The sequence below is a fragment of the Hylaeus anthracinus genome, unplaced genomic scaffold (assembly GCF_026225885.1).
Source record: "Hylaeus anthracinus isolate JK02 unplaced genomic scaffold, UHH_iyHylAnth1.0_haploid 12002, whole genome shotgun sequence".
NCBI lineage: Eukaryota > Metazoa > Arthropoda > Insecta > Hymenoptera > Colletidae > Hylaeus > Hylaeus anthracinus.
The window spans coordinates 11,797,202-11,869,290 of NW_026534349.1; the positions used below are offsets into that span (position 1 = coordinate 11,797,202).

General features: G+C 34.1%; 1 protein-coding gene across 1 annotated transcript; it reads right to left on the minus strand.

Moving 5' to 3' along the window:
• Positions 1–12,850: 12,850 nt before the first annotated feature.
• Positions 12,851–22,963, minus strand: LOC128891841 (rotatin). Its single transcript, XM_054151692.1, has 29 exons — positions 22,686–22,963; positions 22,429–22,613; positions 22,153–22,326; positions 21,902–22,041; positions 21,563–21,821; positions 21,331–21,489; positions 21,147–21,251; positions 20,563–21,084; positions 20,252–20,472; positions 19,926–20,163; positions 19,649–19,858; positions 19,359–19,565; positions 19,112–19,285; positions 18,905–19,040; positions 18,600–18,824; positions 18,262–18,523; positions 18,010–18,185; positions 17,690–17,932; positions 17,255–17,478; positions 16,883–17,176; positions 16,481–16,721; positions 16,169–16,337; positions 15,879–16,075; positions 15,039–15,772; positions 14,262–14,466; positions 13,950–14,161; positions 13,733–13,873; positions 13,455–13,584; positions 12,851–13,373 (listed from the first exon to the last, which is right to left on the minus strand). The coding sequence occupies exons 1-29, from the start codon at positions 22,729–22,731 to the stop codon at positions 13,090–13,092; spliced, it is 6,513 nt and encodes a 2,170-aa protein (XP_054007667.1). The 5' UTR covers positions 22,732–22,963; the 3' UTR covers positions 12,851–13,089.
• Positions 22,964–72,089: the final 49,126 nt, after the last annotated feature.

Genomic DNA, 72,089 nt, shown 5'->3' on the forward strand with positions numbered 1-72,089 from the left:
TCATGACTTGAATAACATCGCACGATCTTTCTCAATAAGCTCACTTTCTGAAATAGAAATTCAATTTTTAATTATTAACTGGAATGTATGAATGTATACAAATATTAGTTATCTTGTTACAATATAAGAGGAAAATTAATCGAACCACCAATTTATACTGTGATCAATATAAAGAGTGCACACAAATTGAATAGATACATATAAAATAGAATTCATACACATACATAAGTTATTCTTTGTATATAATACGTTTATGTAAACAGTAATACGTTTTATTTCCTTTTAAGTAATTAAAACAGAATTAATTAAACACTAATCGTATCAATGTGCAAATGAAATTAATGATTAAAAGTAAAGAAAACTTTAAGAGGGAAATGTTGAAGTAATTAAGAAAATAGCTCGCAAATATAAGTATGAAAAGGATATAATTTACTACGTATTCAAATAAATAAATATAAAACGTCGTTTATCGATCAATCAGTTTTTGATTACACGTAGAGAAAATCATGAAAAATGTAGAAGAAAATACCAAGTCCTCCATTTCAATAAATTTTAGTCTAAGAATCTGGTTTTAAATATTCATATGTTTCTTATATATACTTTTAATGTTCCAACGCGCGATTAACGAGTCAATAAATTCAGTAAATCGTACCGTTGAACTACAAATACGTAAAAACATCTCAATTCTTACTATTATGTTGCAATGGTCGCGTGGAAATAAGTTTCTTAGCGCGATTCAGTTTACATTTTCACGCGAGACCTGGATAAAAATAAATTAGTAAATTAATTATCATATTTACCAAGAAAGGTCAGTATCTGTCGTATTTATACTTACTGACATTTGTAAATAGCTTTTTGTTGCAATTTCTTCGTTACGTTATTTAAAAAAAAGGCAATTTTCACATAATCTCAATTAATGTTACGTGTTCTCTTATGCAACAGTACGCATGTAAAGCCAATGAATGTAGGTATTTAATTGTTCACACTTAAGAAAATTAGCACTCTATCTTTATATTAATGAAAGTATAAATTGATGGATTAATTAATTTTCCTCTCAAATTGCAAGAAGGTTCTATTATTGATACCTCTCATAAAGGAAGAGCAACGTATTGATACAAGAAACATGTATCAATACGGAAATACAGGTATTAGCTTCCATAATTTCAAATAATAGCTACACGTGGTATATTTTTTCCAAATCAATTTTGTCATAATTGGACTAAATAATGGACCAAAAGAGAGCAATTTACATGCATTACATAAATATTTGAAGTCCTATTGTTAACAAAAAAAAAAGCGACGGTATCCACGAAAGATCATTTATTTTCCGTTTTCTTTTTCTGTAATCGTTAGTTTATATGCAAAATCGGGGTTGAATTATTCAAAACATATAAAATTAACGTAAAATCAATCACACTGGATTCGTATGTATTTCAACCACGTTATATTCAATTTTCTCGTTCTTCGTCGATTAATACATTATCATTCGTGAAATATTGTACTCCGACGAGTTCGTTAATACTTCTTCTTTTTGGAATTAATATTGCGTCGGCAACGCAAAGACGAACGTTCGCGCGAAAAATACAGACTTTCATTATCACATCTGAGGTAATGCCTTCGTTGCATGTTCGTCTTTTTTTTTTTTTACTTGCCAATTAAACTCCACGCTGTAAATTCGTTCGTGTCAGTCTCGTGCCTCGTGCATTGATTGTAGACCGCATTGTGATACTTGAAATTATAACGTTACTTCGGTTTTTATGTCTTATTGTTTCTGGCACGTGGCAATCGTTGCTGTACAATAAATTGTACTGTACAGCAGTCATGTAATTAATTCTGCTAGTACTACTCTTTTTCTTTGAATTTCGTACAGGGTGTATCAAAATGTCTGTGTGTAAACTGAAGGAGTGAATTCGATACACAAAAGGAATGAATAACTGTTTATTTAAATGTTTATTTACTTTACATTGTTTCATAGTTAACGCCATTTTTTGTTTATATATCAATAATTCTAACCCCAGAATTTCTAAAGAATCATTTCTTCTTACTCTTCGGTCTCTTCAGTATTTTTTTCGTTTTCTTCACCTATTATACAAGGCGTATGAAAATATCTATCTCAGATTTTTAATAATGCGTATAATAAATTAAGTCGTTCACGGTCCTCCAGACATGATGGTTATGAAAATATCTCCAACTTTTAATTACGATCCACTTCAGTAATAATAATATACTCGTAATACAGTATAAAATATGATATGTCTCCCATAATAAAAATATACTTTCACACTAAATTATATCTGTTCGATATTATTCTCGTTGCTTCCCCATTACGCCACGATGAAAGATACTTTCTTATTCGTGCGTTCTATTAATAATGCACTGGAGTAGGCTATTTCTAATTCAATTCAATCAATCAATCGAGCTTAATAAGAGCAAATCAGATACGAGCTGCAGCGCAACTGGTTCGGCGTGCATTTCGCGTGGAACACGATCCGCATGCGGACAATACAATTTTAAACAGTTTCAATTGTGCTCGATGCGCATTATATAAAGTCTCGTTTGTTCCATTTGTGCGAAGATTTTGTAGATTGAGAAGCCTTGAGAAACCAAGAGGCCTTCGGTCGTATTAACCCTATGTACATAACTTAACTGAGACAACCACGTTCAAGCACACTTACTTATCATATAATTCAATGAACCGTGCACTGGTATGGATTTCAGTCATCTTCCGAACTTGCAATTCTTAAGTTTTTTAAGAAAAATGTCAGAAATATGATGGTAAAACTTTCACACCAATAAAAGTTAATAATAAAAAAGTTTCATCGTTGCATTCGTTGTATCCCGTTGTATTAGGGGGACCAGAAAGTAATGTCGTTTCTTTTACATTAAATTCAAACAAATCAGGACCACATCAGAAATACAATAGACTTCCTCAAAGACATCAATATATATTCTAAGATATAATCGTAAATAGTTCTGTCGCTAATGACCTTGTAGTCGATGCGACATAAAAAACAGACAAGGAAAAAAATTTTTATAATATGTTTTTATTTTTAATCAATTATGTAATTGTTCTCGTTATCAATAACCTTCTGCCATCTAGTGTGCAAATTTTCAATACCTGATCGATAAAAATTGTTTGGTACACGGTGAGCTGGTAAATAATAAACAAGTATTCGCATTCGCAGAAACGACATTACTTTCTGGTCCCCCTAATATCACCGACATACCTCGGTGTTTTCGCTCCGTCCTCTTCTTTACACGCTGTACTTGTCTACGTTCGACATTCGGCGGCAAACATCAAAGAATACAGGGTGAGGCACTTAAAACCGGTCACCTGAATAGCTTGGCTGGTATTAGTGATAGGAAAAAATGCATCGGGCTAAAATTATTTGGTATCGAGGAACTGATGTTACTAGTTTAAATTTGATTGGTGGAGGCGTTAAGGGGGTATCCTGAATTAGGAGGTCTAAAAAAGAAACGGTTTTCCGTGAATTTTTTTAGGATGGAAAAATATAATTAATTCTATCGAACTTTTTATCCTATTTTCATACATGTTCGTGTAGTCTGTACAAATTTTTTCAACAAGAAATATTCAAATTGAGTCGACTGCGACACAAAGAAACCAAAAGAAATTTTCATTTTCATACATTTTTCTTCTGTGTGATCTAAGAAAAATCCGCAAAAATGGTAAAATGTGAAATTACTGCAAGTTTGAATAAAAAGAACGAGTTCTTTGGGTGAAAAAAATCACTTTAACTTGTTAAAAAAAAGTTGTTTAAAATTTTTTTTGTACGAATTTTCTTAATTCACACAGATAATAGTATACTTATATATATTAAAGATACTAATATATACTTCATTCTTATATTCTACTTATTTATATATAAATATAGACTATACTTAAATTATTATAATTAAATTAAAAATTTTAATTTTTCCTAACCTCAAGCAAAACAATAAATCGCTGGACGACCTGATTTTAGAGTCGTTTGAGAACCATAGATAATGCGTTCAAAATCTATTTAAATCGTATATCGCGTGATCGCGACCCACGCAATATCAGAGATGCCTAGTAAATAATTTTGTTATCGTATACAGTAATTAGCGATTTATTCCTACAAGGAAGGATCGCGTGAAAAATGTGATAAAATAGTCAACAAAAGACGTCAATGGTAGTAGTTAACAACGATGATTAATGCCAATGAGTTTCCATTCATTATCAAGGTCTCCTATAAATCTGCAATCGATAACAAAATGTTATTCAAACACATTTCTTCCTTCTTGTACACATTCATTATCACGCAATTATTTCTTATGCAATTATATAGAAACATTATCGATAAAAATGAATCGGGGGAACGATCATACTTCAGTTTCAAATAAATTGTGATTTTATGTTTTTTGATTCTTATTAAATATATTCGTGCATACATGCACGAATAATGAATATAATACGTTTATTTATATATGTATAAATACAAAAATATTCGCCAACCGTTGATGCAAATAATATTAGTTCATAACGAAAATAACGTTTCCTTATATTTGGTATCTCCTAAACGGTTGGATGTAGAAAAAGATGCTATAAGTGAAAGTTAAATGGTATCGGATAAAATAATTATGGATGACACTACACACGACGTACAAATACACGTACTGTAAAGTTCAGATACATTTTTATTACAAAGTTACACGCTTGTTTATAACGGTGGTCGAATCGCTCAGTTTAATCCGGTTTGTTGCTCCTCTTGGGACTAATACGAAATATCCCGTCTCAGTTTCAACAGCCTGTCCGCAAACTTCTCTTATTTCGTAACGATTAAAGAGATAAAAGTCACTCTCATCCAAAGCTATTTACCACTTCGGTGTAGAAGTCGTTTACCCAGATGATTTTTATCTCCAGCGTTTTTATTGGAACATTAATTGCGACAATTAACATTTTATTTACCGGGAGCCTATTTATAGGCTTTTCAATTGCAGTATTTAGCTATTCGAACTTATTTACTGTGTCGATGATTGTCTACTTACAACGTTCAGTGTTTGGAAACAGACTTGGTTTTCAATGTACCTAGTAACGGTAGAGAAAATTTTTTTTTTAATTAAAGACTGTTTCTAAATAGCTCGGTAGATAAAGTGTTAAGTATCGCAATTGTTGACGTGTTTATATTGAGAACGATTTAGAACAGTAGTCTTCAAACTTTATGGAGAACTTACCCCTAAACGAAAAGAAAATTTCTGGACTTTTCATTACTTTTCACTGCTTGTTATCCAGGGGGATTCGAGAGAAGAATTTTTTGGGAGCAATCGGAAAATGATCTACCGGTACGTTTCAGGGTGATCGAAAGAATGTTTCTTAGTACATGTGTCGCAATTTTTGTATTTAAAAATATTTTAAATTAACAAACTTACGGCGTTGTAGTTTCTTTACACTAGTATTCCTCGGTGACCACTCGACCTCGGAGCTGAGTTATCCGAAATTGAGAACACAAGCATTTTTGAATACCATATTAAATTATATAAGCGCTATCAAGAGGGTGTACTCTTTTTAACCTATTTTTTTTTTTTTGTGCACGAAAAATGAGCGTTCTTCAGGGCTAGAATGTGTTCGAATCTTTACCATTTCATGCTCGACAATGACAACGCCGCAACTTCGTCAATTTAAAATATTTTTAAATACAAAAATTTCGACTCATGCGCTGAGAAACAATCTTTCGAATGTCCTGAATCTCATTACCAGAAAATTGTTCGTTCGTCCAAAAAAGATTCTCAAATATGCATCTCTTTCGAACCGTACTAGGCTTCGTTCCTCAAATATAATAATAATTATAGTAAGAAACACGAAGAACAATTATTATTTCCACGTGTACCACTGTACTATGATGTATCCTTCCAACGGTATCCGTACACTCGATTTGGGTACGTTCAGACGGAACGTACGCAATCCATCTGCTTGTTCTATGCTTCCATTAGCATCCCCGTGGTTCTTTCTTGTTATTTCGGCCATGGGCGCGAAGAAACTGTGACAGCAATAATACACGTGCGAACCGTGACGCACGAAATTCGTTTACCGTCCAACGAGGATACAAGTTTCTCTTGCAATTTCGTTGGATCGGATCGGGGTCTTTCCGTTTCTGCCGTCGTGAAATCCAAGGTCCCGAGACCGACTTGTCACTTCTCCTCGTTGTCTTCGACACCAACACTCGGTACAGTTGTTGTCTTACCTCTCTCGTTTCGTCGTACATCGCGTTAACGTACATGGTAAAAAGACAAATTGTTCCTTTCGTTACGTTGCTGTGGCGTTCGCTGTATTTTTCCTTCGTTTAACTAGGAAAACCAAATGGAAGTCCATCGCGAATTTTAAATCGAGGGATGATCCTGCTGCCTTCGCGCGTTCGAATTCTCCTCTAATGCTCTTCTCGAACAGACTGTACTTCCATAAAAAAAAGGGATTGTTTTCATTTAAAAATGACATAATCGTCACCAGCTCTTAGACTACATGTACTTTGTTGCACAGTATCTATACTATTCCTAGGTGGCAAACGCCTGTTGTTTTAGTACATAAAAAGTAGCACCGAAAAGTACGTACAATTATGCTGTGAATTTTCTTGCGCATTGGTCACATAGGTTCTCTTTGCTTATGTGAGAGGGATTATAACTTCCCATACTTTGTTTGCGTTTGGTACTTAATTCATTTTAAGATCGATTTGTAAGAACAATCACTCCGCATCCAATACGAACTACCCACTAGTTTAAAGGAAGCGTGGAGCACAAAAGAAAACTTAAGGCGGCATTTCACTGTGAACGCACAAAAAAAAAGCATATTTTCAATCATTTTCTTTTCAGGAACTATCGCATAAAATTGAATGAATGTTTTTCCCCTTAAAGGTATGATTGAGGAAAGTAAATAAAAAATTTTTATTTGGTAAAAAATATTTCGTCATTTATTTACGAAATAATATGCATGTGTGCAAAAAAAAAAAAACGTTATCCGCTGGCGCAGGTGATTTTGGCTCTCCTGGTAATCTCAAACAGAAAATCGAAAGAGTTTATTAAACTATGTCGTCACTTCTATGGTCGGAACCTCAACAAACAATTACTAGTTTATATAATTTGCGAAATTAACAAGAAAATAGGACAAATTGGTAGAAATATAGAAGCAATAAGTATTGGCAATGTTCTTATGACAAACAATTTACAGTAGAGAATCAGAAAATATTAAATTTCCAGTAAAAGAAGACTTAAAAAATGCTCTAATAAAGGAATGAAAGAAGATCCCATCCCGAATAACATCGACATTTGTGATAGTTAATTTAATGCCTAGAAGAGTTGCAGTAGTTATAAAATCAAAAGGAAATCCCACGAGGTATTAATTATTTATAAATTAATGTAAATTTCGTTTTTTTTTTTTTTTTTTAAATGAAGTTTTAAAAATTTAACACTTGTACGAATACTCATTGCTTCTCTGTTTCTATCGATTTCTTGTTTTTTCTTGTTGATTTCTCACTTATACAAAATAACTAATCTCTTCGTAGTGTATCTATTCTAGAGTTTTCCAAGAATATGTACAATATCATTGTTTATAAAAAAGAAAGTTAATAAATTACAATTTCACATAGTATTTTTTTGTAAATTGATCGGTGTACGAATACTTTCCACACCCACATGTAAATTCTAGTACATAGAAATGTACGCGTGTGCGAAACACGTTTCTGTAGTACATATTTTTAAGGCCATGTACCGATGCTTCGTACGCGATCTAGGTATGGTATAGGTAGCTATGGTTTGTTGTCGTTTCCTCAGCGTCAGGCCACCAATGGGAGGCGTGGAGACGAGACCAGGCCTTCTTACCTCGGCTCCGAGTACTCGTATGTATACATATACTTACACTGGTCCCACGGGTCCGTCCGCGGGGCCCATGGGGTATGCGGAACGGAGGGGCGCGGAGCGACGGATACGCGAACGCGGAGGTCACCATTGACGCAAATCCATCTGACAGTCACGTGACCGACCGCGCTGGAACACAATACCCGCCGCGCTGCCGCCTTTCATTAAATCCGTTCTTCCGTGCGTGCACGTATGCGCTAGGCCTGGCTCGTATCGCTCCAGAAGGCCCGAGAGGATAATAGGCTGTACAACGCAGCCCACCCACGCTACCGAAATAATGGGCAATTAAACGACCAACGGATCGACCGTACGCTGAATGCCAAACGGGGCCCCATAACAACGTTCTCGTCTCGAAACGATCCGCGTCGTTCCTCTATCGCGGAGGTCGGCAAACTTTTTCCGAGAACCGCCGAATGACAACGATATCGCGGAGTTCTTCCTATGCCGGGAGGCAATATGCCGAGGCAATTATCTTGCTTAATTGAATCGTGTGTTTTAGATACCATGAGTCACCGATTGATTCGCAGTAATTCGATTAGGTGACTTCACGGCGTCGGTAGGTTCTTGGGATGAGATTGTCGATACCAGGGTGCTGGGGAGTTTTTCACCTGTTTGTTTTCCTTGCTCTTTCGCTTCTACTTTTTTTTTTTAACGCGGCGCTTGTTAGATCAGCAATTGTGAACATTTCTAGGGGGTTAAGATTTTGTTTCTATACGAATGGGAAGTGTACAATGTAACTGTTGCGCTACCACCATTTTTGTAATTTTATTAAATTCATCGATTCTGTTTAAATTTATGTTCTTCGACGCAGGGCCGGCGCAAGGCAGGTTCAGCGCGTTCTCCGGAACCCGGTCCCGCGTTTTAAAAGGTCCCGCGGTCTACGAAAATTACTGAATTAAAAGGCACCGATTTTGATTAACTTTTTACAGACTGATGATACCATTAACAAATACGAGACACTTTTTTGGTAACGCTGATTAAATTGAAAGGAGCGACAAAAGTCATCAAAATGTTATCATTTAATATTCATCTTATAAAAAATATATAATATGTAACAGTATTTGTAAATAAATAATTAAACGTAGGGCTTGAACGTGAATCCAGGTCCCGCAGAATTTTTGAACCCGGTCCCGCAAAAGGTCACGCCGGCCCTGCTTCGACACCTTCACAATTAATTTTAGTAAAAAGTACTCTGGTACTCATTCAGGTACCTAGATATAGGCGTGTATGTATAAGTACTGTATACGGTCCCTTGGTAACAGTAGTACCGTGAGTTTATGGCAAGTGTACGTATCACGGCGCAAAAACCTTGCAAAGGATGTATCTTTCAACAGTTCTTTGGCTGTTTACAAGAATTACGGGCAGCGCAGGTGTCGCTCTGGATGACTGTGATGTCAGAGGAAATACTGCTTCGCGAAGTTTACCACGCGTCTTCCTTTTACGGGAGCCTGGACGAGCCGGTTTTTGCGAACCATGGCAAACTTCTGAACGTGAGAATACGTCATTCAGCAAAGATCAGCCAGCGCGCCAAATGCTCGACATCTCGAATGAAAATATTGACGCACAACCAGACCTACACCCGCCGATGAAACTTGCGTTTCGTTTTACCAATATAATATTTGCAATTCCTATAATATAGTTTAATATCTATTCAGTGAGTTTTCTAAGCGATAGTTTAATTATGGTTATGTTCAGAAAGAATTTACGAGAGAATTGAGGAAATAGGTTTATATTAAAACAGAGAATGGCAATAAAGTTTGAAGAGAAATTAAGGCATTAAGGCTAGGCAATTAGTAAAAGAATGTTTGAAGAAAAAGAAAAGGGCGATAACTAATTGTAAGATAAGAAGTGACAAAGAAAGGGGAGAATATTTTATGAGATATGGTTACAACCAAATAGGAATAGATGAATTGAGGGGGTATTATCGTCTAGTTTGTTTTCTCAGTAATTTTTAGGAATTAATTTTGCGAAAACTATCAAACCTACAGTACCAGGGGTTTTTTATGCATAATAAAATACGTTTCAACTAACAACAGAAATTTTTATGAAATACTTGATTGAAATCTATACAAGTTATGCGCTGTTATACAGGTTCTAGTCGTCTGAGACGGAAAAACAAATGTTTTTTTCAATCTATGTGAATGTAGTTATCGTCTAAACTAGAATTAAGTAAGTACTAAATTTTTTATCGGAATCGCAGCTGTTTGAAAATTAAGGTTTAATTTTCCCGGAAAATTGTCAACTAAAACATGAGAGCAGAGCTAAAATACTCAAGCTATCGGTATAATTCCAGTTCAGACTATAGGTGATGGTGCCCTCGAAATGTGTGTAAAACCAGAAGTCAGTCGGTCCAATAGTTTTTGAGAAAAACGTGCGCCCGACTTGAAAAATGTCGTTTCGAGAAAAACGCGTTTAAAGTTTGCTATACATTTAACACTAATACTGGTGAACAGCCTTTAAGCCTCTGTAACTATGAGAGCTCTACGAATTTCAAATTAATATTTTAGAGGCACTTTTTCAAAACCCTAAATGATAAGAAAATGCAAAAAAAGAAAATATCGAATTTTTGATGTTTCTAGACGATAATACCCCCTTAAGAAAGCGGAGGGAGGATGTGGCGAGGGCACTGAGGAAGAGGGATAAAGAAATACAAAGACAGATACAATACAAGAAAATTAGAGAAGTTGAGGTGTTACTTTAATTTGTCCATTCCACCACAAAATGTGATTTTCAGAAACAGAAAACATGTTAATATACATTATAACAACAAGCTTTGTTAAATAGAAATCCTCTTAGATATTAGTTTGAGATCCAGCAATCCTACGTAATAAGCGGTTACACTAGTTGCATATTAGATACTAAAATACATTTCTTGTTATAATTATTATTACAGTTAGAAAAGAAAATAATAGTACAGGTAATTAATCATTACGCATGAATCGTTTAAACTTGTTTTACTTGCGTAGTAAACTCGTTCCATTATTAAATAGCTTACGGCACTAATTATTCCGTAGAGCAATTACAACATCAACGACTTTACTGATTGATCAAAATATACAGAAACAGTAGCATATTTTACTATAGCATTAACAAAAGAATGTTTACGTTATGTATTCCATCAATTATGAAACTTCTGCTCTTAAGTAACACCCAGTGCAAATAGGTATAGTGATCCGATACTCGTGCATAAATTATATTTTTTTTTTGCGCTCATGTGCGTCACTCGTCGCAAGAAAAGAAAGACCCCGGGCAGATGGTGCAGAGTTAACTGTCTGCCGAAGACGGTCTCTCCACTCTCGTTCTTTGTTCTGCACGAAACACGCCCGTATCACTTTTTATAAAAATGTCTTCTTTAGTCCGGTTTAGATGTACAGGGTGTCTGCCTGGTTTCCAATCGAACTTGGACGATATAGCTTCATACTAAAGGTTATTCATGAAACCCGAAGCGCGATAAAAACGTTCAAACTTTCCATTTCAAAGAGTTATCCAACTCAATGTATTATATGTAAATCTGACATCAACGAATATTGAATATCTTATGGATTAAACTTCGTTGTAATTTTGGTAAATTTTAAATAATCAAATGGAACATAAATTCAGATGTTGATTCTATTATTTTCATAATTATTTCCATTGTTCAGTGACTCTTGAAAATTGGTGCATAAAAACCAATAGCTTATGGAATTTCCTGTTAGCGACATTTAATAATAATTGCGTGGAATGTCACCACTGGTCAACTGTAGAATATCACGTTAATTAATTAATTAACAGGAAACGCAGGATTCTGTCATCGCAGAAATTAAACCATATTGTCTTCAATAACCAGACGCGTGCAAACGAAACTTGAGAAGGAGATATTATTAGGAAGCTAACATAGTTACACGCATAAAACGTCACCATAATTTTTAGTCTTAACGAGCAATTTGATCCATCTGCCTCTTGATATTTTACTGGAGTTTTCTTTTATCTTTAAGCCGAACTGAGATGATTAGTTGTACTGTTTCTCGCGAATCACTCGGTATTGATTAGACATACATATACATAAATAATGAAATAATCTGAAAATAGAAGAAGTAAATTATTAATAAAATTATCGAGTTACAACTCCATTGATAACCACATATCAAAGTTGACTGTTAAAATTGAATTACGTCTGAGAAGTGAAATAAAATGAAATAAAATAAAATAAAATAAATGAGGAAGCAGTCGTTATTCCTCGAAGAATCCGGGCAGAGTGAACGATTGCAGATATGTAACATGCTTTCATACGTGTCAAAGAAGAGAAAGTGGAGATAGTAACAAATCATCAGTTCATTCGACTGATCGTTGGATATATCGAGACAAGAATTCGTAAAACATTAATATTACAGCAAAATCATATTCACGGTCATCATTTAAACAATAAGTATTCTTAATAGTTAATTTAACTCAGAAATTAAGTTTTAGGTATTAAAGGTAATAGATATAAAGATATAGCGAAACTTTTCAGAATTAATCCCTTCAATGAATATTCATTCTGAATCGTGATCGTTATTAATATTCAAATTAATTATCGGTTGAATGCTTGGGATATTTGTGTAATTTTTATTATTCGCACTAATCTCGATAAACAAACAGACATCATAGTATCTCTCCCACAGGAGGATTCAATAAATTTTAGACTTTATTTCGTATATAATACAAAGTGCCGTCATTTAACATATTTCTCTCCTCGTCGTGTATCATTCCACATCATCGCCAAGGCCGACTGACATCGGTTTTTCATGAAAACATTTTTCCTCTTAAAATAGAAAGTTCGATAAAGGCATTTAGTTTGTAAAATCAATTTTAGTTGTTTTTCACAGTGACACACATGCTAAAATAAAATGAATTTTGCTATGAGAATAGAAAGATTTGTTTGTTTCCGAAGAATAGCGCAAATAATAGAAATTATACGTCATATAAATATGTTTAATAAATGACAAAGAAGACTGAATCATTTTTATTACCAAATATTCTGTAAAATATCTTTTAAGATATTTATAAAAATATACAATATATTTCGCAATAAATTTCATTATTGTTACGTTATAAAAATTACAAAAAATGATTACAATAAAACGATGCAATGGATTTTACTATAAAAGTTATTCACATACTATTACAAAAATTAAATCTACTCGTATGTACAATTATATTTATCAGTCATTTTCTTAATTGAATTATTCAATCGTTATCGTATTCATGTATTTTAGTATCTACCGGACTAAGAATTCTTAACACATATTGTAACATTTTAACTGACTCCTGCTCCTGTTTTCTATCATCTATAGATAACAATGTTAGTCTCCCTAAAGCTTCTTGAATACTCTGCGAAAAACCAGCGCTGCGCACAATTAATTTTCCTTTCTGATTATTGCATACAAGGGACCATAACATAGAACCAGCTATTTTAATTTCGCCGAGAGAACCACTTTTGAATATATCGTGCAAAACATTAATGAAGTCCACTGCAACATATATATAAATTATAGAGATTATGGTGTTAAAATTATTTAAGTATATAATAATATTAAAATGTGCCTTCTTACCAGAACTAAGTAATCGTGGTCTGTTTGTCACATTAAACGACAGATTGCGCAATATGGAAATAGCGAGAATTCTGCTAGACGATGAAGAACATTTTGACAATTGCAATAGAACGTCCAGACCGTCGACAGACTGGACAGAAATAATTAGAAATTAAAATAATGGAGCATTATTTATTTAAAATTTTTTAATAATAAAATAATTAAAGTGCTTTTGACATATTTTATTTCGCACTTAGCATGTTATATTTAAACATTCATACAGTAAAATTTACACTTACCTTTGGTACACATAATTGACCTTCTTCGTAATAAGTAAAATCAATTAAGAATTCCAAACAATACAATTCGACGAGCGGCCATGGTTTCACCCTTTTTGTCGTAATTGGATGTATTTTTGTAAAAAACTGCAGCAGATTACTCTGCAATGTTATAATTAATTAATTAAATATTACTATTGGGTAAATTATACTTGATTGCTAAGAAAGTTTAAATTACCTTCGAAATCGACACCCTACATTCATGCACATGTACTGCGTTTCGCAGAATATGAAATGCGAAATGTAACTTGTGATTATCGAAGAGTTGTCCAGCTTTATCGATTTCCTTACAAATTAATTGTATAATTACGTGGATTAGAGCTAGAGTATTAGGAGTTCTTCTAAGTCCCGCGCCTGGCAAGGTAGTCGTCAATGTCAGCGATTGTGCCGCTATAAAAGTATTAATAAATTTTACTAATCAGTCCAATAATTTTCTTAACTCGTTAATCAAGAACTAAAAATGAATCATACGTTAAATTTTATACGATACCTGCAGTACATTTGGTAGTATACGTTGCAAGTAATTTTAAAGTAGTCGTCGCAACAGTGTTATTTAACGCAATCCAAACCCACAACTTGTGCAAGACATCCGCTAATCCACATTTCGTCAGAATCTCTTTCACTTGTGTGCTGCCGTACATGAAATTCATTAGTAATATGAAAATTCCATTTACATCGTGTAATAGCGGAGGAATCTAGAAAAAAAACGAGGAAAACTTTTTTTATCATACTTGCATAGATGTCATTGGAAATTCCGTCTGACATGTATGCAGTTTTTGCATGCTCAATTGAAAATTATGTATTCATTGGAAAACCCATCGGTTTAGCATAGTGAACAACTTTAAAGAGCTCTCAGGGGTTGTGGCTATGATCGATTGTAGCTACAGTACGGATTCAGCAATCCCGAAATAATCACAGAATAAAATCATATGAAATTAACACGTTGAGCCCCACACCGATTTTTAAGGAAGTTCCCGCCAGGCCACGCGTGCCGCTTAAAAGCGCTGGTATTATAGAGGCAATGTTTCTTATCGCAGTAGAAGTTTACTTTTAGAATGCGATGTCTATAGGCATACATTCAACACGTTACGCGCCAAGTCTGTTTTGTTTTCTTTACCGTTCGGTTAGAAACACTAGATAAAAATGGTACAACTATACATGTTGTACCCTGTCAGCCACCGGTGGCTGACGCGGCCTAAATGGAAAGTCCAGTGTCAGTCACCGATGGCTGACGTGGCGCTCAACGTGTTTAATCATCGCTATGCACCTTTTTGTTACGGTCTATTTGATTCTTGAAAAACTCAAACGGTTGCAGATTTAATCTAACATATAATTCTTTCAATATCATTAAAGTTGTTGCCGGTAAATTCTCCTCCAGGGCGAATTTCTTAGCTGTATTAGATACACATAACAAATTAGTAAGTGCACTTGTAATCAAGTCCTTGTCCTCGGTCAATTTACGGTTTTTCTTGGATCTGTTGTAATTATGAGCGATAAATAGATGTAATAGAACGCCACAGAGTTCTTCGCCAATTGCGACATCTTCTTTTCCAACTTCACGATCCGCTGCTTTGTCGTAAATTATAAGGATGTCATCGTTTTCATTTGATCTCCTCGAATGTCCACTCGCGCTTCGCAGAGAGAGTTTATTAATGTTTGATATAACTTCTTTCAAGTTATTTCTGCTGTCAGTCGAGGTCTGTATCAGAGTGGTATCTATTACTGTTTGCAGCGAGGTGTTGCTTTTTCCTAAAGAATCCTTTTGAATTTCCTGCGAAAGGAAAAACGCGAGGCAACCTATCGCGCTCATACGAAGCTCTGTGTTCGTGTCCTTTATGGCAATACAAATAGATGAAAGTACTGCTTCTAGGCCACATAATTCTAGTGCGGTTTGTACCGATTCGAAATGTTGATTTTCGGTTAATGAGAGAACAGCTATAAAGTTGAAAGCCTCTGTCCAGAGTCTATTTCTTAAAGAGACCAATTGTTCTGTGTCGGTACCTGTGAAAATTGAATTTTAATTATAATTAAATTCAGTTTCTTTGCTCAAAGTATGAAATAATTAAATAGTATTAATAGATGCGATTTAAGAAAAATTCAAACTTACAATATAAGTCACTGTTCAAAAAGTAGAGTAAACTATAAAGCGAGTCTGGAGAAAAATTAATAGCAGAGACGTATTCGTTACTGTAAATGACGCAATTCGTTAGCACCGTGCAAATGCTAATATACATTTCCAAAATATCGCAGTAATGTGTACAATTCTTTTTGCCAATGGTATCTTTGGGAATTTCGTTGATACATCTGAAAAGTTGTAGGGACACAAGGAACAATAATGTCGCAACTATTTTTTTTTTTGTGAAGAAGTAAACAAATAATTGCGTCGATTGTACTTACCCAAGTAAATATTTATCTATAGAGTGTTCATAAATTTGACGAACGATTTCTTGTTTGCCTACGAATATCAAATTATTTAGCAATCTGCAAACAGCTGTGATTAGAGGTGGTGTTACTACCAATTGCAAATAATTATCCATATCTGTTGTCCCTGATCCTCTCACTGAAACTAGGTATAATTAATTAGAGAATGTATTTGCATCGCACATGTATAAAACATTTGTATAAAATTTTACTTTATAAGTACAAGATACAGAATTTCAATATTTATGAACTGCGATAAAGAAAAACATGAATGTAGACTATACATACAAGGTTGTAATTCATCCTGACAGTTATACAGATACGAAATTGTTCGCGGTACTAATGACGTACAACCCGACTGCATACTATGGATAGATGGTGCATTTTCGCTTTCTTGTTCCCGGTTGTCCATTTGCTCGCAATCCAGGGTATTATACATATAAATATTGGAACATAAGACACTGATCTCGTAGTAAGTGTTGTTCTGTTCTATGTATATTAAAATAGCATTTGCTCTCAAGGAATCCACCTAAATCAATAGATATTGTAACATTATTATCAAAATTAACAATATCTTTATTATATAGATATTTTTTCATATCCTATATTTAATTTAGAATTCCGAGTAGTTCTATAATCTAAAGATTTATGTTTTTTCTTGATAAGGGAAGTAATTTAATATATACTTACATACTGAAAAGTCATGGAATTACAATTCTTCACTAAGTTACTGAAAGCTATGCATGCCTGTTCTCTAACTATGCATGATTCTTCTCTACTGACAATATATTGGATCAATGTCTGACACAGTTCGCTCGGTGCTAATACTATGGTATTTAAAAGTTGAGTAGCTGTGTGCAAATTATTTATCAAATCCGCTAATAATTGTAAAGCTGATGCTCGCACCAAAGGATCTCGATTTTGCCATAGCATGGGCAACCAATTTAATGTGCGGCCTTCTTCGTACCAAAATGCAGTAAACGCCTATGGAAAATTTGAGAAGAATACAATTTGAATTAATTATATCAATGTAGATGGAAATACTCGGTTACATATACTTACATTCTTATTAAAATTTATTTGCATCTGGTATAATAAGTGATTGAGGCATATTATGGAGTTTCTAGTTATAGATAAGCCCATAAAACTAACAGTTCCAGCTCCATGGAAAGATATAATTAATTCGATCAATGTATTTCCCAATGATATTAGTAAATTTTTATGATTTCCCCAATGACATTTCTCGATTAAATATGTTAAACATGTTAACAACCAATCAAGATAAGCTAGTAACAAACAAAAATTGTAATTTATTTTTAACTTGATACGGTGGCTTCCACATCATTCATATTAGGATGAGGTGTCAAACAAAATATATTTAACTAGGATTCATGAATTTTGATGAACCAAAAAATTTGCTAGTAAGAATTTTGGTCTCTAAGGAAATTTTATGGGTGTTGGGTGTGGCAGTCGGGAAGTATAGAGAATAAGATTCACCTAAATTATAAAAATGCTGTTGGTCTCCAAAGCATAATGTAGAAACAACGAGTTCGATAAAGTGGAGCCAAATTTCTTGATTTTCGTCCGAAAACTTTTTAGTTTTCTCTACAGCCGAACATGCACGAGCTAGTTTTAATATAGACTGATGTACACCTTGATTATCTATCTCGGAATTTTTTAATAATTCTGTCCATGATTTGGTTATATTTTTCATTATCTTGCTAGTCCATGTCCCTTTTCCTATTCATCATAAAAAGACGCAAGTAGATATCGCTATATCTTCAATACAACAAGATTATTTTTTATCCAAAACATACCACTTTTCGTAATGCTAACGTAGATTTGTAAAAAATTTAAAACTTCAATAAACAGGTCGCGGTCTTCTTTACTTGCAGGCTGCGAGTGTAAAAACCGTTCAAATGTTTGTTCCCATGGTAACAGATTTATATCCTTTATTTCTTCGTATTGTTGCATTTTGTAAAATTTTATGTACCTGCAAGAAGATGGTAGAATTACTAACTTCATATTTATAGAAAGACAACGTAGAATATTTCTGAAATAGTATTTACATTGTAAGATAATCAAGTGCGCATGAAACTGCATCATGTGTGATTGAATTTTGTATGTTGTATAATTGTTGTTGACAATAATAATGAGGGTAACTAAAACGTAAAGACCAAAACTCGTTCTCTTGAATTTTCAATTTTTCGGATATATCGGAGTCATAGAGATCATTCCAATTTTTCCAAAGTACATTTACACCATCATTCCACTCCCATATCCAATATTGTTTGATAAATGTTGATGCCAGTGGATTCGTACTGTGAAGAACTATAACATGCAAAGAGAAATATTTATTTCAATTTTTATAATAATATATGTTAAATAATTAACGAAATTCATTTACCAGATATATCTGATCGTCTGTGTGGACTTATTTTCCAATGAGATTTACAAGTAAACGGTAGTTTCATTTTGGATATAATAATATAAGGTAACGAAATGTTTAACTGATTAAAAGTTTCTGTATATTTTTCACTCAACCTCATAATGTATTCGTTATAAAGCAATAAACATAGAAGCTGTGAAGCATCACTTTTTATGCATTCGTTGTTTGGAAATAGAAAGAGACCTAAAGAGTAATTATTTATTAAAAAATTAACAACTGTAATTAGATAACTACACAAAATTTTAATGTTTTGTTATACGTACTTCTTATTATATTTGAAAGAACGTTTATACTAGTGGATAGGTCGTGACGTATAGAGCTTTCAGTGGATGCTAATACGTTTAATATAGCGATTATTGAGATCACAGAATCTGGGTAATTAATATAATCTTGTTCTATCTAAAAATCGATATGAATTATTTATTCAATTTATTCACTTTACCCCGTAATCTAAATACAATGAAATTTACCAAAGCACTGTTAAATATCTCTAAAATTAGAGGTAAACCATTTTCACTAATGAATAGCTTATGTAAAGAATTGTCAGACAGCATAACGCTAATTTGGACTAATGCAGATTTCCGTATTTTTGGATCAATATTGGGCTCACGTAGCATTTCAAGTACAGATAATAAATTACTCCTCTGTGAAAAAAAACTTCGTATATTGTATGTGACATCAGATTATATCTCGCGTCATTCTATACAAATATTTAACCTGATAACTGCTTCCCGATTTTTTACCAGACGTTTGATTTTCAAGTATACAAAGCGAGCTAAGAGGTAAACCGTGTAGAGACGATAATCGTGGCAATTTTTTAACAGAATCCTTTTCTTTTCCAAGAAGCCAAATCAATCGACAAACAGCTTCTTCCCTAATAGTGCTATCCGGCGAGAATAGATATCTTAGATTGCCTTTAAAGACCTTATAAAAAAAATATGTGATTGATTATGATGTTTAGCTAATTATATGGGAAATGTAATATGTATTCTTGCATGGTATATTACCTCGATATATGGTAACTGTATATTAGAAGAAATATCGGGATCAAATATTTTTGTTACGCATTGTCCTAAATCTGTAGAAGGATCAGAATGGCACTGCAAAAGAGGCAGAACTGGTACAATGGATTCTAATGATCTTAACCATCCACTTTCTCCCATTTGAACTCTTCCCTTTAGTATATAAACTAGCATTTCTTCTGACATTTCTTGGATCTAACATAAAGATAAATAGTCCCTGATAAATTATGTTATATTCAACGTTTGGACAATTTTATCTTACCCTTTTGTCATCATTTGTTACACCATGAGCAATTATTTCGGTCAATATAGATGATTCGAACAAGAATACTAAATTTTCCCATGATAGTTTCTCAATATTGTAGTCTACACCTAGAATGTTTTTAACTAGCGTATAACATTCCAGATATGTCGTGTACTGCACGTCGGTATCTCCATTGGCCAATAAGCCCAACATTAATTTAGTAGCTAATGTACGATCTTCGTTATTTAGAGAGTATCTTAAATATTTGAAATAATGATGTCATTATCGTGCAGTATACTTTAGGTAATTAAAAATGTCTAAATTTTGCTTGTATAGTTACATACCTACTTATGCTTTGTAGAAATCTGATAGTCTTTTTAATAATATAGAAATTTTTGTGATAAGATAAACTTAATTTCGAAGCGTATAACATTTTTAAAACATCTGAATGAGACAAATTGGACGAATTTTTTATCAATGATATGGCTGCTTTCATTGATTTTGCTATTGTCCTTGTCTCGTCGAACATTTTGATGTATGTAATTTCGTCATTACCTTGAAATTGCTATGAATAAAAGAAACAAACGATAACAAGTTTAAAACTTAAATTACTAATATAATATTTTATTAACTACAAAAATTAGAAATTACTTACACGACCGTATTCTTGCATTACAGAATGCAAGTTAGGGTATAAAAAGTAAATGGGACCATCCATTATAGCTATACATATCAATGTTTTAAGCGATTTAGGAAAAACAACGTCTGCTATTTCCAAAGGTACAATGCTGCTTAAAAGTTTCATTGTAATACTTGCAAGATGCAGATACGTTATTCTATAATGATCCATTGTACTGTAGTTTTGAAAATATTGTATAGCATCTCCTAAAATGCTGAATAATGTTTTCATGTCTTCGGTTACTTTTACGGCTATATTGTCATTACAAAGCCAAACATTTGGCATTACACTTGAAATAAGTAATTGTAATAGTTCATATGCTAAATCCGTTATGTACTTTGTGTTTCTTAATGGGAATTTTGAGTCGAGGGGAATACTTAGTTGCGATATGACATGTTTTAAAGATTCAATACAGAAGGTTGGAAGTAGCATCTGTTGCAGTTGTAAGATAGAATCGTCTATGTTATCTGTTGCACTTTGACTCCTTTCACTTGTACCCTGCATAGAACACACAATATTAACAGTTGTGAATAATTTTAATTATTTTACAAAATGCATACCGTGGACTGATATGCTTGATAATTAGCTTCTAGGAATCCTCCATCAGGGCTGTCTCTAGTCTCGGAGGACGAGTAAACATTGCTACTTAATTTCCCTGCTAATAACTGAAAAATAAATTTTTTGGTAATAAATGGAGTTACCCTTAAGCGATAAATAAATCTATGTTGTAATACACTTATGTACTTTTTGTTTTTTATTCGCGATACATGGTTCACAGTAATAATGAATCCGTAATCTCAACGATCGCGTTAGTTTGTGCAGTGTTTTTAATACCATTGGTACGATGCTCCTAAGATTAACGTCCGAGGTATTTGTACTGGATTCCAAAAGATTATGCAATATCTGAAATTTAATTTCATATTATAAACTAATAAATGTTCATTGTAATGATGTAGTGAAATGAAATTTTAAATACTGTGACTATTGCTGGTCTTTGGAGAAATACTTCTGCTGGAAAATCTTGCATCATTACATTTGTTATAAATTGACACGTATGTAATATGAGATTTGTGTCTAAGCTGTTGCTTAGGGCTTCTTCAACTGCTGATAGGACACCTCTATCTGATGTGACCAAAGCTTGCCATGGCATAACTAACCACTTGATACCTCCTTCTGTAGTTTTTGATATTGGTGTTCCATCTCCACATTCCAATGTTAAGTCAAATGGTATTGTACTGTAAACCAAAAGTATTAGAAAATCTTTTTTCAGAAATTTTTTTAGACATAAGCATTAATATTTAAAATAAAGTTTTACCTATCTAAAACAGAAGGGAGAGTAAGTACACTATTTGACATATTGCGATCCTCTGTTTTATGAGCTTTGTGTTCATAATCTTTAACACGTGTTCTATGTTTGTCATAATCAATAAATCCCATTTTCAAAGAGCTTGGATTCTTAAAGATAAATTAAACAAATTATTATTTCTTCTTATTCATAAGCGAGCATATAAAAATTTTATGATTACAGTTACTGTTAAATATAATTATTAAAGAAATGTGGTAGACCTTTGTGTTTTCAGTATCTGTAACTGCTGTTTGCAATCTGCTTTCATTAATAACAACTTCTTCGAGTTCATTTAATTTATCATACCATTCTGAACCTAGTTTCCTCCTTAACTCATGAAGTTCATTTTGGAACCGCAACTTACCAAACGCATTTAAATAACTTCTATCGCCAGTCTGATAAAATATAATAAAATTAATGAAGTTTATAAAATACAAAATACAAAGCATATCTTAACATTATATTTTAATTAATATTTTATATAATTACGTAGATACCTGTAACAAACGAAGTAATAAATCTAGAACTGTCTGTGTATGTGAAATGGGCTCAAATGAAAACCAATTAAATAGTTTCGTTATTAATTCCTTTTTTAAAGCATCACAATCACAGCTAAATCCAAGATCATATTTTAAAATAATATTGTCTAAAGCTCTTGAACGTATTTCTTCGAGATTATGACCTGGGAAGAATTTAACGAATTTTTTAATTTTTTATTTGTCGTACTTACAAAAAATAAACAATTTGTATTTACTTAATTTTTTAACGTGTACTGCCGATATTCCATTCATGTTTGGCATTTCATTCAAGATGTGAGCTGTCACATTTTAGGTTAGTCGTTCTGGCGTGTTTTGAATATTTAACCGCCAAATACCATGTGCATTGTGGGTAATTTTAATCTTTGACTAGATTCTTATGAAAGTAAAAAATATGAGTAACTATATTTCGAATAATATAAAATATCTAATTTATTATTCTATACTATTTTATTTTGAATGAAATATATTGTTTCTTTACAGTGGACAAGTGCAATGCACTGGTGGTGAACGCAGCTGTAATATAATTGTTTAGAAAACAAATGTTTTTATTAGTTAAGACTATTGTTTTACGTTAGAGTAAAATAGTAAATAAAGGTATTTTTAAGAATTAAAGATCGAAGTCTCGTGGTAATGCGTGGTTATATGGATATATTCAATGCAGTTTTTAATTTCTCGATTGTTGCTTAGAATCAAAAATTGCTAAAGTAAAGCACATTCCAATATATTATTATTTATTGTTGTATGAATGTGAAACATTAAAATGTGGATTAGAGAACAATTTTTGTATACGTCTGGAAACGATTCCTAATGTTTTCGCATTTGTGCGACATCTGTTAGCGATATATGAAAACATAGTCTGGTGCAGCGACAGATGTGCATTCATCTATCTATCCCATTATTTAAATTTCCCGCGCACGCGCAAATCGACGAAATATTCGTTCAATCGAATTTGATGCAGTATCAACACGATATAACACGACTTTGCAAGAGAAGAAGCAGGTCCATGTTTCATTTTCCCCTTTAGGCGAGTTTTCTCTCACTATTTCTAACAAGGTTATTGATTTTGGAGATGCTTTTAGGATACTGAACCGAAGATTCCTGAAGGTATGTACATTTCTTAGCAAAATTGCAGTACTTGATAGTACTAGTACTATCCATAATTATTCGAGCTAAGTACTTTGAGTTTTATGTACTTATTAATTTTGATTGTTTCATGTCACAACGTATTACTTTAATTACAATATAACAATAGTTTTTTAAATTGGATGCAAGAGTAGTAAAGAAAATATATTATTTATTAAATTAAGCAGAATCTGGTCATTTCAGTTTAAATGTTTAGAATGAGCTCGTGTTACATTTCAATGTGTGACATCATAACGCTTTTAGATAAATATTTGTCTAAAATCAATCGTTTTAACAACAAACTAGATTTTCCATATTTGTCAAAACTAATCAAACAAATTCTAAAGTCGCACGAGTAACAAGTGTATCTAGTAATACAAGTGGATGATGATAGGAATTAACCTAATTCGAATAGGTTTTGTTTCACTGTACATTTACGACAGACATTTTAGAAATGTGTGTTGTTTGAGAATAAAGTAATAGCGATTAAAAAGTAAGTAGTGATTAAAAAGTAAACAAGTGGTCTTGAATAAAATAAAATTTAATTGTCATTCAAATAATTATGAACGAAATAACAATACTGTATACAAGGTGTCCCAAAAATGTTGTAATACATTGAAAAGGGTGGTTCGGGAGGTGATTTGAAACAACTTTTTCCTTAGCGAAAATGATGTCCGAGGCTTCGTTAAGGAAATATGAACAGAAAACCCCGACAAATCAGAGTGCGCGTATACCGTTCGAGCGGCCGTGGTAGCGAAGGCTACGAGCTAAGCGGCCGCGTTCAATGTCCTTCGATGCACGTCGAGTCGCTTGTTCGCGTACAAGCGCGGCCGCTTAGCACATAGCCTTCGCTACCGCGGCCGCTCCAACGGTATACGCGCGCTCTGATTGGTCAGTGTTTTCCGTTAATATCTCCTCAACGAAGCCTCGGACAACATTTTCGCTAAGAAAGAAGTTGTTTCAAATCACCTCCCGAACCACCTCTTTTAAGGTGTTACAACATTTTTAGGACACCCTGTATAGAGTATATACGTGTTTTATACGTAAAATATCTACAGTACTTACCCAAAAATACAAACCTCTGCCATTCCTTGGAAATTTATATTTATATTTGTTGTATAAGAATATTCAGAATTCAAAAGATAGGAATTGAATTGAATTACTTAACAAATGCTTTCTTAGAAGTTTGAATGAAATATAAAATATATATAATAAACAAAAAATAACTTTACTAAAGATTTGAATATCATGAATCTGTTTAATCTGTTGATATAACTAGGTGTTTGATAATAACAACATATTCCTAACATACTCGACTTGTGAGCAAATGCTGTTTTCATCTTCTACATTTTTTATCACAATAGACATTTTTTCCTCAAATTTTCATATTTCACTTTCAGTGACAATATTAAATTTTTTGAACGAATCTATTCTTTTTTTAGGATTCAAAATTTTAATAATAAATAATTAATTCGTATAATTACCAAATTTGTAAATAAATAGAAACGATATCTGATTTATTCGATATCATAAATATTATGTAATACAATCGAAAGGATGTCTGAAATTAAATGAAAAATAAATTTATCACGAAAAAGTGAAAAATAAAAATGACATCCTCACGAGTCGACTGTGTTGAAAAATCAGACATTCTGAAAGGACCGTTTAATCATCTCAGGAAATCTCAAGGATAATAATTCGAAGCACATGCCTTCTGCTAATAGGGTTTGTGTGTAGGTATTACAATCAGATTAATCTCACAACACTGATTTACATAATTATGTACACGTCATTTAACTGCATATAAACGTACAAAATGGTTTAAAACTAATAAATCGAATCATTTGCTAGTTGTCGCCGGAGCTTCATACGGGGCGGGGGAAAGGGAACATGCATATCTTTGTTCTCGTTTCTTCGACAATTTTTACACAGTTTGCGAACGAGTCGTTCAATTTTTTACGAATTCATACAAAGCGTTTCCACAAGTGTTTGAAAAAAAATGGACAAAACCAACGTTGTAAATCGCTATTAAAAAGTCTACCAAAAAATCTTCGTTATCGATAAGACACTATAATAAGATCAGAACTATTCCCAAAACTGATAACACGTCACTGACATTGTTACATTTCATTTATGAGGGTATTCTTAAAAAAATTCAATCAGTTAGCGAGGGAATGTTTTTTCCAACTTCGTTTCAACTAAATACACTAATCCATTATGCAATACAAATATTACAAATTCGAATAATTCTGATCTTACATTAGAGAGTTATTCGAGTGTATTTTCGGTCCACTCAGTAACTTGTCTTTCTTCTGATTAGCATGATTTTGTGGAAGGCAAACCGAGCAGCGTGGCATTTGTTTTTGCGAAGCAACAGTGCAATGGTCGTGCCAAGTCTGAAAATTTGCCAAGAATTAATTGCCAGGAAATAAGTTTTAAGTATTATCTCTTGGCAAGGCAACGTTTCAGTTGAATGTAAATAGAATCTCTTAATCCAAGTTTCTTTTCATTATCTCCTGTTTCTCGATACTAAAGAGTTACATTAAAAAATTAATTCTCGAGTTATCATTTTTTTGAGAGAACTTCTTTTTAAATATAGTGCGTATCATTTTTATTTCTTTCTTGAATATTAAACGTAATAATCTTAATTATGGATAATTATGTAGGTTACATGTATTCGTTGTTGTTCTTGCAATTTCACTTTACATTAATTTTTACTACATTTTTATTTATTTATTCATTTCTTTAATTTTCCATTTTTCTGACTGTATTTTAATTTATTCTTGTTTTTTTTTCTTTTTAGTTGAATAACAGGAAATGTTGGTGTTGCATGTGTATTAAAAAAAAATTGTCTCATTCTGTTAACATTTAAAATTGTACTATGCACAAGTTAACCACTGATAACTGAAGTCACGAGTACAATTTATTTGCAAAAATCTTGTTTTGTAGAAATTATGCTACTGCTCGTTTAGTTCTTCCACTTTTCTGCTGGTTTCGAGTAGATTTATTTATTTCTCATTCATGGCGTTGTTTCGTGCCTTTTTTTTTTTATTGTATATATAACAGAAATTTAACGTATAATATAAAGAAATTAAATAGTACAATAACGGCTCGCTAAAATGGCGCTCAATTCCTGAAGCACCTATTTCCCTTCCTAACTGTCGCGTTTTCTTTCGAAGCCTGCGGCAGTTATCGAGGTATTACTATATATAATTTCATTTCAGACAATTTAAATATTTTTCAAATATCGTTTTACAAATTTCGCATTAAATAACATTTTAAATATATAGAATTTAAGTAATATTTCTATTTAAAGGCTGCTTTAATGTTACGTTTACAATCGTACAAAGTTAATTCATTCAAATATGAAATTAAGGAAAAAATAAATACGTAACGCAAACAGTTAATTGGGTAATCGCATTTGTATCGTTACAATTAATTATAGTAAACAATGACCGATTTCATTGATTCGCATACATCCACACACATCGATTCGAACAAGAGCACTCGAAACTGTTGAATCGATAACCTACTGGTCTTTCGCAAATTCGGTAAATTAATACGATATGATGTTCCGTTTTAAGCGATCATAAACGAGTACAAACGTTATTGCTTTTAGAATTCCGTTGTTGTAATTGGTATTAGGAATGTCGCCTACGCGTTAACCAAAGGAACGTGTCATTATGCGTCCATTAATTAATAATATTATTAACGTTACCAACGTAAAGACGCACTAAAAATCGAACGAATCGGAATTTAAATCGACGCTCCGAGCTTCGCTGTGCTTTAATTCCCAACAAATCGCCTATTATTTTCGTATGTATCTATTAATAATATAATACGCATATTTATTTGCTCACGAATTCTGAAATTGTTTATATTCATTATATCGCGGTACCTAAAAATAAATAATCAAACGAATAAATATTGATTTAATTTAGGATAGAATAAATAAATACTGTGACATTGACGTCGACACTGTTCTCTTAAAATTTTACACTATTTATTCAAAATATTCTTAGAGCGATACATTTTCATCCGTTTTAGTATATTTCAAACATTTTGCATTATTAATGCAAAAATAGTTTCCACTTTAAATAAAAAGTTCAATGATAGAACAATTTTAACAAATATTGCCGTTAAATTTCTCTATTTTTATTTAAGAAAGAATAAAATACTAACTTAAATATTTGGATAAATTTATTTTAACATTATCACTTGTATTCTTGCTGTAAAATCTTCTTTTCAATTGTCACATTGCAAGGATTATTGCTCGTGATACAAGTAATAAAACATTAGAATTCATTTTTTATATAACATGTGTCATATGTGCGCAAGATAGGTGTGCAGAAGTCATCGTCTATTGTCTACAGTCCTTATAAGCAGATGGTAGTGGGGAGAGCGTTTTGCTTTCTGCAGCATCTTTGGACAATTACTGTTTTTCCATGCGGAGTAGGTACTCAGTGTACAGAAGTTTATGCTTATACCTGTTAAGACTTTTTGATTCAAATTTTTTGATATCGGTACATTTTTGTCGGCTTTATTCCACATAGGTAAGGTCCAAATACTCTAATCATCTCTCCTTTCATTATATAATTCATCGAGAATAGGAATTTGAAGTTTCATTTAATTTTTTCTCTCGTGTTTAAAATGAATTGAAAGCTAAATGAAAGCATATTTTATCTTCTAAATGGTACAACATGTATATTATTGTTGATATTTTATATATTTTTACATTTCTGCACATTGTTATAGGTTTTTACATATCCAAATTTGCCATAAATGCATAAATATTAGCAGTTTAGTTATTCCTTGCCATTTAAGTTTGATATTAGGCAGTCCCGAAAGTTTCTCTCGCGAGTTGTACTCAATTATTTTATGTGGTCGTGTTTATATAAATAGACAATCAAATTTCATATATATTCATGTTGTAACAGTAATGGAGCAAAATGAATCGTGCACAATTCAGTATTGTAACATAAAACATAAAATATTGTGCATCTATTACTTTTTAATAAAGCGAAAGAAACTTTTGAGACAACCTAATACAAAAACATCAAGAGAGTAATTTGTGCAACATTAGATAGGACTGTTGTAAGTAGTAGACGAGTGGTATCTTGTGCGCATCTACCTTACGCATATGCCGCACATGGGTTGCGATGGTTTCTCCGCTTGCAACGCTAGTGTTTTCGGCGCTAACCATCGCGGTAGCCAATATATTGTGGGTTTCTTGATTATTTCGATAGTTCCACGAATTTTGTAGCAATAATCGAGGTTCTACTACATAATAGACATGCACAGTGAAGCTCGTGACGCTCGAATGCGTTTTTCCAACGAGTCAAAGCGTAAGACTACGATTTTTAGTGAATCACGTTCGCACCAGATCGTCGAAAATCGATCGGATCTGTTTCTGACGACCGACGTGCCAACGATGTACACGTATAACGATATTATTTTCTCACGCGTGGACGAGGGACGAAAAAGAATTCCTCAAAATTCCTTCGGCGAAACGTGCAAGCGTTGAATTTAGCGCTGATCTTCTTTCTACCGCGCCTCCATTGGCTTTCCTGATGGAACAATTGCGAACAAAAATTGGTCTCTGCCGCTTTGGCAATGTCAATGGCAACGCTCCAAATCGATACTCGATTTTCTTTGAAAAAGAAAAGCGGGACTTGGTCGGGCTCATTGATTCCGTCTGGTTCGATGTATCCGAGAGAGGTACGAATACTTGTATAGTTTCTTTTCCAGTTGAAAAATCGAAATTACAGTTAGCGGACAGACATGGGCTAAATTAAAGAAATAATTTATTATGATTTCATTCTTTATCTGTTAATTAAAAATTAGAGTTTCAATTACTGAATGAAGTTCCGGAGCTTTCTTCGCATTGGATAATTAATTATTCTATGGTGACGTTATTTGTTATTTATTATAAAGCGTTTTTCAAAAGAGGCTTTAGGATATTCTTTTTAAAACAAAACAAAATGTTATGGTCGAACGCACACGGGCGCAACCGATTTGAAATTAGTATTGCAAACCGTTTGCGCTCTTTGTTTTACCTACTACACTATATTTGTTTTACCTAGATCCACGGTCGCATGCAACTACATAGTTTCAGAGTTGTTTGAAACTGATCGGTTGCACCCGTGTGCGACCGGCCTAAGGAATACATTGAATCTATACAGGGTGTCCCAAAAGTCGGGGAGGAGCCGGAAATGGGGGGTAGCTGAGACGATTCTGAACAACAATTTCCTTTGCAAAAATGTCGGATGGGGCTTCGTTAAGGAGATATTAACGGGAAACGTCGACCAATCAGAGCGCTTGGATACCGGTGGAGCGGCCGCGGTAGCGAAGGCTACGAGCTAAGCGGCCGGGCTTGTACGCGAACAAGTGACTCAACGTGCATCGAAGGACATTGACACTGCCGCCTAGCGCGTAGCCTTCGCTACCGCGGCCGCTCGAACGGTCTACGTGCGCTCTGATTGGTCGGGGTTTTCTCTTAATATCTCCTTAACGAAGTCCCATCCGACATTTTTGCAAAGGAAATTGTTGTTCAGAATCGTCTCAGCTACCCCCCATTTCCGGCTCCTCCCCGACTTTTGGGACACCTTGTATAATATCAGTATATTTAGATGTATTTTGTTATTAAAAAATCACACTGTAATTCGCTTTTTGGAAAGCCCATTTCTGTCGCTGATGGAGATTATTTTTGTACCTTAATTGTCAACAATGTGAACGCGTTTCTTGGACGACTGGCGTTAATTGGCGGCGAAGTAAACGTTTGTCTTGGACAACTGATCTCGATCGATGGCAAAACAAGCGTGATTGACGGCAACTGAACGTCCTCCTCGGAATAAACCAATATTAATTAACGCCCAACAGGTAGGGTGGGAATATCTATTACACAACCGGTATGGTGGAGTCAATTTGGCCCCGACGAGGTAATTGATGGAATGTACGCTTTACTCAACTAAATGTGTCATTGTATGTGGATTAATATTGGATTGTTGTGTCACCGCGGATCGCATGATGAAATAAACAAAATTGAATGTGACGTACGTAGATTGATAGCACAAATTAATGAAGACAATAATGAAGTAGTCCGCCGAAGAATATTCTCAAGTTATTGAATCGTTTCGACTTCGATTATTTATAATTATATCAATTACTAGTATCACGACAGGCAAGGAGGAAAGAGAAGCTAAATTACGAAAATGTTCTCTGGTCAACTTACTGGAACCATCAGATTAAAAGTTTCTTTATTAATTTTTCAATTGTTCCACAGACAGGAAGTTGATAATTATCATAGTTCACGACCTTAACGAATATAAGTTTCTAATTGCATTTCTAATTATATCAAATTGAATTTGTACTTTTTTTTTTAGTAATAATGTAATTAATAATTATTAAATATATGCGCGTTTGATGAAAGTCGAAACTTTTACATATGTAGATTAGGAACATGTTTAATCAGTCTATTATTGTCTTCATCATTTTAAGCTTCAATTAAATGGAGAAGATTGTCATTATCGACATATAAGTATCACCATTATTCTCAAGTATTAAAAATTCTTTTTATTAACTTGAAAGGGATACTTACACTGTTTTATATATATTCATTTATTAAGTTGATTTGTAGCTTTTTAAGTTCTGAAGATGACTCCGAAATAAAGAGCCCAAATGTAAACAAAAATAAATAATAACTTGTTTCTGACCGGACAAATATCATTCTTAAATTTATATACAGAGAAGCTTGTCTTTTTATGTAATTATTACGACTGTCGAGTGATCACGATAAATAAATAATAGTAGGAATGACTAAAGCAATTACAATCTATTTACTAAATATTAACCATGACATTATTACATAGAACATCGAGTGTGGGACATTTTGACTCTCTCCTACCAGTTGATGTTAATAAATGATTACAAACAACAATTTACTGTGCTATACGAAATAAATGGTTTACAGTTTTGGGAATTGATTTTTTTTTACAAAAAGTTAAAAAGTGTAACACGTAGGAATCCTTAAAATAATCTTCTGTACAGGTAGAAATAAATAATGTCGACGTGTTTTGAGGATTGAAAAACCAATAATTTCAGGATCCGAAGAACTCGTTTATTTCACGATCACATTTTTGCAACATTTACAAGGATTGTATCTCGGTGTCCACGTTCTCATTCGACAAATAATAATCAAATTGCACTCTTGCCTGCTTATTCGAGAAATCACTGGTTCGTCTTATCTATATTTTGTAAATGGCGCAATGGAGACGCAATAATACACCCTTAAAACATCTTCGCTCGTCGTTAAATTACTTACTATCAGTCGAGTAGTGTCTTCAGGTTCGTTTTACGCAAGATTATTTATTGCTTTTTGTTGCTTGACATCGTCTTTCCCTTGTGTAATCAATGCCCGCGCCACTTGTGACGGATACATTCGATAATTGCGATTATGCACACGCAACTAAATCGCTGTAAATCGCTCTAATTGCTAACTGTCAATTGCATTTACACAAACGAACGGTAAAACGCGTTCAAAAATTGATCGCGTAATAGTCACTAAACATTATGCCAGCGTTTCTTAATCTTTTTAAGCTCGTGGCGCAATTTTTAGTAATAAACAATTGCATTGCCTAATTATTTCGAAAACTTTAAAGAATAAAAATCCAACATTCGTGGCATAGAGGTTAAGAATCATTACCTTGTACAGCGTTACCTCAGTAATTGATCAAATTTTTCCCTCAGTTATTGAACCAGAGTCATTTCTATCGTTCTCAGCCTGAGATGCAGTCCAATTTTTACATTTTTCATTTGTTCTTCGTGAAAGTCCCTGATCGTTTAGTTAATAATGAAAATAAAAATGCGTGTACTTGTCATTATTGCTTTTTTCACAGTGTTATCAATGGATTCGTGAGATCTCCCTGATGAAAACGAGTCCGAACGTAACTTCAATTGGTCCATTTTTAGCAATTTAGTCATTCAATGATTTTTAATGATTCGAGTAACGTGTAATTAAAAATAGTCCGACTGGAGTCGTGTTTGGACTTATTTTCATCGGGAAAATTTTGCCAATATATTCATAATATCCTAATGTAGCCATAATAACAAGTAAAGAAATTAAGAGAAGACATTTGCTGGAACAATAATCGTTATTTTCTCTCCATAGTTGAATAGAGTGCCTGATTCGCTGTAAGCAAGGTAAAACTCCATTCTTGTATCCATGTACGCTGTTATTGATCGCGTATCGAATTATTTGCACAATTTCCGAGTTGCACTTTTTCATTCGTTAATTTGCATCTAAAAATTATGCGATTCTCCTGCGAACACGTAACCTCGTCATTACCACGCTCTATAAAAACCATAGACAGGAATAATGTCTCTCACGATTTCGACATTGCGCGGACATAATTGCACACGTATTGAATAATAATTGAATAATTGTTACATTAAGTTAGGAAAATTATTTCGAAATTGCTTTCGTTTATGTTAATTACCTCTAATAATGACTATATATCAATAGTGAAAAATGATTTCGAAATAGCTTTCATTCGTGACAATTACTTTACAAATAATTCTTGAAACGTTTTTATAAACAATTCGCCCGCACTATTGGTTACTCGAGTAGCTACGATTTGGACTGATAAGAATATCGTCCAACGACACTCTTTTCCAAGAGAAACAATCAATTACTATTCGCAAATGTGGAAATTATTTGGAAAATTTATTTACCCGAATGTTTGAACCTTTTCACTGTTGGAAAGAAAATTGTGCTGAATACATTTCACAATTTATTATGAAATTGCGATTGTAGCTATATGTAGAAATTACGTAAATAACGATCCTTAAAAATGGTCTGTAGTCACAAGTCACGAAGTCGATACACCTAGTGTATTTTTTAAAATTTTGTTACGAATAGTATCGCCATAATGAAAAGATTAAATCATTGGTTTCGTTTCGTCGGAAGTACAATAAAAAGTAATACGATCACAAAGGTAAACAATAATCACGAGAATGATCTTTCACGCAAGTATCGCAACAATTCATAGTAAATCGCGCCAACACGAGTATCGACGACACAAGCAACGACACGTTCGAGTCGAATGTTCAGAAACGAGGATTTCTGGTGTTCGTCGCGTCATTCGCGTTAACCCTTGAACTGCTATCGATTTATTTTTCATCGTAGCCACGATTCGTGTTCTCGACGTATTCTTTTTTGTTTTTTTTTTTTTTGTTCCTGTTTAATTAACATCGATTATCAAAAACACGCGCTTACTTTTTATGGGTTTCGTTGGTTGTTTCACAGCGAATCGAGCTGTGTTCGATGATCTTCTTAACCCTTCTTTGGACTCGCTAGTATTTCGAAGCTGATCACACGTTTAAAAATAATTCGTTAAGACTACGTTTTAAGAACGCTGAAAATGTTCAAACACCTTAGCGACGAAGGTTTACATTATTCCTAGAGGACAGAAAATGTTTCATTTTTTTATCCCACGTACTTTTTATTCTCATCGTTTTGTGCACACCATTTTCGGTCTGAGCGACCAGTTCATGTTTATCTTCTTTTTTTTTTTTTTCATCTAAACGATCGCTCGACTTTTGGGATATTTTTTTTTTTTTAAATTCTGGTTTCCGCGCCGTGCCCGTTTCGCTTCGTGCAAAAAGCTCGTTTCCGCGGGACGAAACGAATTTCCGCGACTGGTGGGAAAGAGTTAAGAAGCGTTTGTTTTGTTCTTTTCATTTTTTTTTTTCTCAGCAGTGGAAGGGTTAGAGGCAACGACCTGGTTCTTTGGCTATATCTCGTATATGCAGTTAAACAATCGGATTCGCGGTGTAGTCGCCGCGATCTAACGAGTTCCAAGTAACAACGTAATATTTAGGGAATTGATAAGACCCCTGAAGGGAGGGGGGGGAGGAGGAGGAAGAAACAGCAAGCCCCTGGGCGAAACGGAAACTCGTCACGTTTGACGAGAGGAATTTCGTTTGTTTCTTTGACTTCGCAATTTGTATCGTTTCTCCGCGTGTTTTTGCTCGCGGTGCTTTTCTCCCTCCCCTTTTATTAGTATTTTTTTTCTTTTTTTCGTCGTTTAAACATCTATCGAGGTAAGGAGAAGTGTGGGTAATCACGACAGGAAACACATACACCGTATACGCTATTATAAAAAATAATAAATATCATTGAAACGTGAAATTACACGAACGGAGACGCGCGGCGTCGAGACGTTAAAGCGGTGACGTAGGAGATGGGGGGCGAGGTGAGAGGTTTTTGGTATTTTTCTTTTATCTTCGGTCGTCGACGCCCGCGTCTCCGCTTTAACAATTGTAGACATCGACAACGATACAATATTTCTCGTGTACGTGTCTGGGTGTGTGTGTGTGTGTGTGTGTGTGTGTGTTTGCTCGCGTGTTCGTGGCTATGTACGTGTGTGTTACCGCGTGCACGCATACTCTGTTCGTCCTTATGCATATACCAGAGCTGGGCAGCCATCACTTTTTGATTACTTTTGCGATAATTGATTGCAATTTATGTTCATTGATATTCATTAATATTCATCAATATTCATCAATGTTTACCAATATTCATCAATGTTCTTCGATATTCATTAATGTTCACCAATATTCATTAATATTTATCAATATTTATTGATGTTTATCACTATTCGTTAATGTTTATCAATGTTCACAAACGTGGTCAATGTTTACTCAAGTTCATTATTGTTCATCGTGGTTCATCAATGTTCATAAATGTTCATAAATAAATTGATGTTCATAAACAATAACCAATATACATCGACATTCATCAATAATAGTAATAAATCACCAATAATGATAAATTTTCGTCGATTTTAATCAATGTGTACCAATGCTTATCACTGTTCACAAATATAATCAATCTTCAAATAACGCTCAATAATTATCCGTTTTATGATAATCTGTAACTATCATCGTTTGTAATCATTTATCATTAATAAATGAATATGCATTAATATTCATCTTTTATGACCATTAATCATTAATAGGCGACTCTATTCATCAATGTTTATCATTTACTGCTCATCAATATCCATAAATATTTATCAGTATTATCAAATATCAATCAATAATAATGAATATTAATATGTGTTAATCAGCAATCATGTATACATATTAACATAAACTAATATTAATCAGCAACTAGTAATGAATAATATTAATCGTCGCTAATCAATCGTTAGTAAACATCAATATACATCAATAATCATTGGTAATCATCAATAATCAATCCTATATGATTCTTGATCATGTTTGCTTACTAGTCTGGTTACTAATCATTCGTTAACGATCGATCACGACTGGTAAGCCGGATTAATCGATCGCATTTTTGCCCAACTCTGCTATAATACTCGGCTGCATTTGTTTTCCATCCAGGAACGATAAGATGCAGTTCGGAACAGAGAGATCTTTCCCCACGAAACATTCCAGCTGTTTCTGGTCACGATACTCTCGTGCACGCGTGTCAGTATAGGGCGGTAGATACATTAATACGTAGACAACTAAGCTATCTATGTCATTTTAAAATACTGTCTGGATCTTTGTCGATAGAATATCGTCCTTCATTTCACCCCGTTTCGCTGTACATTGTACGACGATCGCGTGGATCGCGATCCGTTTTGTTTCTTCGATAAACGTTTCATCGTTCCCCCCCCCCCCCCCATCCCATCCCCCCACCAATTCGATACGATTCACGCGATCGTGTTGATTTTCGTCTTTTAGCAAAACCTTATCTCCTATTCACCGATTTGTATATGCACGTGTATATGTTATATAATATATATAATATATAATACATATATTTTGTATATACAATATATCAATTTGTATGTATATTATGTATATAAGATGCGGTAAAGGTGTAATAAATTAATTGTTAATGTTGTCGTTCGTTTTTATACCTTCCCGAAAATTGTTTATTTTTTTTGTTTGTTTTTGTTTCACCTTTTGCTTCTCCCTTTACGACTATAATATGTACTTACATCGCGCCCTTCGTTAACGACTAATGATATGTATTCGTTTTGAACTATAGCGTTATTTTTTTTTTTTTCTTTCTTTCTTTCTTTAGTTTGATACGGTCCTAACGTAGTCGGTTCTGATCGCGAGCGATCCAGAACAATTTCGGGGATCGGTTTATGGACGATCCGAGAGCTCGATACCCTGTGCTGTATAGGCAGTCTTGTTCGCGTGAGAGTCGATCGACAAACAATCCCAGTCGAATTTCACTCAACTCGTTGTTCTTTTTTTCTGCTTTTTTTCTTTTTTTTTTTATTCGTTGAAATAAGAATGGAAATAAATTCCTCGATAAAGGAATCACGGTGCAATTAGCGTTCGGAATTGGGTATCAATTCAAGGATGAGTTCAACTTTCTATCGCCTGAATTTCAATTTAATTGTGAATTCATTCAACAACGAGGTTAATCCACTGTTGTTTCGTTTTTAACTGATCGGAAAACAAAAAATAAAATTAGAGTAAAATTACATTCAAGGGTCAAGGATCAAGGGTGAATTTTACATTCCATCGCCCGAATATCTATTTAACTCGATACCCATTCAAGACTGAGCTTCATTTTCCATTGCTTGAATTTTAATTTATTCGAAAAATACAACAAAAATGAAAATCTCCATAAAGGAATCGCGTTGCGATTAATGTAGAAATTGGATATCCATTTTGTGGGGAGTTTAAATTTCCATTGCTTCAATATCAATTTCATTCGATACCCATTCGAGGACAAGTTTAATTCTGTATTGTTCGAATTTTAATTCTTTGAAAAATAAGACCTCGAATTCTGAAAAATTTTTCAAGCGAAATCTTCAGGGACTAATTTTCTTCTTTCTGTTTTAATATCCTTTATTGTACTTTCTTCTGAATAATGAAACTATACAGACAATCTTGCAGACATCCTCTTTTGCATACTTTTCATTTGTAATTGCATTATCATTTTAATTTGCAAATTTCTATAAATCATGTTGCATTTTCAGATGGTGTAAGATTTGTTCCTAGAGGATGTCCTGCATACTTAGCTGCGACTTAGTTGGTAAGTTGAAAGAAAATATTTTTCCACGTTGTTCAAATTATTACGAATAGCTTCCTCTTTTTATTATTCTTTTCCCTTCCTTAATACCACACTTTTATTAAGTCACTCGGTTATATATATATATATCTTTCCATGTTGCGTAAATTATTAATAATAACCTCCTTTTTTATTATTCTTTTCTTTTCGTTAATACTATATTTTAATGTATATTTAGACATCATCATTGCAATTGTATTTTAACTGAATGTTCTTTTATCCAAGCGTTGACATCTCCCTACCAATCCAAAGAAAATTGGTTCTACTGTACTCTTTTTCTTCATTTATATTCCATTGACCTTCCACGGTTACGTTTAGCCTGAGACCTACAATTTTTGATCAGTGTCATCCAGTAGTGCTCGCTGGCTTATCTCGTAAGCTGGATATCGACGTCAACGCGAGCCGATTAGGATTAGGGATCGACAGGTACGGATAAGAGGTAATCGATTGCTTAAAAATTGATAGTCCAAAGGATACACCAAGTAGCAAAGTGATGGGGAATAGAAGTAACTGAAACATCGCTTGTAGTAACAATTGTTTCGTTTTCTCTTCGAATTAAATGCTGAGCAAAGCAGGTACAAAGCAAAGCGGACGTTACAATTGAAGATAGAAACAATTGTAATCTAACTTACCTTTCGAGAAGGCAATAGATGATATGAATAATACACCAGTCATACTATATTTGAAGACTCAAGAATAAAGGTCCTTATTATAGTACAGAGCAAGGAGCAAGAAAGCAAAGCAGACGTTAAAAATGAAACAATTGTAATCTCATTTGCAGTTCTAATTGTTAAACCAAAATTCCAGAGGGCAGCACATGATATGAAAAATGTAGTGTGACTGGTTCAGTGACTGGTTTAGTCACATTTGAAGACCCAAGCATAAAGGTCCTTATTATAGTACAGAGCAAGGAGCAAGAAAGCAAAGCAGACGTTAAAAATGAAACAATTGTAATCTCATTTGCAGTTCTAATTGTTAAACCAAAATTCAAGAGGGCAGTACATGATATGAAAAATAAACCAGTCATACTACATTCGAAGACCCAAGCATATGATTCCTGTTATTTATTCAAAAATACTGCTTCAGTCTGTAAATTGTTACAGCCGCTTAACCTACTCTTAGGTTTATTGCTGGGTCTCTTTAATTCGTATAATCCAGTAATGCTTGCTCACGTGTCCTATAATTAGGCTATCCAAAACTGAGCCAGTAATCGCTATCCGAAAGTTGAAGAACACGTATAGAAAGAAATCGATCAGCCAAAATGTGACGAAGCCAAGGGAATAAACAAGGGAGCAAAGCAGAATAATTGGGACATCATTTGTAGTTTCAATTGTGTTGGTAATCCCTGTTCCAGGGGAAATTAACCGAACCGATACAGGTCGCGGGAAAAGGGTTAGGAGCGAATCGAGAATGCCGATTGTGGATAGGGGGTTGCCGGGGGTAGCGTAGGGGCTGGTGGGGATTTTATCGACGGCCGAATTTACCGGTGCACCAGAGTCTGCGTGCACGGAGATGCAAATTTCCCCGGCTTGCCCTTTAGCGTTTTATCGAATCAATCTTCGGGCGATTAGGCGGACAACGATTTTTAACGGGTCATCGCACAATAGCCTTTTGTGCTCTGTCAAAGGCCAGTCCTCTCGCGGGGGCTGGTGAAAATGCGAGGTGGACAAAAGTGGCATTGCCTCACGGCGCTCTTTCTCTCGGCTTTCTCGATAAAATGTCCCATTGTTGCGTACTCTGTCTTTCTTGGTCCTCGGCACTCGCTTCCGTCGATGCCGTTTTGCGATCCCCGGTTCTGCTTAATCCATATAGCTTTGCAAATCATTTTCTTTTTTCCATCGTTGACCATCCACTTCGATTGTTATTCGTCCATTTCTAGTTCGAAAATGGTTCGATTGAGGCTGATAAGGGAAGCTTGGCAATTGGTACGAGTTGAATCATTTGAATTTTTGCAGAAATAAAGTTCACGGGTACCTATTTACAGTGTCTCACCCTTTTAGCCAAATTTTTATTTGCTCGTATTCCGTTCGTTTCTCTCTTAGAAATAAATAGTATTAAACTAGGGTTCTACTTGTGCTGTATGCTCTCGCTACTGAAATTTAAGCCAGAATTCTCAACTAAAATTTGAAAAGATCATAACTTTTGATTGGGTAAACGGATTCCAATCGTCAAAGCAGGAAACTACGTGTTTTTAGATGAAGAATTTAAGAAAAATGTTAAACCATTGAAAGAATCTATTTTGCAGTTCTTCTTCGAACATTCGTAGCTCTCTTACTAACAAACATTCTCGATCGAAACTTTTTTACTTTGTAGATTTCATAGAACCGTACAAAAAACACAGATAAACTTTTTCTCTAAAGTAAAAACCGAATTACTTAAAAATGAAAGAAAGTTTTTCTTTAATAATTCGCTACGGGTGGTTCCCCGACGATTTTAGTCAAAATCTAAAATTCTCTACAAAAATTGTTTGACCACTTCTTTGGTCAAAATGAATTTCGTTAAATAACATATAGGTGTAATTTCTATTATTTATGAGAAAAAAACTATTAAAGAAATGAAACAAAAAATGATTTGAAAAAAAGTGCCCTTCGAAATTATTCAATTCTTAACAAAATATATATGACAACAATTTTATATTTCATTGAGAATTTAACCTTTGTTTAAATGTTTTTTTAAAGGATCATTGTCTGTTATTCTTTGTTTAACTTGCTATATGACAAATTATAATTCTTCTATATAATAAGCAATACTTTGATTAGCAGAGATTTGACATACCTCATTTGACCATCATCATATTTGATTATTTTTTAAGTTCATAGTAGAATTCTCGTATTCTACAACCTTTTTTTCAAGTTAGGTGCATTCCACCATTCTATTATAAATATTAAATTAACTTTCTCCTTAGGTGTCATATATTTGTATCAATTTTTACTCTGAAAACGATCCAAGGCGTTGAATAATTGTTTGTAACAATTAATCAGTATATTTTTCTTCAAAACCGTGTCAGAATTAAAAATTGTAAATACCGGAGTTTGCAAATAATTTATTCTGTATATATTCTTTATATGTTTCAAATATTTCTTATTATAGAAAAACATAAAATTTTCCAAGGACGATAAAAGAGTTCCTTTCAGAGGATTCAGTTTCTCATTTAATGCTATACAACTTGTGCACAATCGAGTTGTGATGCAATTTCTTTGTTTTTACGATTCTTCTCCCGTTTTTCGTGAAGTTTCCCTTTTTGTTTTTCTTTATTTTTCTCATTCTTTACAGAGTTTTCTATTTTACATTACCATTGCCGTGCGCATCCCTCTTTTCTCTTCAATTTTATAAAATCCAATTTTCTTGCTCTTACTTGATAACTATTAACAGTCTTCGAATATAGAAAAATATCTATATTCCGTATGTTACAGTGCTTTCTATATCGAAATTTCAACTTGAATGTGAATAAATATTTAGTCATACTTTACATGGGGAATCTACAAAATTTTGAAGTCGAGATAATGCGAAGTAGGTTAATGGAACGTTTTAAAAAAAAAATTCAACCAATTCAAATTTGCTCTTTTGCCAAAGCTTTAGATGAATTCACAGTTAGAAAATATGCAGAAGAATTTATTTTTCTGTAATGTCGAAATATTGCGAACTAGGTTAATGGAACGTTTAAAAAAGAATTCTATCCAGTTCTAATTTTACTGTTTTGTCAGTATTTCAATTTGATAGCTTCTGTTGTAGAAGCCATAGTTAGCGAACAGATACAGAAATATTTGTTGGAGTATGATAACGCGGAATTCAAGTTACATTTAATCAATAACGGAAGCCATTAGAAGGAGCGCGGATTTGAAGCTTTCGTCGTCGCCCTATTTGCAGAAACCAAGTTTCGAGTGGGCGAGTGCACGATAAACAAAGTTTGGGATAGTAAATATCTGCCTGAAGCCGTGTATGGCTTCACTCGTCGAAAGAAAATTCCGGAGCAAATGAGAACCAGCAGTAATTAATTAGATGAATTTTATACGAGAGTTTCGAAACGATTCTCTCTGTATCAATTACCAACTTGATGGAACTAACAAAATGTTTCAGCAAACAAACATTCATTTTTGCGGTTACGAGGTTTCAAAAAATTATATTTTTTCACGATAAAGTTTCAAACAGATTCTGTATAATGCATTCAAGTAAAATTAATTTTTCCACGATGATTTTTAAATACGATTAATTTTTGTACAACAAATTTTTAGAAAAATTAATTTTTCTACAACGAAGTTTCATGTTGATTAATTTCTGCACGATGCATTTAAGAAAAATTGATTACTCCATAATGAACTTTAAATGCATTAAATTCTACACAATCCACTCAACAAAAATTAATTATTCCATAATGAATTCTGCACAAAATTAATGCGTACACAATGATTCTTTTTAATTTTTCCACAATCATTAAAAAGAAAGTTAATATTTTGCATAATGAAGTTTTGAAATAATTAATTATTGCAGAATGAATGTTTCGAAATCAATTCGATCCAATTTCCCTTGAAATTGTTAAGTCCGTGTACGAGGTCTACTTCATGTGATTATAATAATTTACTCTTTACTGCTACGTGAAGTACGACCTCGCAGTCATTGCCATCCTTCATCGATACTCGTTAAAAAAATGATATCAACGAGATCCTTGGAATAGTCTGAAAAATAGAGTTGAGTGAAATCAAGTGGATTGAGAGAACTGATAAATTTCGGTTTTGCTGTTGCTTGTTCGTTTGTATGTACAGAAATAAAGTAAGTATCGAGCCTCGAAATTGTGCTTCGATCTTTTCGACGATGTATCGCTCGAAAACCAGCGAAACCGGATGTCGTTTACTGGCTTTCTTCTTTTTCTTAATTTGGTGCCTGTACCGAAGATATCGACATCGGGAGCACCAGACAGGCAATTCTTGATATGTATCGTTTTTCAGCGTGGCTTATTGCTTAACGTACCGCTACGATTTAAGATCTAGATTCCTTAATTCTATTTACACGTTAGCGCTCCTCGCGAATCGTCAATATCGAATACTTTACCGGACAAGCGTCGATGGTCCGTAGGATCTTCGAAGAAGCGAAACGCTCACCTCGATCGATACTCGCGATAAGTAATTTAACCGTGATTCGGAAATCGAACGTTCATCGTTATTCCCGCCCACGCAAATGTTTGAAAATCGTTAACCGTAATGGCTCGATCGCCGATGGAAATTTAACCCAACGAGGAAAGAAAACCAAGGTGAGTTAATAACGATAACTTTGATCAATATTCGCACTGATAGTGATGCAATCGATATTCGCAGCTTGAATGGAACTTGGTGTTCATCGAATGGATAATTGAAGAATGAGTCTTCTATCAGAAATTATTAACTTATGTTTATTAGAGCGCGAGTATTTTTTTTTATTTAATAATGAAAAGAATTTTGTTGCGTGTCATTATTTGTTCTCGACAGTATTAGCAATGGATTCGTGAGGTTTCCACCGCGAAAATGACCCCAAACACGACCTTGTTCCGAATATTTTTAATTATACGTAGTTGAAAGTTTTTTGAAAATTATTCCAATTACGTAAAATAAAAAGAGATTCGAATGAGGTAGTATTTGGATTTATTTTCAATAGGAAAAAGTCTTCAATCAATTGACAGTATTCTCATAAAGTTATATTGAAAAATTGACCACTTCACGCGTGGTTGATAATTGAATTTTGACACTCATTTTATATCATTTTATCTGTAAAATGGAGTTCAAACTACCATACCAAAACCAAAATAAGTATTTTGTTATAAAAAGAACCAAGTTGAATATGAAAAATAATTCTCATTAATTGATTCTGCATTTTGTTCAATTTCATAAACATTCCCACCACGCGAAAGTTTGAAAATCGTTAACGATGATAGTTTTGCCATTGGTGGAAATTTAACCTAACGGAGGAAGAAGGTCAGTGTAAATTAATGTATTGCTGAAGCCAATCGACTTTGATCAGTATTCGCAGTGATAGTGATGCAATAGGTATTCAGAGCTTGGATTCTGTGTTTTTATCGAAACTCGTCGGGGAACTTCGAAGATTATTAATACTCGATAATTATGCAAATATTAATGGAAATTAGTATTCACAGAAAGGATAATCTAAGAACGGGACTGTTCTATCAAAAATTATTAAGAGGGTTTGAAAGCTCCTCTAACTATAGTTGCTTCAAACTTTGATGCAAGGGTTCTTTTGAATAATTGTTACGGAGAACTAAGGAAGAAGAACTCGTTTAATGTGCGTCTTATGTATATGATTTTAATGTGGTGTTTGATCTTTGAATTTGTTATAAATAAAGAAATGCTGTATAAGTAAAAAATCAATTTGGAATATTGTACAGTTTTCAAAAGTCTTGAATAGTAAGTTTTTTTAATTTTGGAACGATCTATAAACATCCGACTTTATTCATAAACTTCATCAATTTGTGTACAATTATAATCGTAAATACTCTACACATTTTACACAAATTCTATAAAGTCTTGTTATGAATAAATAAATGGAGTTGTAAACGTATAAAGCTTTTTAATTACTGTTGTCAGTAATGCATTTCATGCGTTTTAAAAGCTCAGTCAATTTCAATGCATAATGAAGTTACATAGTTTTTAAGTATAACAAATTTGTGAAGTTCATGAATTTATACATATATTTTTAAATAGTTTATGAACTCATTCATGATTTTTGTCTTCCTTTCTTTATTTTTGTACTACGCTAATGCAGCTTACACAAGATTGGAGTCGATATGTTCACTTTGTCGATTCTCTGTGACAGTTATTCCGAATCTTTAATCATCAATTATTCGTTTTCCGTACAGAGTGCAATTACCGATTCTTTTTATTATTCATTCATCAATTTAAATAGAAATGTCGTAAATATTCGTATCGATTTACTTTCAACGTGATTTTTAATTTGGTGGTTCTATTCCGGACGCTACGTAATTACAGTTTGAAAACTATCACTGAAGAAATCTTCCTAATGCGAATTAAAACATGAAAATAGATTCTGCGATCCGTTTTTGATCAAGTAAATAAATGAACACTGAAACGAGCTGCTGAAACGATTCGAATTATTTAATATTCGAATTTTTGGGTATTTTGATACCGTTATCCGAGCTTTGGACTATTCGAATGTTAATTTTCGAGAACTGAAATATTCGAATATTTGTTTATTTATGTATCGTCGTTCGAATATCACTCGAATATCCATTTTTACTTGCATATTCGAGTACCTATTTGAATATGATTAACCGAATATTTGAGTACTGAGATACCATTACTGCAATTATTATTTCAGTATTCGAATATCGTTATTTCAATATTTGAGTAACTATTCGAATATTTAACTATTCAAATACCAGTTTGGATATTTTAATATTCGAATACCAATACTTGAGTATTTAAGTATTCGAATCTTAATACCTGAGTATTTAGCGTTCCAATACTTGAGTACATAATCGAATATGCTTACTTTAATTTTTGAGAATTCGAATGTTTGATTACTTACTCGAACCCCTGAGTTGTCAATATCATTATTTCAATATTTACTTGAACATACGTGTATTCAAGTATCATTATTCCAATACCAAGTACTTATCTGAATATTTGAGTAATCGAATATCTTTACTTGAATACTTAAATATTCAAATTTCAATTCAAATTGAATTTTTAAATAGGACTTGAGTTACCAATCCATATTCTACAATACAATTCAAATACCACGGATATTCAGATATTTGTTTCCGGTTGTTCCGAATTCAAGTTGCATTCCAGTTATCCTAGTTCAAACACAAACAATATTCAGATATTCGTTTTTGATCGTTCCGAATTCAAGTTATACTCGAATTAAATATGCCGAATATTCGAATCACTCCACTGTTAGAATACGTACTCGAATATAGAGAAATTCGAATAGCAGTCCCAATCCTGGAAGAAATGCCAGAACCAGATACCTCGTCCTAGTATATATCACGTTAATCCTTCTGCTCGATAATCGAATCACCGCAACAAAGGAATTATTTCCCCTCGCAGTTTCGCAAAGTTTCGGAACTTCGTTAAATCGTGGTAAGTGGAAAAACGTTGATTGATTCTTTCCGATTTCGTCTCTTGGATTGTCGGCGAATTGTCTGCGATATTGTTCTGGTTCCTGTAGAAATAAATCGGTTGTTCGATGAAACTTTACACCCGCCACGATTTAACAAAGAACGACCGTTGGAAATTGCTTTGCTACAGATGGGAAGAAATTCCGAACATTAACCAAGCTACGTGAAGCGTTCTGATCGTCTCGATTGATTCAGTTGCCTCTTCTGGATATTTCCTATTATAGGTGGCGGGATTTTGTCACTTTGCGATCGCATGTCGGGCGAGGGTCGACAGGCGTGTACTTGAATCAGAAAATCCGGACCACGAAGGGTATTCACTTCAGTTTTTCTTATTCATATTCAAAATAAATACTTTCATATTTGTGCTTGAGGAAAGTGATGCCAAGAAATAAAAAAAATTATAAGACTCTTTGGTCTTTTGAGTAGTGTTAGATGTATTTTATATGTAGTCTATGTTTTGACCAGTGATGGGCAAAATCGTATTCGTAATCACAACTTGAAAACATTCCATTACAATCGTATTCGTATTTGCGATTTTGCCCATTATTACTTTTGACCTGTGTATATACATATACCGGATGATTCACGAGAAACAGAACACTTAATTATCTCAGTTCGGCTTAAAGATAAAAGAAAATGTTAGAGAAACAAAAGTTGTACCGTTTAAGGGGGCAAATACGAGGACATAGACAAATTTTCCGAATTTAGTCGGAACTGAACCGAGACAATTAAATGTGTCCTGTTTTCCGTGAATCACCCGGTATATATATGTATGTTCAGCTGGGTCAATAACTATTAGCACCTCAGATATCTTCGAAACTGTAAGTTTCACAGAAATATTTGCTGAAATAAAATTGCACGGTACGAAGGGTGCCATCCGGTGGCAGTAATAGTTTTTTCTGTGCAGGTGGAGGTACTTCTGACATTTGAAGGTCACCTCCATTTTTTTAAATGGCTCGGTAATGTTTTTGGTTCCGTATCACGATAGAGGATCTTAAAACGAGTTTATACGAGTTCAACGAGTGGCAGTAAACTGAAAACTCCGAAAAATCCGAATAAACGAACAATTTTTCGAGCCATCTACGTTGAAAATAAATAGTTCTATGTTTGCGTTTCGGTAAAAGCTTTTCTGCGTTTTAGTGAAATATTCGATATCTCGTCATTTATCCGTCGACGACGCTCGACCCCCGTCACGTCGTTTCGTAGACAAAACGGAGCACTGTGTACACAATAAACAAAGTGTATGTACGTACGCCAACCATGCCTTTTGATCACAGAGGTATTTTTTTTTCCCAGGAGTCGATTCCACCTTTTCCCAGACGCGCTTCTGCTGGTGTACATGACATTTCACGGTTGTCTATTCGATCATTTTTATTCATCCCGAGATCGACGCTTTTCATTGGAAAATTCCTCGCGAAATATCATCGATGGATGGAAATTTCGCACGAATTTACAGACAACAAATGTCGAGAAGTGGTGAGACGTATACAATCACTTTTCTGATACAATTTTAATTTTTTGAAACAAATTACTGTGTTTCTTACCTGATCTGCTATTTGGATTTTTCTGGGTTGGATTTAATTAATCCTTAGTTAGAAAGAGATTTTTGCAATGGTTTCAAATCGAGAATAATTTAAATTTCAGATTTCATGTTAGAATTCAATTTAATTTAATAACCAGTGTATGAAATTGAAATGATTAATATTTTTTAAATAAATATGTAACGTAGGAGTGATTTGTTGGTCTGATAAACAACCTAAATGAAAATATTCCTGTCATAGAAAATTTCTAATTTCTTTCCTCTTTTTAACTCAAAATGTTAATATTAAAATCGATTCATTCATTTGGTATTATTAATGCAAACTCTTTTACTTCTGTTTTTACTTAGACATTAAGTTAGGAACCAATTGTATAAACAATTAAATCGAATGGAAATTCTTGGTACATTATTTATAATTCAATTATATTCAATGCCATATTATTACATTATAGAATTCAATTTATATTTCTTAATGAATTCGATTAATTAGTTTCCAAGCAAAAACTCCAATATATATATATATTATAACTGCCATATATGTATATATTACCACCCGTCCGACCATACCTTGTATTATAATACAATAGAATGTTTAGTACGAATTGTTTTCAATCCGTAGACGAAGGTTATCGACTCTTCTATTCTAAAGTTTGGCTTCCTGTGCGCGAGCGTCAAATAAATTATTTATAATCACGTAGCACGCGATAGTTTGTAAATTATTGAGAGAAGAACGACAGTTTCGTAACTTTTACTCGGCGAGTAATGTTATTAAAAGACAATTATAAAGCGGAACTCGTTACAAAACTTTTCCGTAATCGTTGACCGTAGGAAGATGGAAATGAATTTTTAAAACGAAGCAATTTTGCACCTAAGTGCAATACAATCTAGTGGTTCAAGCTGGTATTGTTTAATCTTACTTTTCTTCCTCGTTGACAAACTTTTCCGAGAAGCCACTACCTTCATTCGCGATATTTCCTTTATTTTGCAAAACAAAACTAAAGGGAATGACGATTAATTCATTACCAAGAAAGTTCACCGACTCCTTCGGTTTTGCTCCGTCTTTGTATCTTCTTGTTCTTTAACGAAGCGTTCAGCAAGAATGAAAGTTACAATGCTGTTGGCAAAGTAATTCCCTTTTCTCGTGACGACAAAACATGTGTAAGTTTGGTGGGTGGTCATTGAACAAATATTTAATAAATATATTAGAGGAATTTAAGATGGTTTTCATCATAAATTTCACATTTTTAACGCCGAGGTTAAGTACAATAGTACAATTCTTGTCTTACGTTCATTCGTATTTATTTTATAATGAAAATTAAAATTTGTACATTTGTTATCATTTCTTCTTGGCAGTATTATCAACGAATTCTTGAAGTTCTTCTGTTGAAAATGAGTCTAAACACAACCTTGTTCTGAACATTTTTAATTACATACCCGCTTAAATATTTTTTCAAAACTATTCCAATTACGTAAAATAAAAATTAGTTCAATGAAGGTCGTGTTTGGACTCATTTTCAACTCATAAAGAAATAATGCAAAGTTTATATATGTGAAATAAAAATTGAAAATCTGAAATCTGATTTGAATTAGCAATTAGCAATTAATTCGTTTTTATTTCCTCACAAAAAAAAAAAAAAAAAAAAAAAACAGAAAATGAAATATTCACATTAATGATTCTTTATGAAGAGAATAATTAATAATCGACATTTTATTACAGAAGTGTATTCACGATCTTCCTTCATTTCTTTCTTGCTTCGAAACGTTCAAGTTCAAATAATGCGTCGAATATATTTCAGCTTACCTACAATCGGAACGATGAATATTAATAAATATTGTTTCGCGCGATAACACTCGTGCCGACTTGTGCGCATGCAGCGTAAGAATTGCAGCGATGCATAAAAGGTCTCGCGAGATGGAAAGCCAAGATGAATTTAAAGTAATCCGGAATTAAAGGATAATAAGAAGGGGAGGCGGAAGTATGGTGGCGGAACATTTTTTTAAATTTATGGGGCTATTTCTTCGCGCGAGAGGCAAAGATGAAAAGTTAACTTGGGTAACGTCTGGGAACTTTTGCAATCCACTTTTAAAGGCATTGCTAATAAGAACTTTGCAAATTAAGACCGGGTAAAAAGTGATTCTTAGCACGGTATCGGTCTGCTTTTATTTAGTCTCGTACTACTGAAACCCGTTTCGACACGAGGATATGTTTCCTGAAGGGTCTTCCACAGTGTGTCCCAACCTGAGTGATACAGAGTTCTAACTCCAAAACTATCGGCCGAATGCAAAATTTCAAATATGGAAATTGCATGGTAAAATGGGGCTCATGTTTCAGCGAGAAAGAATTTTTGTTAACTTTGTTATTTAACGTGATATGATGGTCAAGTTTCGTTTTTCAAATGGAACTATATATTTTTTGTTATACCGTGCGATAGTACTTTTCAAGACGAATTCATTAAGCTTCAATGTATTTACCCGATTTTTATTAGTTTTCCCAGGCGGTCCCATTGATGCAGTAACTGCACTATGCGGTTCTTGAAATCGATATGGAGTGTCTCGTTTGGGATTCTAGGCCCAACGAAGGAAAATGGGAAGAATTCCAATATTCTGGACCACGTTACAAAGTGTGCATTTGTGCAATTCCAGAAAAAGTTTACAATTTAGGAGAGGACTTCCGATCTACTGTTCCGATCTGTATGTTTTCTATTTAAATTCAATTCGTTTCTCTTTTAGAAATGGATTGCATTAAATTAGGATTGGCTGTGCATCAAAGGCTGTAGTTGAATAAAAAGGGAGAATTTGTCACAGCGAAAATGGTGTTCATTATTTTTGACATATATTCAATAAAATAATAAAATAAAGTAATTATAAAAGAAAGGTAATAAATAAAAAGTTCGATCGTTGCATTAGCATTGTCTCATCGAGATATCCGATCCCGGATCATCTTACTGCCCATTTGTCGTAGAGAAACTTGTGCATTTAAGGAGACTGTTGAATGATACACGATGTAGATCGAAACGTTGTATTCGCCAGTTAGAAAATTAAATCAGTCCCTCCCTATCGAGACGTAAATCCCGTACTCCGCCATCGGGACCTGTTTCAAGCCAGGCTTTAGTTCGTCTTTATCGGCTATGCCACGGACCGCGGCAATACCGCCAGCCAGAAGTTCTCCGTGCCGCGGTGAAAGTGTGTCTCCGATTTCCACTTCGGGGGCTCTTTCGAGCCGCCAGGTATCTTTTTCCCTTCTTCGTTTCCCTACCAGTGTCCCGCGAGAGTGCTGATTTATTTAAAAGACGACGCGCCATCGGCTAGAACTAAGCGGAAACGGAAGCGAGTTGGTTCTTCTGGGAACAGGGCGCGAAACAAAATCACACGATGGAATGGAGGACTCGTGGATTCAACCCCTCTTCCCTCTGTCATAGTAGATCGAGAACGTAATTTTTATTCGCGGTAAGTGGGAGTACTTGTCCCGGGGATTTTCGTGCTTCATTCGAAATGATTTATGAATAGGCGTTTCATTTTGTTCGCGATTGGGGGACGTAGTTCGTTTAAATATCGAAGTAGGTATTCTTTACTGTTGATGACTCGAAGATGCAGAGTACAAATTGTACTATTTGGAGGGACTTTTGTAATAGTCGTTAACGATCTTCGATTTTCAATGATAGTCATCGGTGATCATCGATTATTGTTAATACTCATTAATAGACGGCGGATCTTTATGCAAAATAAAATCTTCGCAAATGTCCCTACAAAAATTGAATCTAAATAAGAATCTATTTTATTCTGAAAATATTATAACATGATCTTTACTTTCAATCTATTTTATATTCTTGCATATTGTTCGCATTTTGTAGGTTCTTGCACACTCAAATTTCCTATAAATGCATAAAGATCCGCAGTCTACTCATTAATAACATCAAGGATTAGTATTAATTCGCATGAATAATCGTCAATGGACGTTAATACTTGTTAATGATCATCGATAATCGTTAATATTCATCTATGTAGATCGTTACTTACCAATCATCACCAATATTCATTGATGATTACATATAATTAACAATAATCACCAATAATCATGAATATTCTTTAACAATAATTATCGATAATCGTTAATATCGATTAATGTTCATTGATAATCAGTAATAATCACCAATAAGTACTAATAATTACGAATAATTATCAATAATCACCAATAGTATTATTAATCTTCAATAATCTTCAATAACCGTCAATAATCATTTACGGTTGTTCAAACAACATCGATCAGTATCAAGAATAATGACCAATAATGATCAATATTCTTCAACATTCATCGTTGTCTATCAATAATTACCAATAATCATTTTAAAAAATCAATAACCATCCAGACACCAACAATCAACATCACTAATTGTCAATAATCCTTAATACTCATTGATTAATTGATTAATTGATTAATTGATCAATTTATTAATTGATCAATGATTTAATATTCATTAATCAATTTAGATTCAATTTAACCCCAACTTAGTCTCAATTTATGAAAAACAGAATTGTATAGAATTCCTCAGCAATCCTCAGCATTATATGTACGTCGTTCGCTACCGAAATTCCTAGATTCCAAAACATTCACTGGCGCCCGGACACTTTTGACAAGATAATTTCAAATGGTTTGTACGCCAGGTGACTCCCTAACAGTATCAATCGTTAGCTTTTCTCGTTATCGACGCCTGCGAATCGAACGCACGCGAGATAAATTTCCACCATTGTTCTTATCACCCGTTTATTACCCACGCGGAATGGGAAAGTTAATTCGCTCGTAGAGCTCGCCCGCGAGACGGCGCAATTACTTTTAATCAGTTTCTATAAATCCTTTCGGAAGCCTTCGAGAGGCGATGGAACAGGCACGGTATGTTTTATGCAAATGCCACGGTCGATACACGTAAACCCGTAAATCCCTTTCTTCGGCACAGTCCTGTTTCCAACCAGGCAACTCTTGCGTGCGGTAAACTCGAACCTCGAGGAAACGCTCCTCGCGATCACTTCACGCTGGTGAATTTCCACCCGAGACATCACTCGCATTTAAACGAACGATTACTCGGGCGCTTTCTTGCTCGAAGCTTCGCACTCGAACGGATTTCCAACACGATTTCGATTATTTCTCTACACGGCGTGCTTCAAACGTGGATCTCGCCGAGAGTATTTCACTCGAGTCACGCTTCGTTTCACGATAACAATGGCAATAATCTTGTTCTTCGGCGACATGTAATGGGTTAGGGGAAGGAGTCATTTCGATATTTCTTTAACAAGTTTATTACCACGTCGCGTCATCTATATGTGGGTGACGAGCCTCTTCACTGGGTAATCAAATAAATTAGTTTCGAAGAAGAAATGTTAAGGAAGATAAATTTGCAGAGAATTAGTTGAATTTGAGGAGGTTGGAAAAATATGTACTGTTACAAATGTTGGATTATATACAATAGTTTCCGATTGTATAGAAACAGAATTTTAGTCTGGTAGAAATTTTGATAGGTATTATTTTTAGGTATTAAATTTTCATAGGTATTCATAGGTAGTATTTTTATAGGTCTGGGGATATTTCTAACTGAGGGATGCCAAGTATTTTTAAGAGTTCTCGTCTTGTGTATCTCAGAGTCCAATACGTACAGATTATTAAAGAGGTATAATAGTTTACAAGAACGTCCGAAGTAGTCGCTTATGAGTCATTTCTTCCTTAACTACATTTTCGAAACATGACTGACTATCGACTGAGCTTGTGCTATCATACGAGGATTTCATCCTTGGTTTAAAACAACGCCAGCAATATTTTCACTTTTTATTGTTATCTACTACAAAGCTGTTACAAATTATTTCCTCGAATTATTTGTTGTTTGAAAATTGTACAAATTTTTGTTGCAGAATTGATGTTGAATTTGAGACTTTTCGAGTGATTAAGATACTAAAGAGTCCAATTAGTAGATTCAAGGTAGATACAATCACATTCCTTTTGGTGTCGAAGAATATTACTTGTTATTAATATTTAAAAAATCTCACTTAATTTTTTCAAAGTTATCTGCAATTAAATAAGCTACTTTGCATGTTTTAACCTTTCAGAAGGTTCACGATGGCTAGCAGACCTCTTATTGAGGTGAATTATTTGCTGTGGCTTGTTATAGTTTGACTAGGTACATTTCTTAATTGGATTTTTAATTTGATTCGATAAATTAAATACATCACATACATGGCAAAAATATCGAACAATTTATTTTGTACTGTAAGAATGGTGTCGCTCCGTAATTAAACAAAGAATTAAATTAAAGGTTTGGTAAATACTCGCCTATTTACGTTATTATTTTGAATACTAAAGGCTATTTAAGGGCTAATTTACTGATAATTTAAAATAAGAATGAAAGATGAATTGGTTGGAGATTTCTATGCAAAGTGGTTGGAAAAGTAAATCCTCAGTTAACTAGTAAGTGTAACCCTCAGTTACTCAAATGCACCAAACGAACATATGCTACAGGTATGCAATATCTTCTTGGACATCCTACAATATTCGACAAAACAAATTCTTTTTCAAGCACCGAAAAGAACCCCCATGCTACTGTATAGGTATAAAATACACTGCTGCAAGCGATTACTAAGGGTTGAAAGCGTGACTGGACCGAGAATCGTCGAGGTGTAACTCGGATTACACGCACGATACGATATGTTAAATCCGCTTTAACGACTAAATGGAGCTCACGAGAGAGTAAAAAAACGAGAGGAGGTTTCACTGGCTGGTGGTTGCTCGCTTCTGTTCCAGCTACGGCTCGTTAATGTCTTTGGTTCCATTCGCCCCATCCGACACCGTTTGCGGTACGTGCCCCGAAGGCGCCGCTTCAATTTCCTACTCGGCCCTTCTTACGGACCGATTCGATTCGATTTTGCGAGTTTGCCGAGGAAACGGAAGAATGGATTCGATTATCCGGCTGGTATCGGGCTGGCGGTGCCACGTTGCTATCAAAACTTTCGGGAATGCCTCACGCGTCCCCTCCCCCTCCACCCTTTGCACTTCGAATATTGTTTTTAATACGGCCACTAGGTTCGAGGCAATCTTGCGAGGCAATCTGGAGTTTCTGAAAATTAACATTGCTCTTTTTTGTTCTGAATTAATTTTTTCTTACAAATTGTAACCGATTTTATTTAATAGTTTCAATTCTTAGGGGAACCGTTCAAAAGAAATATATATTCGAAGAAATTATATTCCAATCTGTTTAATAAAGTTCTTTTAGATTAAAAATGTTTAAATCTGAATTTTTTAGTCGACCACAATGAAGAGAATTTTGGAATACTATTTAATAATTAGAAAATTAAGATTGCGTTCTCCTTCGCCGAAAATTATAACTGTGTTTATTTTGGAATAAAGTATTTTCTATTTGAAAAATATTTATTTCAGTTAATAACGTAGACTAACAGTTTCGTTATTCTTCGACATTTTAAAGTATCATTGGTCTTTTCTTTGGTCACGATAAATAATTAAAATAAATAGGCAAAGAATAATCCAGAAAATATTATTGAAATTTGGCAAAGTACTGCATGATTGATTTCACAAACAAAAGCAACTAAAATAATTTATATAATTAAGTCCCTGTCAAAGATATACTTCTTGCTTAAATACAAATCCTATTCACGTGTAATTTTCCCGTGATTCGGGTAGACAATGTTCCCAAAGGTTTATTTTTCCCTGCAAGAAGCCAGATTACGAATATATTAATACACTTGATCGCAAGCTGTTATTATTGTTAGTACTTGCTTTCATCTGAAAGCAGAAACAATATTTTGAGAAAACATTCGAGCAAGTGTCCTCTTGATAGCAACATCCACTCACTATAGGATTAAGGGAATCTCGGTAAACATAAACTGATTCCCTTTTAGTGGATTAGTGCACGGATCCTATTCGTAATTTGTGGATTCGATTGGATTTATCGTTGAACCTGCAGCTTCAATTGTGTTATGTGAAGATCTCTGAGGGTTCATGGAGAATTTACTTCAAAAATTCAATCAAATTTTTCGAGTTCTTTAATTTTATATAGTGTATTCATTTATTTGCAGGCTCCAGTTTCAATTTTTATAATTTAATTTCTAATAAATATAGCCTGTGAATTTTATGCATTTATGGCACAAACAAATATGAAAGACGTTTGTTAAAACTATTCCGAATATATATGTTTACAGAAAACTAAATATTAATTAATGTTACATTAATTTGTGAAACATTATAGATATGATTTGTATTACCCACGTTGACAAATTTGGTAAATGCATAAAGTTCTTAAGATAATTATACATGTAAAGGTACTAATATTTATTAAATCTTCCATTCTAAAAATATTATTATGGTTTGTTTATTTAATCAGGAGAAATATGACATTTTTCATTAATAAGGATGTTTTCAAAAGTGGTTTTGAGATTTTGTGATTTAATTAAACGTAAATAGCATACGATATATTTAACTTATTTATTTTAAATAATAGGGCATATGTTTATAATTAAATATAAAAAATTGTGTTGTTTAAATGTTTGCCATGACTACTCTAATTGAAGAATTAAGTTATTAAAAAATATAATCTTAAAGTTTCCTTTTGGGAAACCCTTTCTTGTGTAGAATTGTTGATGAAGAAAAGACGAAGATTTCATTTAATAATTACATCGGTGGAGAAAATAGAGGAACGGTCTGTGTAACAATATTAGTAAATTTTGTAGGTTTAATGGAGATTGAAAATAAAATAAAACAAAATTATGAGAGGAAGGGGTAACTCAACTTAAAAATTAGAGAGTAAGAGCGAATTAATTAATGAATATAATTGGCCTTGGTCCTATTGAAATAATTGCCATTAACAATTGTAGCAAAAGCATGATTAGTGATCAATTTTATTAAAAATAAGTTCGACACAATTGATTCGTTAAGTAGCTCTAGATTAAGTGACCTTAAGGAATACACTGTTTTGAGAATTTTTAAAAACAGAATATATATCTGTTATATTAAAACGTTGTTCCAAAGAAGTTGCAAAAAAAAAACTTTTGCGTATATTACATACAAAATTAAAAAGAAACTTTTGGGAAACTCTTCATTTTTTTTCATCCATTTTCTCAATTTCTCTATCGAGTGTTCGTTGCAAACGTCGCGTTTGCGTTGCCTTTTTTTAAATAATTTAATGAATAGTTTCCACTACAATCCGATTGCCCTCCCGTTCAAACGAACCTTCCTCGCCGGACTATGGCGAAATTTGTTCGATCATGCTTTTTGACGGGATTTGATTAGAATCTAACGAGAAGCACGAAGCCAAGCGAAACGTGCTCTTTGAAAGTTTCGCTAAGAAAAGTTTGAACGACGTTTTCCGTTCGACGATTAATCCCGAAAGGGAATTGATTGAACCGATGGGTTTTGTTCGGGAAAGGGTTGAAGAAGAACGCGACGCCGACGCCGCGTTTGCAATATGGTTGTTAAAAGTTTCAAGATTCTTATCGCCAGCTTTGCCAACTAATGTTCGATGAGTTCCATTCAATTTGACTTAAAACCTTCCCAACGATAGCTCGTGGCGAGCTGTCGATGTTTTGTATGTTTCTCGATTGTGTCCACAACATCTGAGTCGTAGATGGATCACATTATCGATAGAAGTAGGCAAATGACACGCAATCAAAAGTTGCCCAAATAGGGTCGCGTTTAGGCTCATTTTCTTCAGGAAAATGTGGTTAATCTGTTGGCGACACTCTCGTGAATGTATAATTAACATATTTATGTTCAGGAACAAAATATAATTTTTGTAGTAATTATTAGGTGTAGACATTGATTCTGTACCCTTATATTTACACATTTCTAACTCTAATTTAAACAGACAACACGTAATATTTAAACAAATAATGCCAAGAAACACTCTCTGTATTCAAGTTTTCCGTGCAGCATGAATAATTTCTTTCTTGTTTCCCCGCCGTCTCAATCTCATCTGCAGGAAATCGTTACCATCCTTCTTAAATTAAATAAAAATATAACCCGACACCAATTCATTCATCAATCGAATAATTAGCGGGAAACAATCCATCGAAACGCGACAAGTGTTACGCTTCGCGGTTCGACTCGAGGTAAATCAATGTTTGTCACGAAACCGTGCTCGTCTGTGCCCGTGACTTTTCCTCCGCTCGTGAAAATTGATTTCCTCGAACGACGTGTTTCCAATCCCAGCCCTCTGATTTCGTTAAACGCGATCGGGGAAAAAAAGGCTTCCGTGACGAGGTAGCCACGGGTTGCAAACGACGACGTCCAAGAAAATTGAACTTCGCTGCTCAGGGGCAGACCGTCTATTCGTTTTCCCAGCGATATAATTTTCTTAATTAAATGTTGGAGGAGTTGTAATGTGATTACGATTTGTTGAAGCCCCACGGTGCTCCTATTCAATTACGATGCCTCGTTGTACCGAGAATCTGCTCGCGAAGGAGCCCGAGTCTTCTTTGTAATTCCATTACGGAAACCTGAGCTTTCTCTTTTGACTTTTCTACCATTAGTCCTGTGTTTATTTGCCATGAACTGGACAGAATCGAATGGATGTGTTTTATGTCGGCTTCGTAGAAGATGATTTCCATTGGGAAACTGTATTCTCTCTACTGGGGTGCCTAGGTAGGAAATTGTCGTGGATTTAAAAAGAAAATTTTTTAGATTTTCAAACAGAAAGAATCGAGCATTTTTGGGGGACGTGTCTTTGTATCTGTGTTCAGAATTGCATCGACTTCTTAGTTATTATTAATGACTCATTAGTGCCTGCATATGTTATATTTTAGTTAACTAGGTAGGTTAAATCTTATAGTATAGAGTAGCGTCCTTGTGGAATTGGATTGTGTTCTATATAAAGAGGACATTTGTATACAAGTTTATATATATGATGTTCATTTATTTTATATCGATCTGTTCAATTTTACATGATTTTTGAAACAAAGATTGCATACCAAATATATTGCAAACGTGAAGAACAATGTTTGCTTATAATAATTATTACTTTGCAAACCTTACAGTGGGTCACTAAACTAGGAATGATCTTTCTTTTTCTCTACAATACATTTGCTATACAATATTAGTTTCAAAAGTGAATCAAAGTTAACAAATTTAATGATCTTCCCTTTTTCCTAGAAAAAGAAAAGAAAACTCTGTTTAATTTTGTGTATTGTAGGTACAAAGAAAAAATAGTGGACAAAGTCGTCCTAGTCAGCACCGCATAATACTAGGTTTTCCCAAAAGTTTCTTTCGTTTTATTAATAATTGATATATACACAATATTTTATGTTTTATGTTACATTACTGAATTGTGTACGATTCATTTCGCTTCATTACTGTTACAGCATCAATGTCTAAGAAATTCGATTGTCTATTTATATAAACACTGTCACAGAAAATAATTGAATGCAGCTCACGAAAGAAACTTTTGGGACCACCTAATACATACATATATCGAGTTACGCATAAAATTTTCCACCGACAAATGCTGTTAATACAACCTAAAGTAATTTGGAAAATTGCTTTCGCCGTGTTTAAAATAAAAAAAATAATTCGTGTGTAACAGTTCATTTAATTAATACCGATCCTTTCGGCTCATAATTAATCCGGAATGGCAGATAAAAATGTTCGTGTCGACGGTGGGTGTAATTAACGTGTAACGGAGAGGAGTTTCTTTCGCGGAAATGGCGGCTGGATCAAAGGAAACTGCGTGGAAAATTCTAATTCGCGTCCCGCGCCCTCAAGTTCCGCGAACGCTACGTTTCCAACGAAAGTCCCCTGTAAAAAGAAGCCTTTTGTCCTTTGCGTTTCACTTTCTTCTCTATCTTTTTCTTCCCGTTGCACAATTTTGCGCCTCCTTATGAAAACTGGCTTGACACAAAAGTTCTTTATGCTCGTTCCTCCTTTTTGCGGCACCTTCTGTGTCCTGCATTTTAGACGTAAAAGCTCCGTTTTACGCTGCATACAAAGCGTGCGTCTAAAACTGAAATCAGTTAATTCGTGACGTATTCCGTCTTTCCGTTCTCGTTTGTAGCCTTTTTGAGTCCCTTGGCCTATTTTCGAGACCGTAAAAATTGAACGTGTTACACGAATATTTTCTCGTCTTTTAATTTGTTAAGCTTTGAAATAAAGTAGAATAAGAGGAAATAACAAACGTATATTTACGAGTATAGATTGTTTATAGTATGATTAAGTACCGATTATAGGATGATAAAAATGATTCTTTTGTCTTAAAATATGATAAATAAATTACGTATTTGTGATACAATAAATAAAATACATATTTGTGATACGATGAATGAAATACACTTTATGAAGATAAAATTAATTATAATATATATAGGGAGCTCCAAAAATGATTTCCCTGATTACTGAAGAAATTCAGCCACGCCAGTGAGTACAAAGTTTCCAATTATTTACAAAGGAAATCACATATTGCGTATAAATTGCAATCACGTTTATCATTACACGCGATAACAGCCCGTTATTATGCCAAGCAATTTGTCTCGCATAACTATTTAACACGTTGGCTGCGGAGTGATTTGCGAAGAGCGAGCATGGCCCGGCCCGAACGAGCTCTGGAAAATTGCCAAAAACGTGAGAACAGTTATCGCTGACAATGAGGGGGTGAGTAGGAAATGTCAACACTTCCGCGGGCATAGCATTTAGGGCGAAGTTGAATGTTTCAATTTTCTATTACTCGTCTCTTCTCGTCACGTGCGCATCGCTATTCCAAAGTATTGCGTTGTCTAGAAAGTTCATGTCGATTTTCGCTAGGCGCTATTGAAACAGCTTTAAATACATGAGAATGATTGAGAATTTTCCTTGAGAATTGACAAGAGCTTTCCGAACAGCCCAATATTTACAGCTTTTGCGACACGTGCCCCCCTGACCCCTCCAGTCATTGCTGTTTTACGTTTCCGATTGTTGAAAGTGCCATTTCACGTGGAAAATAATTGTGAACCGTTCCTCGAAGGCTGGCGGCAGGGCAGAGGGACGCGAACGTTCTTTTGACGGGAATTTATGCATGCATTAGCATTTCATAAATAATATTTAAAGTACGTTCACCGTCGCTCCGCGTGGCGACCGTGCTTCTTTCATTCGACTTGAACGCTTTATTATAAACATTCCCGGCGAATTTGACGATATTAAAAAGTTTTTCAGGAAAAACTCACAAAGGGTGGTTACCAAGGGAAACAGTTTCACGGAACTTTTTTAATAGGTTCCATTTGAATCGTTTAAATGGAGTTTTTGTTGTTGCAACTGATCCCGCTATGTAACTCCCGCTGGGGAGTAAATAAATATAACTTAACGCAATTAAAAATTTGTTGTTTCAACAGAATTAACGAGAAAGCGAAACTGGGAATAAAAGTTCTGGGGTAAAGGGAAGGGGTATTTTGTTTAGCGGTGCGTGCAGAAAGTTTTGGATTTGTTGAGTTTAATTTTAAAGATTTGATATATTGCTGAATATAAACACAATGCTTTCAAAGATTTTATTCCATTATTAAATAAAAACTGAAAGAAATGGATAGCAATTTATTCGTTATGTGTATTTTATTGAATGTTTACATTTTTAGATGTACATTGCTAAATATTTAATTTCATTATTAAAATTCTAATTTTTCAGTTACAGGGAATTCAGATAAATAGCTGTTTATCTCTGATACGTTATTTGAAATTTTTATGTAGGTTGCAGTTTTGTTTACTTCTAATATGTTGGTGGTACTTTTTATGAGTCGTTCTTCGTGTTTCACTTATGAAAATACTAATGTATATATGTGTATCTCTCTTATCATATTTGACGTATAATATATAAAGCAATATTTAAATTCTTTACTCTGAGCAAAAATGATTTAAAATACAATATAGAAAAATAAATTATCAAATTTTCTACACTAGCTGGAAAGTATACTACATAGAATATGTACATATATCAAATTTCCTAGTCTAGGTTGAAGCTACTTGAAGTACAACGCATAAAATAACACAGCAGCTTTCATGCTCTGGGCAGGAAATTATTTGAAATAGAATATATAAAGTAATATTTTAAATGTAATTGTTATGTGGATTCAAAAATAAACTACTTTCCTCTAATCTGTTGTTTATCTTTTTCGCATAGATTCTATCTTCTATAACTTTAAACTTTAATCTTTGAACTAAGGCTCTCCATATACCTTAATGTTTATTTTTCAATCCACAAAATCGTGTATTTGAAACGCAACAGAAGCGTTTCGTGGTCGGATTAATGAAACGAATTCGTCCAATTACGCGATTCATTAATCGATAAATAAGATTTCGGACTAGCAGCCAGAATCTACCTTATCGAAGAACGTTTCCCTCCTTTTGGAGACGATTGCTGTCTTATTACGATCCCAGGAGACCGTAGTCGTTTCCCATACACGGACAAACTAGGTATCGCATACTAATAGCCGATTAATGGAAAATCGATCGTCAATTTTACTGTACCTGCAGCGACCTGATTAAATATAGATGCCGACGGTAATGGCCGCGAAAGTTTATTTTCGCGTTCGCCCAGTTTCACCGGCACTTTCCTGCTCCCTCTGTATTATTAGTTGGGACTTTCAGCGCGTTGTATGGCGCCAGGGGGTGACTGGTGTTGCCAAACTCGATTATATCGTTTGTAATGCCTGGCCAACAATATTTGTTCCACGCAAACCGTGTAGTTAACGTTAAAACAATTTTACAATTTTCCTGCAAAATTGAAAGAAAACAGAGACTAATGTTGAGCTTTCATTGAACAAAACTCGAGTTTTGTGAATGAATTTTTAGAGACACGTATGGCCATGTGTGTTTGGGGTAATCAAGGATAGTATGCTCGAATTGATTGAGACAGGTGTTATTATTTTGTGAAATTATAAAGTAAGATAATTAAAGTCTTTAATACTGTATAATTTCACAAAATAATAACACCTGTCTCAATCAATTCGAGCATACTACCCTGTATGTATATTAGAAATTTGGTAGTCACACAATATTGCTTATTATTCTTCTTCTAACAGATAAGAAGTATACTTGATAATTATAATAATTGTAAGAGAATCACAATAAGCAAAATTGTATGACTACTAAAGTTCGTATATCAAGTATAGAAATTAATTATCTGCTTTTACATTCAATCATTTATAACTCTAGTTTAATAAGAATTATTTATCTATCGTGTTTTTGTTATATTATCTTGTTACATATGCTTTCTTAAAATGTGTGACTCAAAGAAGATAAAAGTTGGATAGTTCATTTAAATAAATAAATTGTAAATTTACTTCAGAAAGGCACAGAATTCATTTCTACGCCTAATACATGCATTGTAATGGCTACCAGGTTAAGACTTGGATTATGTGTACAGATACATTGTAATAGAGATCAGGTTGAGGACTTGCAATTAGAAAGTTGGGTACTTAAACGTACCAAAATGGCGAGTAAGTATATTTGTGTAAATTGGAGTTATAAATGATTAAATGTTAAGGCAAACAATTAATTTCTACACGTACATATTTATATACATTTAAAAAATTAACAGATTAAAAACAACAGATGTCCTAAGATTTTTGAGTGGCAGCGTGCCTCTTTCGTTAATGAATTACTATGTTAATTATTACACAATTTGTAGACACAGTACAAGTTTCTAAAAATCAAAGGGGATAATAAAAGTCTTCGAAAATAAAATTGATCGAAACATGATTATTTTTAAAATTTATTTACACTTCGAATTCTACTGAAAACTTATCTACCCCCTTCGTATTCGATTCTCTCCTTCGTTATTTTATTAATGCTACATTACAAATAATTTTTAGTCTATTTATCTTATTTCTCATTAATTTCTCATTATCTTTATACGTTCAGGGACTTTCAGTCTTTGACGTTTTATTCCCTTTTCACCCTTTCAACGTCTTTTCCCACATCTCATCCGTTTCCATTTCTCATTCGCCAAGCTTTTCTTTTCGTCTGTCGGTCGTTTTTCTCTTTCAATTTGTTCCACGATAAAACGTCACTTTTGATCTTTGCCTCCCTTCTCCCTCGACGGTTACTCCTCCTCGTTTGCACATGTTTCTTTTCCTTTGTTACTCGATTGTACCGCATTTCGTCGGTTCGTTGCTCAACATTTCAAACATTTCGTCGCCATTCCGTCGGATGCCAGTTAACACCTTTTCCCTGTCTTCGACGAATTTCGTTTTTCATTGTGAACTTCGAGCTCGGCTCTACGACGTGACGACTGTGCGAGTTTTTTTTTTTCTAGAAATTCGTAGACCACATCGTACAGTTTATCGAATTTACAGAAAAGAAATGTTCGCGAGGTATTTGTCAAAGACAGTTACTCAATTCTTCGAGGTCTGTAAACTATACAATTTTGTGGGTTATAATTTTGATTTAATTTTCGTGATTAGGGCATATTTTCTGAAATATGTTTACATTTTATTTGATGTATTTATTCATGTCGTATTATTAATTTAATCTAACAGCGCAATTAGAGTTATTATATAGTCTGAATGCCAGTGAAATTATTTCAACTAAATAATTTGTATAAAGATAATGTGTGTATATACAGGGTGACGCACTTAAAACCGGCCACCTGAATAACTTGGCTGCTATTGGTGATAAGAGAAAATGCATCAGGCCAATAGCCTGGCGAATAGAGGTGTTAGAAAAAATTAGAAAAAATTTAGTTGACCGTGGAATGACCCCTAAAATTGACCTCGAGGTAAAGCTGAAATCACCTCACTGTTCCTTTTCATCTACCAAAACCGTAAATATAATATCATCGCGTTTCTCTACTTTCTATGATCTTCAATTACTTTATGTAGTAGGTCGTTGAACTCGTTTTAAGATCCTCTATCATGATACGAAAGCAAAAACATATCATTCCATTTAAAAAAACAGACATGACCTTCACATTTCCTTAACGCCTCCACCAATCAAATTCAAACTAGTAACATCAGTTCCTCGATACCAAATAATTTTAACCTGATGCATTTTTTTCTACCACCAATACCAGCCAAATTATTCAGGTGGCGGTTTTAAGTGTCTCACTCTGTATATTACTTTAAAACAAAAATTATATATCTCCCTTAACAGTAAAATATTATCCCAAGTTGTTAACATTTTTCGAATTGTGCGTTAACGTCATCGTTATTTTGTTCATGTGGCGTATTTCTATATTTGACAAAATTAAAAATTGAAATTGTTAACTCGCTGGTGATAACGAACACCTGCGAGTTTTCCGAGCATAAATGGAACTTTAATGACGCTTTCGATTTCAATAACTGCCATGTAGTTCAACTAATTCGCGAAACTTCGATTCTAAAAACTCAGCAACTCCCTACCCTGTAATTTTCCTAAGCTCGTGAACTTTGCACGACGTATGCCACCACCCACAAGTTATTACTTCTGCCGCACGGAATTACGTTATTTCTGTATTTAAATGAGCCCCCGTGAACGGCGGTCGCGTGTCAAGCAGATACCAGAATAGAGAATATCCTTTTCACTCGGCTGACTATGACTCCCTTGAACTACTGAAACCGTAAACTTATTGCAGCGGGAAATTTGTTACAGGAGAATCTCCCGAGGTGATCCATTTCCATTCTTTACAGTCATTAGTTTACGTTAAATAGCAATAATAATCGTCGCAATTAATTCATTTAAGAACCTGCAATGTTATTTATTTGAATTTTACATTGACGTATTATTAGTAGACGGTGACTGTTTATGCAAATTACGATATACAGAAAGAAATGGAATTTAAACGAAAGTATCTTCTATCTCCAGAAAGGTCTAACATGTATTTTATATATTTTTTTATTTGCTTTCGTTTTTAAACATTTTTCTATATTTCCAATTGTCATAAATCCACAAACTTCTGCAGCCTAATTATTAGTAATTGCTGGAATAACAGGTGTAATAATTAAGGATGTCTACGCTATTAAATATCGGTAATAATTAAATCAATAATAATTATCTTTCGTGAAATGTTTGATATTTCTAAAACGCAGACGTTCCAAGATAAAGATGTATCGAGTTACGGATCAGTTGGAAAATCTATCCATCAGCTAATATCAGGATGGCTGAGGCGTTAGGGCGGAAGGTTTTGGATCGAGTCCCAGTGTGTGGGTGGGTGGCGATGTAAAGCGTAGAAGTGAATTATGAGTGCAGGAATTGAATATCAACGTAGCAGAGCGCGTGAATTATTAAACGATCCTATTTACCAAGCTTAGCGCATTGAATTAAATTTACGCGACAGACGAGTGCAAAATGATCTGTAAACAGGATTAATGGAACGAATGCGACGATTTATTGGGTTATTCTACCAAATACGAATCCTTTTGCGTTATTTTTGTTTTATTTTTGATCTGTGACGAAAAGTTTCAATTCTTCTTTTTTAAAAACATGAAATAAACGTTGTGGTACATACAGTCAGTCCCATCAATATTCGTACCTCCTACGTCTATTAAAGAAATTTGTCTAAATTAAATGATAGGTTTGATGTCACCAAATAAAGTTTTATTTAAAGTTTATTCGTGTAGATACTTATAATTAAACCGAGGATTTTTATGCATTTATAGGAAATTTGAACGTGCGAGAAATTACAAAATGCAAACAATATGCAAGAATATAAAAGAGATTAAAAGTAAAGTTCATGTTATAATATTTTCAGAATAAAATAAATTCCTATATAGGTTCAATTTTTGTAGTCACGTTCGCGAATATTTTAATTTGCATAAAGATCCGCAGTCTATTTATAATGAAACATTTACCTTCAATATATGCATAGAAATTTCTTCAATGAACATAGAGAATACGAATACTTGTGGTATTGACTGTCCAAAGATTGAATAACTGCACAAACATGCGAAATTAAAGTGAGAAAAGTATCGAACTCTTAAAGGTACTTTTATCCTAATTAAATAGAAATTTGTCTGTGTATTTATGATTTGTGCTTTCAGTAATTAAAATTTAAATAAGTACAACTTCTATAGAGTTTTACGATTGATCCATAATCTAAAAGATTTTCCTTGCGGCCAGCTGCAAACACAATTCGAGATACCAGAGACACGTCAGGCATTGTTAAAGTGGAATCTATTTTTTCTCCGGTGTAATTATCGTCGGTAGCATGCTGCTGGCAATTTTCACGTTGGGGACTTAAAAATTCCGTGTAATGTCAAGGTTCTTGGAAAAAACACGAAACTTGACGACTGGAAATTGGTTTACCAGTACGAATAACGCCCAGCTGTCCCTGTCTCGAGCATGTCGCGAGATTTGAAAGCAAAAACAATGTGAAACTAGAGCCCTGTGGGAATACAGAGGTATTAAAAATGATTAGGCGTTCATAGCAGCTTGAAGTAGATGTAATTGCTGTGCAATCAAATCTCGTGTCCAATATCAGACGCGAACGATAAATGAAAACAGTGCTTGTGGACGTCAAATTGTTTTAGAGTAGTTTTTAGGTAATATAAGGCGTTCGAAGATGATAGTGAGAGTGTCAATGATAAATCTTGATCTGGGAGGACTCTGCATTCCATAAATCGACAAAAAGGTAACAGAAGTGAGAAATTTCAGTAAATCTGATGGACGATTAACAGTAAGATCTTTGAAACACTTCGATAAGTTATTTTTTCTCCACTTAAAACTGCTTAGTCATGGATGCTGCAATCCATGCAATCAATAACATACTCTTTGTCACAATGTACTTTGTAGTAGAGAGTTCTTGACTACTAAAATATTCCTATAGCTTATAGAACAAATCTCCAGTAATGTTTGACCACCCTATCGCAACTTTAAAAAGAATACCATTCATTTCTTATTTCATTCCCATTAATTATTTCTTGGAGAGTCAATTCCACTGCATCCTAAGCAAATACAGCGCTCTGGAACATGTCTACACAAATTTACTCGCAGGACGAGCGTCATGCTCAAGTGGAACGAAGTGGACAGCGCATGTCACTACTGTTCTATTGTGTCGGCAGCTGGAAAGGATGCTAAATTGAAATCAGCGATGTCTCTTTGTCGAGTGGACATTTTACAAAGCTACTGACCCACAGCTATGGACATTAACTGTGTATAGTATGGCAAAATCTAGACATTAATCGTAATTGCACGAGGACCTAAGCGGTTGGATTATGATGATTAGTAGGAGGAATGCTCGATTGAAGTCAACAGATTGATGTCCTCTTGTAGAAGATTCAAGAAACCTTTCATCAAACCTGTATATATTATCCAAGAAATTCTGTCAAACCAACTGACATTAACCTTAATCGACTTCCAGTACGTGTATCCAGAACTCTGAACAAATCTCCAGTAATGCTTGGCTCTCGATTGAAACTTCAAAAAGAAATACTTCATTTTAATTATTAACCCTTTGCACCCTTTTTTTTTGTATCTACCAGCAACTCGAGATGTTTCTTAACATTCTATTGCTATGAGTTCTAAGCTATCGAGATTTTGGAATAACGTCACCTTTTGAGATTGAGCTTAATAACTTAAAAACTTCGAGTATTGTAGATTTGCTCTGTGAAACCTAATGGTGACTGAGAGTCACCTCTCGACTGCAAAAGGTCAATTTCTCATTCGATTCTCAATAATTATTCCCTGGCGAATCAATCTCACTGTTTCCTGAGAACACCGTAGGACTCTGAAACACGTCTACACCCTCGCACGACGAGAGTATCGTACTCAAGTGGACAGCGGATGTCAGCAGAAAAAAAGACGAACCAACATTCTGGAATAAATATAACGCGATAACGCTGGCAACTTCCTTTCTCCATTCCCTTTGAACGTGGAGGGCTTCAGACGAAGGTAATAGGGCTGGGAACACGTTGCTTTTACTCGCGGAATTAATTCAGCGGGTTATACAGGCGTTGCTACTTTGTAGGATTTTTCTCGCAGCTTCTAATCTTTCTTTTCCCTTCGTCTCATCGCGCTTGGACGACTTCGCGGTTGGAGATAGAATTTATGCGCGCGAGCGACGTATACAGTACTCGCCCGTTCCGGTTCATAATAACGCATAATTCACTCGTGCTACTTTCTAACGCGAGGTACACACGGACGGGCTGCCAGCGACCCGGGCGAGTAAAGCTAGCCGCGTTTCCTCCCGTGGAAATTCATCCTTGAAATATCATCTCCGAGAAAGAAGTCGCGTTTCGCTCGCTAAGAACTTCAGCGAGTCGAGAATCGAATAACGTGCACTTGGGGCAAGTGTGTGTGCATACATAGCGGAGGGGATAAAAGTATTGGAACAGAAGAAAATGTGCAGTAATGTGAGACGCGGCGGAGTTTCCATAAATGTTGTATTGGAGGCTGGTTTGTTACTTTGTATTGGTAAGTGAAAGAGATACTTGACTAAGGTTAACGATACCCAGATGGTATGATGTCGTCTTGTAAGAGATTTGAGAAACCCTTCATGAAACTTAAGTTTCAATTGTTTATGGTGCAGTGAAATCTGGGTACATGCAACTTTATGCAACAGTACTCGGCGATGTCTCCTTGTGATGTGTCGAGTGACCATTTCAGTAAGTTACTGATCCAGGGAAATGATTATTAACTGCATGTGAAATGGTAGAAGCTAGATAGACATAATGATAATAAATTGCACGAGGAGTTAGGTGGTTACATTATAATGACTAGTAGCAGAGACTCTCGATTGAAGTGAGAATTATTAAATGTTATACCCGTTTGTAAGATGCTCAAGGGATTCCTTTACCCTAGTTTTGTATTGTGTATACTATAACAAAATAAATGCAACTTTAAGGATTGCATGGGAACCACCTTTGAAAAGATGCTGAATTGAAATCACCAGTACATAATGATGTCTATTTCATAAAGCTACTGAAGCAGCCGTATAAACAATAATATGTGTAGTATTTTAAAACTTAGATAACCTGGAATAAATATATAACGTATTAATTATTATGTAAATTGCACGAGGATCTAGTTGTTTGCATTATACGACTAGTAGCATGATTCAGCAATATCAACTGTAGTGATGTTTTCTCGTAAGATGTCGAGTGAACCTTTCACGAACTGATTTGATTCACTACAATGAAATGAAAATTAATTGTGTACACTGCGATTGAACTTAGATAAACATGTCATCCATCACGTAGCATGACTATTTGACTGTTCTGCATTGACGATAGAAAGAATGCCCACTTGGAAACAGTAGCATTTATTTTTCTGATGCTTCCTTGTACGACGACCAAGAAACCCTTTATAAAACGAATCGCTAAGGTACACGAAATTTAATTGTGTATACTACATCAGAGCCTCGATGATTACATCGTCCATGATCTGTATCAGATATTCTTTACTTGCAATATGTTAACAATATGTCACCAGAAATTAAGAGTATTAACTAGAACGATGTCTCAAAGAAGATTGAAACTAATTACAAATTATACAGAGGAACGTCGATAAATGCAACTTAAATAATTCTACGATTATCAGCGTTGGTCATCCAACAAACAGCATGGATCCATAAATAACGAAGACGAACAGAGTTAACGTGGCTTCTTATTGGATCGGTATTATCGACCATTGCATGTGTTTCGATGCTTGCAGCAATTTTCAGCTCCATTTTCCTGCACTCATCGAGGTTCTACTGTTCTAGAAAAGAGGATTAGTGTGCGGTTACACCCTAGAATGGGGCTTGGACTTCCTCCCACGTAATGTACCAACCGTGTGCAGTATATGGAACAAACATAGCGACCTCGTAAAGGCTGTAAGGCGTCAAAACGATGTCGTTGTTGAGTGTAAGATGTCAACAATTCAAGATGAAGTCTAGAGTAATCCTCTTTGGAGACTAGAACTTTAAGGGTCTGGGCTCTTCCAAAGTGAATGGATGTTGCTATGAGCTAGCAGTCTCGTCATACAGTAAGACGGTGTTGCCATATTATTTTTTAAGAAAAGATTTTTCCTTGAAACTTTGAAACGTTCAAGATGAACGTGTCCCTAATCTAGGTTTACTCAGCATGGCCCTGTAGATATCAGGTAACTTTCCAGTAGACAGAGATACGTTTGGTAGCTTGTACTTAATAAGAGCATCGCTTGATTTCTTTAAGGGTATCGATACATACCTTCAATTTTAAAGTTATTTTATTGCGTGTATATAGAGTAAATGAATACTACTATCTAAATTTATTATGTATATATGCAGTAAACGAATAATAATATTTAAATGTATTGCGTATGTGTGAGGAAAGAGCCGAGTTTGGGCATTGAAATATGAGTTGCCATCTATTAGCGATCTGTGCAAAACGGATCGTACTCGCTGCGAGCTTCTTGACACAGGTCTGTAGAACAAACGACAGCCGAATAGTTGAAAAAGAAAAACGGAGTCTGTTGACAGCTTGTATAGAGATATATTAAGGAGAATAATAGAAGTAATTTGGTGTGTGCTTAAATTAAAAATTGAAACTATTACTTCTACAACCTTTGTACCCAAGAAGTCCTACAGTATGTACATTCAATGAATATTAATATTTAAATACATTATGTCTATATACAGTAAATTAATATGAATAATGAAATTTCCCAGTGATGCAACACGATAACATCGTAACAAGATTATAAGTGACTATCAGTTTCATTTTTTATTCATTCGGAATGTATGAAATACATTAGGTATGGATTTGAACGTTCAGTCAGGTTTTTCGACTGATCCAACCTGATCTGATCTGTTCGGGTACAGCGAACGTAAACAGGAAGCACCAGTCCCTCTTTAATTTATAACGCGCACAGCGGGCAACTTTTCGTCTGTGATCTTTCCCAATGATACGAGATTGCGTCGAAATTGCGACTTAAGTAAACGTAGCTGATTCTCCCTCGGATCAAAGCTGGTTATCTGGTGCCTGTAAAGACTAGCAAAGATCAAGTTTTATGCCTTGCTTTGATTACTTCAGGCGGTGGATCAGTTAAGTTGTTAAATTAACGTCTGCTCGTTGCTTGTGTTTGTACTTTTAGCGTAGACTCCAATCTGGCTATGGTTGGTGCCACTTTGTTGAAATATGTACAAAGATATGATCTCCGATACTTCGCTTTGTCTCTTTCCAGCATAATTCCTACTTTAGGTTTACCTAACACTACGTTTTAATTTTTTTTATTAGCGACTAGCGTCATTTTATTTGATTTTTAAAAGAAATGAGATATATTCGAAGTACTCTCGTTCCATAATACGTTCACTATTTTGAGAAAAATAAAGATTTTTAGTTTTGAGATTAGCTTTTAGGTTGAGTTTATTAGTGTAGCTTATGTAATATTAGTCCTTCGCGCATCTAAGGTCAGATGTACTGTATAGGCATTTAATTTAATGAAAATATTATATTTAGTTTATTAGTTATAGTAGGATTCCTTCGAGTTGATTTATGTCTGTTTATGTTTGCTTAACAGAAATTCTAAGTTTGGATAAAAAGTCGTCTAATATAAGAAATATCACGTAACTTGGACATCTAAATAAAAATTCCTTACAATTGACTATTGTAGTCTAATCGTTTGACGTGCAAAGGGTTAATACATATTTAAAAATTACAGAAGTGTACATACTCGCGAGTTTTCGAGTAAATTATTCATTGCTCTTAGAGAAATCATAATTTGTAAATTTTGGTTTGGTACTTTAATATTTTATATATTCATTTTTTTTATTTGTACAAGAACAAGATCCTATGATTCTTTGAAAGTATGTTTACAAATAATGTTACTGAATATTATAGATTGTTGCTTGATG

Coding starts and splice junctions, on each gene's coding strand:
- LOC128891841 (XM_054151692.1), bottom strand. CDS start 22,731: ATGCCAAACATGAATGGAATATCGGCAGTACACGTTAAAAAATTAA. Junction 18,825..18,904: donor TCTTTCAAATATAATAAGAA/GTACGTATAACA, acceptor ATTACTCTTTAG/GTCTCTTTCTATTTCCAAAC. Junction 16,076..16,168: donor ATAGATAAATATTTACTTGG/GTAAGTACAATC, acceptor ACAACTTTTCAG/ATGTATCAACGAAATTCCCA.